Source organism: Lissotriton helveticus, chromosome 4_1 (genome assembly GCF_964261635.1).
Source record: "Lissotriton helveticus chromosome 4_1, aLisHel1.1, whole genome shotgun sequence".
Taxonomy (NCBI): Eukaryota; Metazoa; Chordata; class Amphibia; order Caudata; family Salamandridae; genus Lissotriton; species Lissotriton helveticus.
The window spans coordinates 605,907,570-605,979,658 of NC_136063.1; positions in this window are offsets into that span (position 1 = coordinate 605,907,570).

Consider the following 72,089-nt stretch of genomic DNA (forward strand, 5'->3'; position numbering starts at 1 on the left):
TTTTGCATTGCAGTTGCTGTGAAAGTTGTGATGTGATTTTTTCGTGTGGAGAACAATATACGAACTGGGCAGTGTATCCCATCAAGATCTAGTACCTAGCGCACTATTCCCAATCAATATAAATACAATGAGCTTTCTTCATTGATTTTGTGTGTACAATGTAAGTGCAGCCACTACCTCAGTGCAATTCAATACAGGATTTCAGTATTTAGAATAAATCGCAAAGGTTCATCTTGTGTCTGTTTGCATGGGAACGGCTACTTTGCATTTCATTATCTGCACATTAATGCAACTAAAGTTGAGATAAATCTAACACAGTATTCAGAAGTTGGTGCAAACTGCAGACATCACCAGTATTCCCGCAATAAGTGCCCCAAAATGTAACACCATGGTGGATACCATCAAATAACAGTAATACGAACAAGAAAGAGTCACACAGCAGTTAAGAAAACAACCAAAAAGGTTAATCATTTTTTTTGTCAAACTTTTTGTTTATAAACATATATAAACGATAAACTATTTTTAAATTTTATTTTTTTATTAACATATATAAATATATATAAAATAAACTAATAAACAAAATTTTAAAAAATAATAGAAAACTACAAGGCAGATGACTCCTGTGGGGACCATGGATGTCGACGACAGAGACTGGAAAACAAAGCACAAAATAAGGACGTGTGTAATGCGCATATCAAAGGACTGAGAGAGAGAAACAGAGAAAGAAAAACAAGCCAGAGAGAAAAAGAGAGGGAAGGAAACAAAGGTAGTATGAAAGGGAGAAGGGAGAGAGAGATAGAAGGAAAGGAATGAAGAGAGTGAGAGAGAGAGTGAAGAGAGAGAAGTGAGAGAGAGAGAGAGAGAGAGAGAAAGAGAGAGAGAGAGACTGTTGCCTCTGCGCATCCATGAGCAAATAATTGCCTGGTGCCACCGGAGTGTGCAGCAGTGGGCGTACTCCAAGTGCCTGTCGAAACCCCGCCGATCTCCGAGGTGTTGCTGAGTCCTGAGTCATGAATTGCGGAGACCACATAAGCTTCTCTGCGGATCTCACAGATGTCGCTGAGTCCTGAATGGCAGAGACCACATCAACTTCTCTGCGGCCCGGCAGATCTCACAAATGTCATTGAGTCCTGAGTCATCAATGGTGGAGACCACTTCAGGGTGTGGTGCCTCTAAGCCTGTGGAACTCAAGTCCGTGCCACGTGGTGGTAGGTCCCCGATGGCCACATGAGTTTTGGGTGGCACTAACGCAATGCTATGCATACAGCTGAGGGAGCGAATAACCTTGTGCGCAACTTTTCAAAGACTCTTGAGACCCATGGAGCGTCTGCCAGCCAGTCAGCACCGGCAATAAAGGATGTGACGTTGTCAATAAACTATATTTGCGTGGTCTGTGACGGATGTGCCTGATGGGTGTAGTGTGTGTGCAAACCTGCCCTCAGGGAGTGGCCGTGAGATGTTGAGAACTAGACCACTGACTTGCACACCAACAGCGAGTATGCCTGTGACAGGTAGCTATGTGGGGCCAATGTCAGAACGTAATCAGAGTGGCGTGGTATGGCGTAGAATGTAACAGGGCAGGGATAGCCACAATGACGCGGACGGCTTGTAGTACTGCGGCTGTGAGTCGAGCGGACAGGTCATGGCTGTTCCTCTGCGAGCCTGGGTGCGAACTGTTCATAATTCACACTACATAAGTATTGAAGAATCATTTTGTGATTCAGTTAGTCAGCTGGCATCTGTCCGAGGCATTTGTGAAAACATATTGGAGTTCTTTCTGTGAGAGATACATCTTTGACGCTCCCTCTCCCCACATTAGCAGGTAACGCACCCTCTTTCCTCATTACCAACATACCCCCAACAACCTTCATGGTCCCAGAAGTGTCCCTGTATGGTTGGACAAAGAAGAATCTTAGTCATGTATAGATTAACATATAAAAAAAATATTTAAAGAAAAGAACATCAAATAAGACTGAAGGGAGGCTGGTGCTGTGGTCGCTGCTACAAAGTTGGGATCACTGCCATTCAGGACTTAGGACACAGTTATACATGTGGGATTGGTTTGTGTTAAATAAGGTTAGTGGCACCAGAAGCATTGAGACTGTATGAGCCTGTGATGGTGCTTGGTGTGGACGGCCTCACTGGTAGTAATGTGTGTTACCTACTGTACTGCGTCATGTGGTATCGGGACTGTATCTGAATTGTGAGCCCTGCTGACCATAGTGTAGGCCAAAGGTAGCAATGAGGAAGGGCCCTCAGCCATGTGCATACATTGGTGGCCCCACCAGCCTGCGTAGTGCAGGTTCAGTAGCACCATGTGTCGCAGGCCTTCCATATGCAAATACCCCTCACTAATCGGAGGGAGTCTGGTGCTGTGGTCACTGCCACAAAGTTGGGGTCACTGCCATTCAGAACTCAGGACACAGTTACACATGTGGGATTGGTTTGTGTTAAATAGGGTTAGTGGCACCAGAAGCATTGAGACTGTATGAGCCTGTGATGGTGCTTGCTGTGGACAGCCTCACTGGGAGTGATGTGTGTTGCCTATTGGACTGCGTCATGTGGAATCGGGACTGTATCTGAATTGTGAGCCCTGCTGTCCATAGTGTAGGTCAGAGGAAGCGATGAGGAAGGGCCCACAGCCATGTGCATATGTTGGTGGCCCCACTGGCCGCGTAGTGCCGGATCAGTGGCACCACTTGTCGCCAGCCTTCAATATGCACATACTCCTCACTAATCGAAAGGAGTCAGGTGCTATGGTCACTGTCACAAAGTTGGGGTCACTGCCGTTCAGGACTCAGGACACAGTTACACATGTGGACTCGGCTTGCGTTAAAGAGGGTTAGTGGGACTATATGCCGCCGGCTTTGCATATAGAAAAATAGCTCACTGATCGAAGGGAGTGTGGTGCTGTGGTAGGTGCCACGGACTTGGGGTCACTGCCATTCAGGACTCAGGACACAGTTACACATGTGGGATCGACTTGTTTTAACCCCTTCCATGCTCATGACGAGCTGAGCTCATCATGCAGTACACTGCTCGTGTGCTGATGACGAGCTGAGCTCGTCATGAACAATGGGAAAAAATGAGTGCCAGTGCTGAGGGGGAAATGCTGTAGCATTGATGGTGTTAAAGAGCTTTAGTGGGACTACGTGTCGCCGGCTTGCATATCGTAATATGTCTCACAAATCAAAAGGAGTAAGGTGCTGTGCTCGGTGCAACAGACTTGGGGTCCCTGCCATTCAGGACTCAGCACACAGATACACATGTGGGATCAGCTTGTGTTAAAGAAGGTTAGTGGGACTACGTGTCGCCAGCTTGCATATCAAAATATGCCTCACAAATCGAAGGGAGTATGGTGCTGTGGTCGGTGCCACAGATATGGGGTCACTGCCATTCAGGACTCAGGACACAGTTATACGTGTGGGATTGGCTTGTGTTAAAGAGGGCTGGTGGGACTACTTGTCGCCGTCTTGCATATTGAGATATGCCTCACAAATCGAAGGGAGTAAGATGCTGTGGTCGCTGCGACAGACTTGGGGTCACTGCCATTCAGGACTCAGGGCACAGTTACACATGTGGGATCGGCTTGAGTTGAACAGAGTTAGTGGCACTAGGTGTCGCCGGTCTTGCATATTGAAATAAGCCTCACTGATCGAATAGAGTAGGGGGCTGTGGTCGCTGCCATGGACTTGGGGTCACTGCTATTCAGGACTCAGGACACAGTTACACATGTGGGATTGGCTTGTGTTAGAGAGCGTTAGTGGCGCCACGTGTCGCAGCCGTGGCATATGGAAATATGCCTCACTGATCGAAGGGAGTCTGGTGCTGTGGTTGTCTCATATATTTGGGGCACTGCCATTCAGGACTCAGAACACAGTTACACATGTGGGATCGGCTTGAGTTAAACAGTGTAAGTGGCACCAGGTGTCGCCGGTCTTGCGTATCAAAATAAGCCTCACTGATTGAAGGGAGTCTGGTGCAGTGGTCGTTGCCACAGACTTTGGGTCACTGCAATTTAGGACTCAGGACACAGTTACACTTGTGGGATCGGCTTGAGTTGAAGAGAGTTAAAGGTACCACGTGTCGCCGCCATTGCATATGGAAATATGCCTCACTGATCGAAGTGAGTCTGCTGCTGTAGTTGTCCCATGGATTTGGGTTCACTGACATTCAGGACTCAGGACACAGTTACGCATGTGGGTTCGGCTTATGTTGAAGATGGTTAGTGGCACCATGTGTCGCCGGTCTTCAACAGTGTAGGCCAGAGGTAGCGGTGAGCAAGGGCCCACTGCCAAGTGCATAGGTTGGTGGCCCCACCGGCCTGCGTAGTGCAGTTTCAGTGGCACCACGTGTCGCCAGCCTTCCATATGCATATACCCCTCACTGATCAAAGGGACTCTGGTGCTATAGTGGCTGCCACGAAGTTCGGGTCGCTGCCATTCAGGACTCAGGAACCAGTTACACATGTGGGATCGGCTTGTTTTGAACAGGGTTAGTTGGCACCACGTGTCGCCGGTCTTGAACAGTGTAGGCCGAAGGCAGTGGTCAGCAAAGGCCCACAGGCACGTGACGTTGACTTGAGCTGCACAGATTGGGAGCATTTGGTCTTCTTAACCCATTATAGCCTCTTACACAATTTGCGTAGCTACTAATCTTAAATTGTGAACCGTGGTAACCCCAGTGTAGGCCAGAGGCAGCGGTAGGGGTGAGCGCCCAGCCACGTGGCGTTGAGTTGAGCTGTGCAGTTAGCGGCACCTGGAGCACTCAGCGCGTGCACACCATACGTAGTTACGGTGGGCCACACTGGGAGCTTAATAAGGCCATGTGGCGATGACTTGTGGTGCAGTGAGTTAGTAGCACCTGAAGAACACAGCGTGTGCGCAGCCTGCAATCATGCGTGGTCTGTGCGGCCCGCACTGGGAGCAATGTGTCTGGCGTACTGGACTGCATCATCTGCAATCACCTACTGCATCTAGATTTTGAGCCCCGCTGTCCGCAGTGTAAACTGAAGGCAGTAGTCGATACAGACATAAGTCTGCGGAGCTGTGCCGCTGGGTTCGCAGGGGGCCAGTGTCGAGGATTCACAGAGACTGGCCGATTTATTCACACTCTTACGCTGGAGTGGCGTACATTGGACCAGCCCACTCCGCTTGCATTTCCAGGGGGGGACAACACATCTACATGACCGAGAACTTCCCCATTGCGTGAGGTATCATGGTTGTGTCCACTGTGCACTACACTACAAGTACCAATGGTATATCTCCACATGGAGAGGTTTTTGCGTTGCATAGTGAGGTCTGTGTAGCACATCACCGGTACACTAGGCATTGTGTGCATTATTATTGATGGGCCACTTGCCTCCTTCACACATACTTGGTTGCCACATCTCCCAACATTCAGCTATTGTGAGGCTGAGGGGCCATGGCATTTTGGGAAGGTCTGTTGTCCTGTTTTGCGCTGCCTCGGTGGTAGTTGGGGGGTGATAAGGGGGAGGTTCTGTTGGTGGCGCTGGGTGTTGTGGCCTTGTTGGGTGTCGGACCTCCATGATCTGTAGCTTTATCAAGTGTTGGTCTTTAGATGTGGCTGTGACTTGGGTCCAATTCACGCTGTAGATACTCGACCTCCTTACACCAGTGAAAGGTTGAGGTTAGTTTGTTACTGGTAACTCGGCATATCACCTGTTTTTGGATTGCATTGAAGATTTGGCTGGTCGTTGAAAATATGGGGAAGTGGTGTTATAGTTTTTAGTTTCCTGGGAACGCTTACTTTGCATATCATTAGAGTTAGTTGTGGGTCTCGTTTGTGGTGATTTTTTGGGGCGGAAGGTATCAATGGAAAACTGGTGAGATTTGCAGTTTTCACCAGGTTGAGAATGGGATGATAATTTAAAAACACAAAAAAGAATAGAATTAGAAATTAGCATTTAAAAAACCTTTGAAAATTCACTGAAAAAAACATAGGTTTTAGGTACGTTATAGTTAGAAATTAGCATTTAAAAAAACATTGAAATTCACTGAAAAAAACATAGGTTTCAGGGACGTTATAGTTAGTTGGGCATTTCACTCAAACAAAAAAATAGAAATTCCCCCGTTATAGTTATTTGAGCTAACTATAACTCGGCCCGCGCAATGCACTACTGATGACGTCACATATTACATCATTCATGGCATGGTCAGTGACATCACTGATGACATCTCAAATGACATTCCTGATGACATCACTGATGACATAATCCTTGTGAAAAATCTGATGCACCTCATCAGACCCTAAAATAACACTTGATACACCCACTCTGAAATACAGACTATAATTTTCCAAACCATTAACACACCAATACCAGTAAGTACATATGTACTCACTAATTTGTAGGTCTACCCACACATCCACTCATTCACCCATACAGTCACTCATACATACAGTCAGCCATCATATCCAGTCACAGATCTATACAGACATGCACACCGCATCTAATAGATAGCGTTATTCACACAGCTAGTCAGTCATGGAAATAATCAATCACACTTTCATTTACTCACTTGTACAGTTATACACATACCACCTCACTATATTAACACATACTTACACTCTAATACAATAACTAATACAAGCACACACTGATCCATACAGGCACTCTCACAGTCACTCAGTCTCACATATTATCATTTATACACTCCAACACTCTACTCAACATATATACTGCCTTTTACATATGCAGTTACTCACACATGTACCACTGAGGCATCCATCCACTCACCAAGACACTCATACACACACTCACCCAGCCATAGAGCCCTTCACAGATACAGACTTGAACACATATACCCAATGAATTATCCACTCAGACATCTATGCACAGAGTCACACCTCTCACCCACCCACATAGACACTCAGGCACCCATACAGATACTCAGACAAGCAATCAATAGCTCATATAGATCCTCATTTAGCTGCTAACCAAACCATGCAACCGCTTACACACCAAATGACAACCTAAACCCTGTGAATGTCACCCATCCTGACTCTTATACACCCATTCATTCTTCAGTCACCTTGTCACATATATATAAAACATATATACATTTTATTGAAACACATATTGAATGATGTAATATGTGATGTCATCAGCAAAGCATTGCAGGGGCGCGAGTTATAGTTAGCTCAACTAACTATAACATTCCTGAAACCTATGGTTTTTTCTGTGAATTTCTAAGGTTTCTTAAATGCATAATTTCTAACTATAACATCCCTGAAACCTATGTTATTTTCCAGTGAATATATATATATATATATATTTATATATGTAAGCTCCAGGAAAGTGTCCATCAGTTTGGAATTGCACTCGACCAACAGCAGTCTCTCTGCTGCTGTTGGTTGAGTGCAATTCCAAACTGATGGACACTTTCCTGGAGCTTACATATATTTATATATATATATATATATTCACTGAAAAAACCATAGGTTATAGACCATATATAGTTAGGAATTAGCATTTACAAAACCTTGAAAATTCACTGAAAAAACCATAGGTTATAGACCATATATAGTTAGGAATTAGCATTTAAAAAACCTTATTTTACTCACACAAAACCATTGAAATTCCATATATAGTTAGTTGCACTAACTATATATCGCGCACCCGCAATCCACTGCTGATCATGTCACATATTACATCATTCATGACATGGTCAGTGACATCACTGATGACATCACTGATGACATCTCAAATGACATCACTGATGACATGGTTTTTAATAGCAAATATCATAAGCTGTCGAATGTCAAGTACGTGGTAAGTGAAAACATTTTCGTGTTTATGCACACTGATCTGCTTTGAATGGTGCCCCCCCCCCTCATTTCTATTAGGAGTACTCTCTCTTTGCAGATAGTGAAAGGTAGTTAACGCAGGCCTTTGCCCCCGTTGTATTCCGTCGTGCCTGCTTCTCTCTCCATTTGATTGATTGTTATCCAAGTATTTACTGTTTTAGAATTAGTTCTCTTTGGTTCATTCTCTATTTACAAACAAACACAGAGTCGCAATACTCTGTTTAGTCTTTGCAGATAACGAAAAATCGTGTAAAAAAAAAGAAAAGGAATCGAGCAAAATCAGTAGGCCACTAATGGGATCTCTTTTTGACCTCGCTAAAATAGAAACATTAGGAACAACCCCTCATTACAAATACAAAACTAGTGAGATGAACTAAACTCCACACAATGATGGCTGCAAAACAGCTCGGCTCCGCCACCCACCCCGCCCAAAATAACGATAAAGAACGGCTGCCATGATTGGTTGCGGAATGACCACGACGGAGCTACGAAATGGTGCTGCTCTCATGCTAACCCCAGCTTCAGTCTGAAACATCCAGAAACACTGTAGACTACCAATTCGATCAGTTCCGGTAGCGCCCCAATGTAACCCGGTAGAGAAGAACTAGCCCTCCCCTCTTTGACTGATGGTTCTTGTTGCCTGTCCCTTCTGTTGTCATTTAACAGAACTATTTAGCCTGCTGAAAGGGGTTGTGTTCCGACCGCTGGTTGGTGGAGACATTTTGACTATATTCTGTACCTGCGTTGTCGCGTAATGCGTCATATGACGCGCCGCGTTAGTGCATCCGGAAGTCATCCGGGGCGCGCAGCGCGTAACGTAAGCATAACAAGTCATGTGACTTGTTAATAAAACTTTTCATTGGTTCATTTTACTTTTCTTATTGTAATGATGAAAGGCTTGGTCATATGACCTAAAAATTACGCTTTTCATTACTTCCGAACATTATTTTTTCTTAAATATATGTTATAATGTTCCAGGCTAATGTACTTTCCCGGAAATTTTACAACTGTCCTGCAAGTAAAATATATTCTTTTTTCGAGAAAAAGAGCGTTTCTTCGTCCCATGACGGAGCCGTTGAGCAAAAGAGGGTCGACCTGCTGTCTTAGTCGCCGATACGCCTGAATATGAGATTCTTATCGATCACTTTATGTTGCAGGAATAGAAAACACAACAGCCCTTGACCATTTATCTTTACTGCGTTCCTTCGTATTATACCTTTTACCCTTCATGTAATTGGTCTGCTTTATTTCACTTGCCTTTTAATGATTCTAAAACAGTCACTATTATTAAATACTTTACCAATGTATATACTACTACCATGTTTTCTTTTAAAAACCTTTATTGTGAAAATTTCATTATACAAATACGAGCCTATAACCACGTGGGCCTGCCACAGAGCAAACTGTAATCGTATATGATGAGTAGACATTTACACTGTAGAGGAACGTAACGGGCGGGCCATTAGGTTGCAAGAACTAAGGTGTCTAACAGTTACGGAATCGGTGGACGTACATTTTATAATTAAAATACGACAGGGCCATTTACAATAAAATTATCTAGATATACATTTGCGGGCAAGTACCATGGGTGATGTTAATTCGAACTTTCAATAGTACAGTAATCAATAACACATCAGAACTTAATATCAATAGGGATGTCGAAATATTCAATCAATTCTCGTCCCCGCCCGCCATGTGCTTCAAAACTGCATACGTATCTCGTGATTTCAAGGTTCTGCAACCAGTACACAACAAGGAGTTACGAGTCCCATTTATTCCGGCGCCATTTTGGGCGAGGACGGGCAGGTCCAGGATATAGTCAAAATGTCTCTACCAACCATCGACTATGATGATGTTCATATGCTGTATTTATTAGAGTAACACTCATCTGTCCACATGAAATTAATTTGCCACAATCTAAACATGTCATTTTAATCTTTCCAAAGTTCTTCTAAATATTTGGGACCGTTTCCCTTGCCTCTGAAGCTCTCAGTGCCACTTCTTTGATGAATGTACTAGCAGGTCAGGGGTTCTCCTCCAAATCTCTCTTTTATGCAGCACTATAATTAATTGGTGCCACCTCTCCATATGACGATGCATGGTATAGTTACCACAACTATATATTTTTTTGGTTCCTCTGGAGAGTTCATCGTGGCAGATGAAGCGTGTAACGTACCGGGCATTTACCTTTTTTTGCATGTACAGGAAAGGAAAAAAAAATCGAGCGTCCGAGTTCTAAGGTGTCCCAGGGCCATTTTAGTGGACCAGGCCCAAATCCAAAGAACAGCCATCTCACAGGCTAATGGGGCGACCCACGCCGACTTTCAGCATTGTAGAATGACCACACCAGTACAGCAACTTGCTAGACATCACCTCGGTGCCATCCGGATCTCGGCGCCCCACTGCAGATGAAGTGCCTCTCAACTATGAAACCATCACGGTGACATCCGGATCTTGGCGCGTTGTGCTGCCTTCGGCCTATTCGCACATCGGTCCGCTACTGACGCCATCTCACAGGCTAATGGGGCGACCCACGCCGAGTTTCAGCATTGTAGGATGACCACACCAGTACAGCAACTTGCTAGACATCACCTCGGTGCCATCCGAATCTTGGCATCTCAACGCCTAGTGGTATCTTCCATACAAAAAATATTGTTACGCTGCCTTTGGCCCCATTCGCACATCAGTCCGCAACTTAGACATCACCTCGGTGCCATCCGGATCTTGGCATCTCAGTGCCTTGTGGTGTCAGTCAGAAAATATTGTTGCGCTGCCTTTGGCCCCATTCGCACATCGGTCCGCTACTGACGCCATCTCACAGGCCAACGGGGTGCCCCACGCCGACTTTCAACATTGTAGGATGGCCACAGAAGTGCGACAACTTACTAGACACCACCTCGGTGCCATCCGGATCTTGGCGCGTTGTGCTGCCTTCGGCCTATTCGCACATCGGTCCGCTACTGACGCCATCTCACAGGCCAACGGGGCGCCCCCGCCGACTTTCAGCATTGTTGGATGGCCACACCAGTGCGGCAACTTACTAGACACCACCTCGGTGCCATCCGGATCTTGGCGCGTAGTGAAGCTGCAGCAGCTGCAAATAAGCTTCAGACAGTGTTACAACCGCTGCTCAGAACTCTCAACTATGACACCACCTCGGTGCCATCCGGATCTTGGCGCGTTGTGCTGCCTTCGGCCTATTCGCACATCGGTCCGCTACTGACGCCATCTCACAGGCCAACGGGGCGCCCCACGCCGACTTTCAGCATTGTTGGATGGCCACACCAGTGCGGCAACTTACTAGACACCACCTCGGTGCCATCCGGATCTTGGCGCGTTGTGCTGCCTTCGGCCTATTCGCACATCGGTCCGCTACTGACGCAAACTCACAGGCCAACGGGGCGCCCCACGCCGACTTTCAGCATTGTAGGATGGCCACACCAGTGCTGCAACTTGCTGGACACCACCTCGGTGCCATCCATATCTTGGCGCGTTGTATTGCCTTCGGCCTATTCGCACATCGGTCCGCTACTGACGCCGCCTCACGTGCCAACGTATTTTCTCCGCATTTTATACCCTATGCCGCATAACAGGCCATGTGACTTGTTTATAAAACTTTTCATTGGTTCATTTTACTTTTGGTTTCCTAATGATGGAAGGCTTGATCATATGACCTAAAAACAACACTTTTCATTGGATGAAAACTTTTTTTTTTCCCAAACGATGAAAGCCCCACCTTGTTTCTGGATGTTTCAGACTAAACTGGCGTCAGCATGAGAGCACCACCATCTCGTAGCTCCATCGTGGTCATTCCGCGAGCAATCATGGCAGCCGCTCCCCACCAGAAGCCTGCAGGAGTCGGGGCCCCCAAAACTTTTGATGAATTCTCAAGGCGGAGGGGACGCTTTCGAGAATGGGGTCCAAGACCTAGCAGACAAGCGTCCGATTTCCAAGGTGTCCCAGGGCCATTTCAGTGGACCAGGCCCAAAAAGGAAAGAGCCTGCCGCCATTTTGAGAGTCCTGTGACAGCCGCCTATCGCTGCACCGCAAGAGTGGGCGCAACTCAGCTGAATTGCGGCTTTTGACACAGTGGACCAAAAACGGACGGAATGGCAACTGAAACGGTAAAGGGGCGCCCCACTACAACAGATGACACTCCACCTGGAGAGGCCCGTTCACGCCGCCTCCCCCGGGGCGCCCCACGCCGTTATTCGGAGCAGCATTGTAGGATACCAAAACCAGTGCGGCAACTTACTGGACATCACCTTGGTGCCATCGTTCTGCTGCCTTGGAACTATTCGCACAACAGTTTGCTACTGATGACCCACCCCCCGCGACGCCCCACGCCGTTATTTGCTGGGTGGCAACTTACTAGACATCACTTTCGTGTCATCTAGATTTCGGCGCGTTCTGCTGCCTTGGAACTATTCGCACAACAGTTTGCTACTGATGACCCACCCCCCGCGACGCCCCACGCCGGAAATCTGGACGTTGTGCTGCGTTGGGACTATTCGCACAGCCGACCGCTACTTCGTTGTTTTTCCCTAAAAATGTTTATATGTTATTACTATTTTTGTTTTCTTGTATATATTTATAAATTATTAAAGTTTTATAATCTTACTACTTTGTCGGAGTGCTATATATTTTTAATATGACACATAATTGTAAAAACTTTGATGTACAAAGAGTCATCCCTGGAATCTTCCGCTTCACGCTCGGTCCCCTCCCCAATCACAATACAGGATGGTTTTCAGATAATAGCAACGCTTCTGCTGTGACGGATCTCATCGAGTGTGGGCCTTGATCTACTATAACTCCTTTGAAGAGGGGTGATTCTTTACAGCTGTGGCCATAAACTACATCTGCATGGCTAGCTGATAGCCTAGGACCGGCCTGGACAATCGGACACAGAGGAAAAGGAGTGTCAGAGGGTGCGGTAGTGAATAGCGCGAAAGGGAGGTGTCGGGCGGGCACAGGGTGTGATTCTCAGGGAAGAGCAGCGCAGATGGGGGGAGGTTTATTACCCATGCATAAGACAGAGAGCGGGGGTGACCACTGCCTGGGTGAGATGCTTGCGAGGGTGGGGAGCCATGCTAAGGATCGACAGCGTGCACAGAGTGGGTCTGGTCAAGGCATCTAAAATGGCTGCCGTGCACGACAAAAGTGTGGCATTTGAAAAAAGACAAGATGGCGCAGACAATGTTTTTCAACACTTCCTGATTTCCTTCGAATCGAACGTTAACAGACGTTGGGGCATATTACCAAAGTTAAGCGATATTTATCCCTAACGATGCATTGCAAAGATTTTTTTACCGTCAGAAATTATCGCAGATAAACCTTGCTATTATCAAGGTTTATCGCAAATACGATAAAAAACGACCGCAATGCATTAATATCGCTGAAAACTCAGCGATATTCATGCATTACCGAGCTAATGCTCTTAGCCATGTTATCCACCTCCCATTGGATAACATGGCTAAGAACTGCTCAGGGCAGCTGTTACTTTTTGGAGATATTCGCGCTTATCTCGAATATTTCCAAAAGTTGATAATAGGAGATAGCGATGTTAGCGACTGTTTCCAGTCGCTAACATCTTGGCATGCCCACTTTGCATGTCATTAGTGATAAATATCACTCACATGCAAAGTGGGGCCCAAGATGGTCGCTATCTCCTACTAGCCGTCGCTAACTGGTGTTAGCAACAGCTAGGTAATACAGATATAATTTTATCTCCGCGAAGCGGAGCGCTGTTACAGATATATATCTTGTTTTTGAACGTTAATTTCTCAAAATGCACTGAAGCACATATATTGAGACCTAGCAAAGGCACATCGGGCTACCAGTCCCTAATATTTTACCAAGTTTCGTGCAAATCCATTCAGCCGTTCGATTATTATTATTATTTATTTTTTTTTGCCCCGCGGGGCCCTTTTAAAACCTCCACATCAAACCTAGGGGGTCAGCGAGGATCTACTATGCCCCCTTATGGTCATTTGCCCCTTCGCTTTGGCCTCCTCTTGTCTCTCGATCCTACCGACAGACAAGATGGCGGCCGCTACGTACTGTTTGGAATGTTTACAGACACCGGAGAGCCAATCAGCTTCGCTTCGCAAAGCTCCGTAACGCGAAAAGTACGCGAAGCGGAGCGCTGTTACAGATATATATCTTTTTTTGAACGTTAATTTCTCAAAATCCACTGGAGCACATATATTGAGACCTAGCAAAGGCACATCGGGCTACCAGTCCCTAATATTTTGCCAAGTTTTGTGCAAATCCATTCAGCCGTTCGATTATAATTATTATTTATTTTTTTTGCCCCGCGGGGCCCTTTTAAAACCTCCACATCAAACCTAGGGGGTCAGCGAGGATCTACTATTCCCCCTTATGGTCATTTGCCCCTTCGCTTTGGCCTCCTCTTGTCTCTCGATCCTACCGAGAGACAAGATGGCGGCCGCTACGGACTGTTTGGAATGTTGACAGACGCCGGAGAACCAATCAGCTTCGCTTCACAAAGCTCCGTTGCGCGAAAAGTACGCGTCCTGGAGCGCTGCCCGGTCCGCTGTTACAGATATATATCTTTTTTTAAACGTTAATTTCTCAAAATCCACTGTAGCACATATATTGAGACCTACAAAAGGCACATCGGGCTACCAGTCCCTACAATTTTGCCAAGTTTCGTGCAAATCCATTCAGCCGTTCGGGCTAAAAGTGAGGCCAACCGCCCTATGGAAAACTCAATGTTAAAAACACGTTTTGGGACCCCCCTTTTTTCTCGACCCCCCCTGGACGAACCCCCCCCAATTTTCAGGGGCTGCTCAGAAACAAAATGTGCCATTTTCCTGAAAATTTCAGCCAATTCCGTCCACAAACGCCAAAGTTATTAGACATAGAATTTTCAAAAAACCCATAGAGAAAAAATCATAACTATATATACCTACTGGCGACCGCCAGTAGGTAATATATATTACCTACTGGCGGTCGCCAGTAGGTATATATAGTTAGGATTTTTTCTCTATGGGTTTTTTGAAAATTCTATGTCTAATAACTTTGGCGTTTGTGGACGGAATCGGCTGAAATTTTCAGGAAAATGGCACATTTTGTTTCTGAGCAGCCCTTGAAAATTTGGGGGGGGTTCGTCCAGTGGGGGCCGAGAAAAAAGGGGGGTCCCAAAACGTGTTTTTAACATTGAGTTTTCCATAGGGCGGTTGGCCTCACTTTTAGCCCGAACGGCTGAATGGATTTGCACGAAACTTGGCAAAATTGTAGGGACTGGTAGCCCGATGTGCCTTTTGTAGGTCTCAATATATGTGCTCCAGTGGATTTTGAGAAATTAACGTTTAAAAAAAGATATATATCTGTAACAGCGGACCGGTTAGCGCTCTGGTTCGCGGACTTTTCGTGCAACGGAGCTTTGTGAAGCGAAGCTGATTGGTTCTCCGGCGTCTGTCAACATTCCAAACAGTCCCTAGCGGCCGCCATCTTGTCTCTCGGTAGGATCGAGAGACAAGAGGAGGTCAAAACAAAGGGGGAAATAACTATAAGGGGGCATAGTAGATCCTCGCTGACCCCCTAGGTTTGATGTGGAGGTTTTAAAAGGGCCCCGCGGGGCAAAAAAAAATAATAAAAATAATAATCGAACGGCTGAATGGATTTGCACGAAACTTGGCAAAATATTAGGGACTGGTAGCCCGATGTGCCTTTGCTAGGTCTCATTATATGTGCTCCAGTGGATTTTGAGAAATTAACGTTCAAAAAAAGATATATATCTGTAACAGCGCTCCGCTTCGCGTAACGGAGGTTTGCGAAGCTGATTGGTCATTCTGTCACTGGGCTATAGTTGGGCTACATCTGGCTGATATTTGGGCTACATTTGTTTTTTTGTGTGTCTGGCGGCCATCTTTGGGCTACATTGGGCTACATTGGGCTTCATTGGGCTACATTCGGCTAATTAGCAAATAGCTCATCGCAAACTAGGAATGGTAAAGAATCGCTATTTATTCCTTAAAGTTCGCTATTTAGGAAATGCAAATAACTTTGATGATACATATGGCGGTTCATCTCTAACAAGATAAGAAGCATAGGGATAGATTTATGATGACTGGCGCATCACCAGGGATGTGTTAGTCATTCTGTGCCGCTGTTCCGTCACCTATGGTGTGCTGCATTTACAATGCGGCGCATCACGGGGCAAAAACAGCACAGATGCGTGATGTATCTGTGCCGTAAAGGTGGCGCATTGCTGGAGTTGTATCGCAAGTGTGATGAAGCTCCAGCAAGGGTCGGGGGTGCCCCTGTCGCAGGGTTTCTGTTCTCACACAGAACTGTGGACAGAGGATTGGAACCTCGGCGAATTAGGGTGTCCCAAAACTCACGTTAGTAATCAAAAACTATTTAGCAAGCTAGGTACAGTGTCACATTGGATATAACAAACTCTCAATGTTTAGACAATCCAGAATATGAACTTATAGTACCTCAGGATACGTGGAACTCATGAACAGTCGGTCGTTATATATTTCTTAGAAACCAGAACATGGAGTTAAGAAGAACACATGTGTATTTGAAATGTTTATTTACTAATGCCGTCTTCTCAGGCGTAGTACCTTAGATAATAAAAGTACACATATTATCAGTAGCAAAATTACCAGCATAGTTACTAGTACATAAAAAGTGAATGGTGATAGTATGTTAACATGCTGTAAATGAATAAGAGTTAGCAACACTTATAAGCAGCCGCGGGCCGTGGAGGGAGTTACGGTGAGGCAGGGAGGCGGGGAGGGGGAGAAGCAGGGTGGAGAATACAAGTACACATATTATCAGTAGCAAAATTACCAGCATAGTTACTAGTACATAAAAAGCGAATGGTGACAGTATGTTAACATGCTGTAAATGAATAAGAGTTAGCAACACTTATAAGCAGCCGCGGGCCGTGGAGGGAGTTACGGTGGGGCAGGGAGGCGGGGAGGGGGAGGGGCAAGGTAGAGAGGGCTCCACCCTGCTTCTCCCCCTCCCCGCCTCCCTGCCTCACCGTAACTCCCTCCACGGCCCGCGGCTGCTTATATCTCACCCTCCCTAATACACATATTATATTATTTGCTAAGAAGGTCTCTTTGTGTTGGTTTAGGGCGTGCCCATACTTTAGTGTCTTAGATTTGAAGGAATCACATCAGCATACACCAGCTCTCTCTTCATGTGAACCGCATCAACTGTTGTGTATGTGTGTTCGGCAAAGCAATATAAAACCCGCCTCATGCCCAGAATTGGCAGAAGTTGCACTTATGTTATGAGTATGAAGTCGTGGAGATCAGACCTCATAACAATTCTGTATCGTGTTGTTCTTGAAACTTTAGCACTCGCTGTACAGATATAGTTTAACAAGTAAAGCAGATAGTAGACCAATAACATATTATTCTCATGTAAACCACGATGAACTACTAGGTGGAAAGCTAAAGCAACAACTAAATGTCGTGTGCAGAAGTTGCAAAAAAGGAAAAATGGCGTTTAAACCGGTAATGAGCCCATGCTAACTTAACACGGTGTAAAGATATCCAGGACCTAGATGACACCTCCCCATGATCCGGAAACGAACTGAATAAGATAATAGAAGTGCCATCTCATGAGAGCAGATTGCAAGTTTATATGTGGACGGTCCGCAAGGTAAAGCATTAAAAACTAGGAAAATTCAATGCTAAAGAAAAATAAAACAGCCAAGTACTTTATCGAGTCTTAAGCCAATAGGCAAGGTAAATAATAAAAACTTGACAATTAAGTCAATGAATTGTCAATGAAATGCTAGTACTCAGCATATGAAACATGAAAAAGGTCTATGACATAAGTGTGTATGCAAAATAAGCTGCAACAGCCTCCAACAGGAAGTCACCGTCTTCATCCGAAAACAGTTCAGCCATCCAATTTAAAAGCGGAAAAGAACATACGTGCTCTCCCAGCACCGGATCCTCTATCACCATCAGAGGACAGCTCGGTGGGTTTTCAAGAAAGCTGTGTTCCAAGAAAGACTGTGCTGCCGCCAGTAAATTCCAGGGACCAAGTAGTCCATGCATCAATGCCACAGCCATAATCCTTTCGCCAGGACAAACCAACTCGTGAGTAATGATAGGAGTCATCAGCTGATTAAAGTCGACGTCAGGAGAAACCGGTCCGCAGAGACACAAATCAATGGCCCAATCGAAATCACAGGTCAGGCAGTGAAATACAGGCTGGACACAGGTGAAGTAGGAGAACCGAAAAGATAATCCATATGCCGTGCTTAATATCGCCAACGGCATTGTGCCATAATATTCTAGCATGCGATTGCGGAACAGTGTCAGCAGCTGCAGGGTCGGAGGTTGCATAGGAGGGACATCCATATTTAAAAATGTAAAAAAGCACAAGAGCGTCCGCTGGTAATGCAAGTAAAAATGCAATCCACGAACCAGAGTGGAGAAAATGGAATGAAAGGGAGCAGGGATGACTCCAAAGATTTTCTCAAATGAAGTCACGAGACCACTGGTAACAACTTTAAAAAAGTGTGCCAGGGATTTTGTGGAGGATGCGTTAAAGATAGTCGGAAACATGTTGCTGAAATTGAAAGGCAAAGCTGTGTACGGGTGTTCGCTATGTGAAGTACGAAAGTTTCACGGGCCGAACTCAAGGCCACCTCTCTCTGAGACAAAAGAGCTCTTATTCTTGTCATGCCGTTGAAACGTGTCCCAAGGTTGGTATTTGTGGCCAGATTGAAAACTCCCTATGTTCATGTGTGGGAGGAAATAGAACATTTCTGCAGCAAATAACCCGTTCACTTACTGTTACGATAAAAGGAATACTTTTAATTAACTCAGAACAATCTTCATTATTGAGCATCAAATAACTACCATTTTCCAACAACTTGAACGTGGGGATGATAGCAGGAACTGGCGTGCCTTGCAACACGCAAGCCATATTTGGTCGGTGTTTGTTGCATGAATCGTGTAACTGTATGTGCCTACACATTAGTGAATGATCTGGCGTCTCAGTGCATTCCTCTCCATTCAGATAAACTTCTTGATCATCTTTGAAACATCTGTATGTGTATGGAAGCGACCAGACCTCATGAACAAAAGCACTACCTAAAGGTTCATAAAGACCTATTGGTATATATTTCATACAATTTGAAAACTTATATAAAGCAAAAGGCAGCGTTATTAAACCGTGGATAAGGCATGTTGCCAAAAAACCCGCAATCCTCTGCTGATGATGTCACTGAGCATGTCATGAATGATGTAATATGTGACATCATCAGTAGTGGATTATGGGTAATAGTATCTCTAGTTTACTCCCCTATAGCTGTCTTTCTTTTAACATAAGTGTGTGTTTCCTTCCCTTATACTTACTGTTTTTGGTTCGCTTCCAGTTCGCGTACCAGCGAGCGAACTAGGAAGCGAACTAAGAGAAATAGAGGTTGGCACAGTTCCAAATATTGTACCAATTTTTTAATAACGGGGAGGTAGTTCTGAAAAGAACTTTTTTTTTTATTTTTCTGAACATTTTTTTAATGTTTTTGAATTTTTCGGAACAGTTTTATATTTTTTTGGGTTTTTCTTGGAGGGGGCAATGAAAACGATTCATTGTAAAGGGCTCAACAGGAGCAACAAAACAAAAAAAAGAAGTATTTATTATTTTGGGCGTTTCGGACAAACTTGCATATGATAGTCAATAGCTCTGTTGATCAGAGTGATGCTTCTTTCTCCGTAGGAAATGAATCCATCGCAAAATACGCAGGTGTGTTTTACTTCACCAAATCTCATTTGTATATTTGGCACCATCTCCCTGCCCTCTGGTCCCGTTACTTCCGGTACAACAGATCTTCTGGCCATAATAGGGAGATTATCTAGGTCGTTCCGAAACTGTGCAGCACTGTAGTTGTTAGGATGCCACCTAGTCATATGGCGATGCATTGTGTAGTTTCCGAAACTGTATTTTTTGTCGGTCCCTCTGGACAGTCTATCTTGACATATAAGGCAAGTTACGTATCTTGCATTTACTTTTTTCTGACCTTTGGGAATTTTAAAAAATTGCCAAATGAAGTTTTCTTTCCGGTGAGACGTCTTGGGCTGCTCAGGCAAAAACTGCCTCTCTTCGTGCTCGTCCTCCTGTTCCTCTTCTTCTTCTTCTTGTTGAATTACAACTTGAGCAGGTGGTCCTCTCTTCCTTGGAGGTGGTGGAGGTGGTGGGGAAGCACCAGCTGAAGCTACTAAAGAAGCCATTGCTCAGTGATCACAAAGGGTCTTTCTCTCACAATGATGAAAGTCAGAGTGAGGAAAGAAGGAGGGATTTTCATCATTTGGGAAAAACAAGAGTTCTCAACCAATCAAAAGTGTTCATTTTAGATTATATGACCTAGTCTTACATCATTAGGAAACCAAAAGTGAAATGAACCAATGAAAAGTGTTATTACCAAGTCACATGACTTGCTGTGTTTACGTTAAGCGCTTTGCAGGGCCTCCCGGTTTGCTTCCAGAAACCTGCGCTTTGGCACTCGCTTCGCGTACCAGTTCGCTAACGTAGCACGTCATATGACGTATCACGCGACAACGTGGAACGTCATGCGGACAGGAGGCGTCACGATGTTGTTTTCTAACGCGGCACTTGCGGTAAAGAAACGTTTACCGGCTCGCGGTCTATTTCGCGGCATCAAGGTCAGCTAACGGGAAGCTTCCCGATTCGCGAAGCGGGAACGAAGAAAAAAAAATATTTAAAAAAAAAATTATTCATAAACATATAAAATATATTTTTGGATTTAAAGAAGAATACATTTTACAGCTACAGATATTAGCTGTTAAAAAACCAATGAAATTCACAGAAAAAACCATAGGTTATAGACCATATATAGTTAGGAATTAGCATTTACAAAACCTTGAAAATTCACTGAAAAAACCATAGGTTATAGACCATATATAGTTAGGAATTAGCATTTAGAAAACCTTATTTTACTCACACAAAACCATTGAAATTCCATATATAGTTAGTTGCACTAACTATATATCGCGCACCCGCAATCCACTGCTGATGATGTCACATATTACATCATTCATGACATGGTCAGTGACATCACTGATGACATCACTGATGACATCTCAAATGACATCACTGATGACAACATCCAGTGACTGTATGTTTCTGTAAAGTTAAAATATGTCTTAGATATTGAAGAATGAGTGGATGTATAAGTGTCTGGATGAAGGATTTAGTAGGTGCGTGACTGACTGTATGAGTGAGTGATTAAATGTGTCTCACTGAATGCATGGGTTAGTGACTAAACTGTCTTAATTTGTGCATCATTATGTCTGTTGTGATGTAAACTGCTGCATGTGTTGATCATTAGCTATACGAGAGGCTATATGTGTTATTAATTGGTTGCCCAAGTATTTCTATGGGAGATTGAGTTTGTGTGGGGGTGGCTGGGAGGTGTGTGACTCTGTGCATAGATGTGTGAGCAGTTGATTCACTAGGTGTATGAGTTCAAGAGTGCATGTGGAAAAAGCTACATGGGCGGTTGACTGTGTGCATGAGTGTATTGATGAGTGAATGGATATCTCAATGCTACATGTCATAGTAAGTACATATGTAAAACACAGTACATGTGAGAGTTGGCATATATAAATAACTGTGCATGAGAGCCACTGAATGTGTGAGTGGCTGTATGGATCATTGTGAACTTGTATCAGGGATTGTATAAGAGAGTAAATATGTGTTAGTATATGTTTGAATAAGTAAGGTGTGTATAACTGTATAGTTGAGGAAATGGAGGTGAGATTGTTTCTTTGCATGACTGACTAGGTGTGTGAGTAACTCCATGGATGAGTGACAGTGTGTGAGTGTCTGTATACACTGAGTGTATCTAAGGTTATATTAGAGTCTGAAGAGGTTTATCGTATTAGCACAAGAATGATGTCAAATGAGATGCCATCAGTGATGTCATCAGTGATGTCATTTGAGATGTCATCAGTGATGTCATCAGTGATGTCACTGACCATGTCATGAATGATGTAATATGTGACATCATCAGCAGTGGATTGCGGGTGCGCGATATATAGTTAGTGCAACTAACTATATATGGAATTTCAATGGTTTTGTGTGAGTAAAATAAGGTTTTCTAAATGCTAATTCCTAACTATATATGGTCTATAACCTATGGTTTTTTCAGTGAATTTTCAAGGTTTTGTAAATGCTAATTCCTAACTATATATGGTCTATAACCTATGGTTTTTTCTGTGAATATATATATATATATATATATATATATATATATATATATATATATATATATATATAAATATATATTCACTGAAAAAACCATAGGTTATAGACCATATATAGTTAGGAATTAGCATTTACAAGACCTTGAAAATTCACTGAAAAAAACATAGGTTATAGACCATATATAGTTAGGAATTAGCATTTACAAAACCTTATTTTACTCACACAAAACCATTGAAATTCCATATATAGTTAGTTGCACTAACTATATATCGTGCACCCGCAATCCACTGCTGATGATGTCACATATTACATCATTCATGACATGGTCAGTGACATCACTGATGACATCACTGATGACATCTCAAATGACATCACTGATGACATCACTGATGACATCTCATTTGACATTACTGATCACATCACTGATGACATCATTCATGTGATGATACGATGAACCTCTTCAGACTCTAATATAACCTTAGATACACTCAGTGTAAACAGACACTCACAGACTGTCACTCATCCATGGAGTTACTCACACACCTAGTCAGTCTTGCAAAGAATCAATCACACCTCCATTTCCTCAACTATATAGTTATACACAACTTACTTATTGAAACATATACTAACACATATTTACTCTCTTATACAATCCCTGATACAAGTTCACAATGATCCATACAGCCACTCACACATTCACTGGCTCTTATGCACAGTTATTTATATATGTCAACTCTCACATGTACTGTGTTTTACATATGTACTTACTTTGACATGTAGCACTGAGATATCCATTCACTCACCAATACACTCATGTACACAGTCAACCGCCCATACAGCTGTTTCCACGTGCACTTTTGAACCCATACATCTAGTGAATCAACTGCTCACACATGTATGCACAGAGTCATACACCTCCCAGCCACCCACACACACACTAAGTCTCCTATACAAATACTTGGGCAACCAATCAATAACCCATATAGTTAGTCATATAGCTAATGATCAACACATGCAGCAGATTACAGAACAACAGACACAATGACGCACAAATTAAAACAGTTTAGTCACTAACCCATGCTCTCAGTGAGACACATTTAATCACTCACTCATACAGTCAGTCATGCACCTACTAAATCCTTCATCCAGACACTTATACATCCACTCATTCTTCAATATGTAAGACATATTTTAACTTTACAGAAACATACAGTCACTGGATGTTGTCATCAGTGATGTCATCAGTGATGTCATTTGAGATGTCATCAGTGATGTCATCAGTGATGTCACTGACCATGTCATGAATGATGTAATATGTGACATCATCAGCAGTGGATTGCGGGTGCGCGATATATAGTTAGTGCAACTAACTATATATGGAATTTCAATGGTTTTGTGTGAGTAAAATAAGGTTTTGTAAATGCTAATTCCTAACTATATATGGTCTATAACCTATGGTTTTTTCAGTGAATTTTCAAGGTTTTGTAAATGCTAATTCCTAACTATATATGGTCTATAACCTATGGTTTTTTCAGTGAATTTCAATGGTTTTTCAATAGCAAATATCAAAAGCTTTAAAATGTATTCTTCTTTAAATCAAAAAATATATTTTATATGTTTTTAATAACATTTTTTTATGTATTTTTTTTTAATAATTTTTTTTTATTCGCTCCCGGTCCGCGAACCGGGCAGCTTCCCGTTAGCTCAGTTTGGTGCCGCGACCCGGTCCGCGAATCGGTAAACGGTCCGTTAGCGCAACTGTCGCGTTACAAAACAATATCGTGACGCGTCGCGTCAGCGTGACGTATCGCGTTGTCGCGTGATACGTCATATGATGCACCGCGTTAGCGTACCCGGAAGTGAACCGGTATGCGAAGCGAGGCGCGAAGCGCAGCTTCCCGGAAGCGATCCGGGGCGCGGCGCGGAGCGCGTAACGTAAACACAACAGGTCATGTGACTTGTTAATAACACTTTTCATTGGTTCATTTCACTTTTGGTTTCCTAATGATGTAAGACTAGGTCATGTGACCTAAAAGTAACACTTTTCATTGGTTTAGAACTATTGTTTTTCCCAAATGATGAAACCCCCTCCTTGTTTCCTCACTCTGACTTTCATCTTTGTGAGAGGAAGACCTTTTGTCATCACTGAGCAATGGCTTCATTAGTAGCTTCAGCTGGTGCTTCCCCACCACCTCCACCACCTCCAAGGAAGAGAGGACCACCTGCTGAAGTTATCATTCAGCAGGAGGAGGAAGAAGAGGAAGAAGAGGAACAGCAGGAAGAGAGGCATTTTTTGCCTGAGGAGCCCAGGAGGTCTCATGTCAAAGAAAATTATATTTGGCAATTTTTTAAATATCCCGGGGCCAAAGAAAAGTCAATGCCCGGTACGTAATTTGCCTTATCTGTAAGAAAGATTTGTCCAGAGGGACAGATAAAAAATATAGTTATGGCAATTATACAATGCATCGCCATATGGAGAGGTGGCACCCTATCAACTACAGTGCTGCGCAGTTACGTGACCAGCAAGATAATCCCCCTTCTGTGGCCAGAAGATCAGTTGTACAGGAAGTGACGGGACCAGAGGCGAGGGAGACGGTCCCAAATATACAGATGAGGTTCGGGGAAGTCAAACAAGTGTGCGTGCGTTGCAATCAGTTGATTTGCTACAGAGAAAGTAGCATCACTCTAATCAACAGAGCTATCGACAATCATGATTGTCCGAAACGCCCCAGAGAATAAATTCTTTTTTTTTGTTGCTCCTGTTGAACCCTTTACAATGAATCATTTTCGTTTCCCCCCCAAAAAAAACAAAAAAATATAAAACTGTTCAAAAAATACAAAAAAAGTAAAAAATTGTTCAGAAAAATAATAAAAAATATAAAACAACAAAAATAATTAAAAAAAAAGTTCTTTTCAGAACTACCTCCCCTTTATAAAAAAATTGCTAGAATGTTTAGCACTCTGGCAACCTCTATTTCTTTTGGTTCGCTTCCCGGTTCGCTCGCCGGTACGCGAACCGGGAGCGAACCAAAAAAAAAGAAAAAAAAAAAAGAAGAGTAAGTATAAGGGAAGGAAACAGAGAGTAATGTTAAAAGAAAGACAGCTATAAGGAGTAACACAGAGATACTGTTTAATAGATCTATTTACCGAAGAAAAGATGGAAGAGGGTATAATTGTGAAAAACAAAATAGATAAGGAAGTGGAAGAAAAAAAGGAGAGTAGAAGAATAATAAACAAGAGTTTCTTAGAGAATGTGACTGAATGATCAAATTAAGATTAAAACATTGGAATAACAGAGAGAAAAAACAGAAAGCAGAAAAGAAGAAGTAACAGAAAAGGAATGATTGAAACAGCAAAGAAATGTAAATAACATAGAGGCATATTATCAACATAGGTGATAAAATTATCGCTGCTTTTATCGGCAGAAATCTGCCACTAAAGCCGCTTTTGCGGCAGTTTTCTGCCGATAATGACTGCTTTTATCGGCAGAAAACTGCGGCTAAAGCCGCTTTTGCGGAAGAAAACTGCTGCTAAAGCCACTTTTGCGGCAGTTTTCTGCCGATAAAAGCAGCGATAATTTTATTGCCTGTGTTGATAATATGCCCCTTAGTGTGCTTGAACTACAGAGAGAAAGCATAATGAACAAGTAGTGAAAGAGTGATCAGTCAGAGACAGTGAGAGTAATAGAGACGGAGTGAGTGAACAAGAGTGAGGAAGTATGAAAAGAGAGGGACTGAGAAAAAGAGTGGAAGGAGTAGAGTAAGTAAGTAATAGAGAAAGGAATGAGGGAAGTAGCAAAGGCAGGAAAGTGAGGGTTAAAGAAATGAAGTAGTGAAACTAATAGAAGTTAAATGTGATAGAAATGTAACGAAAAGAGTACAAAACATTTACCTTATAATTGTCGTTAACTTAGTCACTTGTTATTTTTATACTTTCAATCTGTGAAAGAGAGAACAAACATTTGAAAAATATTAAAACATGTATTTAAAAATTAGAAAAGACAAGGGAAAAGATTAAAGGACAAACAGTTTTTCAACAACTTTGACACTTACAGAAGCCTCTGCTTCTCCATGCCCCTACACAGTCCTAAAAATATACATTTTAAACTAACAGTATCTTGATGCAGATGAAGTGAGGCCTATCTTGCAACATGGTGCATCTTTTGCACTGCTGCTGTCTCACAAAAGTGACGCAACGGTAGCGCAAAAGAGGTGCACAGCCATCATAAAACTGTCCCTAACATTTTAAATGATTGTTTCAGGATGCCAATAAGGTGTGTCCTATCCAGAGGTTTGTTTGAGGTGAGGCCTACTCAGGGTTGCAGATGAAATTTAGAGTTGTTGAAGAGTACAGAGGAGATAATACATGCCCATGCCTACCAATGAAGTGAGTCATGTCCACTTTACTCTTGAACAAAGGCCAGACCTCCTCTGTTTCCCTGGACAGGCCTAAACTTGATCTGCACAATGTGATTCATAATATTAGGAAACACAGGTGATGTAATTGAAAAATGTGCAATTTCTTTTGCTCATTTCACAATCACATCACTTGTGTTTCCTTTGCTTAGGTATCTCATTGTGCAGATGTAGTCCAGCATATGAAAGAGTACGCAGAAGTGCAGCACTGCATGCAACAACTTTGACACTTACTGAAGCCTCAGCTTCTGCACGCCCCCTACACAGTCCTAATTATATACATTTTAAACTTACGGTATCTTGCTGGAGATGAACTGAGGCCTATCTTGCAACATGGTGCATCTTTTACACTGCTGCTGCATCACAAAAGTGACGGAACAGCGGCTCAAAAGAGGCGCACGGCCATCATAAATCTGCCCTCAACATTTTAAATGATTGTTTCTAGATGCTGATAAGGTGTGGCCTATCCACAGATTTGTTTCAGGTAAGTCCTACTCAGGGTTGCAGATGAAATTTAGGCTTGTTGAAGAGTACAGAGGAGATAATACATGTGCAGGCCTACCAACGAAGTGAGTCATGTCCACTGCACTCTTGAACAAATGTCAGACCTCCTCTGTCTCCTGGAACAGGCCTAAACCTCATCTACACAATGTGATGTGTAATGTTAGGAAACACAGGTAATTTAATTGAAAAACGTGCAATTTTTTTTGCTCATTCCACAATCACATCACCTGTGTTTCCTTTGCTTCGGTATCTCATTGTGCAGATGTAGTCTATCATATGAAAGACTACGTAGAATGTGAGCACTGTATGCAACAACTTTGACACTTACAGAAGCCTCAGCTTCTCCATGCCTACTACACAGTTCTAAATGTATATCATAAATACAAAAAGTACAGAATTAATTATACATGTTAAATGGTTTATTTTTGCTGTTCTCAGAATTTATCAAATTTCACTAAAAACAGTGACTTGAAGGTATTCATCATATAACAGCGGGGAAGAAAAAACACAATCAAAATGATTGTGTTTAAAAAACCCATATAACATAACCAATCAGAAATCAGAACTCCTGAAAAGTAACTTACTTTCCATGACGTCGAAGGATATCCTATGAACAGCTTACACTCTGTTGTGCTGTTATTATTTTCAGCCCGCCACTTTCTGAAAGAAAAGCTCCATCGTTTTGACAAATATGTTATATACAATAAATGACTTCTCGCTCTCTACCGCACTTTTCCACAAGGCCAAATCGTGTAAGAGCCATTTATAACTCTTGGAATTCTTCTAAGCAAATCCCGTAATTTTGTATTTCCGCAACTTTCAGAAAGAAAACGTTCAAGATCACTTTCACAATCCTGTACTAGTAATATCTCACCCTTCTTGCTCACTCATGTTCCACATTTCCTATGACACTGATACTGCTTACTATGAAGCAGACTTACACTACCTCTATGACTACTACCATTATTTAATTCTCTACATCACTTTTAATCACAAAGCAATTTAAAACAGTAGATAAAATTATATCAACCCATAGAATCATTATAGGCCAGTTACCTACCCTAAATTCTCTTTTCTGAAAACAGAAAGTAAGAATATTTTTAAGTAAAAAGGCAACATTGTATCCTAGTCAAATAGGAATCATTTACGAAACAGCAGCTTTTTTTACATTTTCAATAAGCTGTGTAATAAGCGGATCTTGTCAAAGGACCATCATGTCATATAATAGCTGCAGTTAAAAATGTTCTTCCTAAAATCAACGACTGTGTAGCCACAACATTTGTAATTAAAGTTGAAGACTTACTTTCATCAGGTTTATATAGTTGGAATTTTAAAATGACATTATAACGAAAGGTTTGGTCAAATAATCTAGACAGCATTGCAGACTTACATTACCTCTACTCCATGTTTTGATTGGCTGCTTGAATTAGCTTATAAAAAGAAACAGTTTTTCTGAACTCATTGAAAGTGCAGTTATTTTTCCATGACGTTAAGTGTTATGGTAAGAACACCGTTTGATTTGGGAAATACTCTGTTGTCCTTTAACTAATCCGTGCCCACCACTTTCTGTAAGAAAACCTTCTTTTTTTCCAGGAACTATTTAAAACTCAAAAATAACTTTTGACTCTGTACTACACTTATCCTCAAGGCCAAATAGTGTAGGAGCCATTAGAACCTCTTGAAATTCCTCAGAGCAAATCCCGAGATTCCTTCCCTAAAATTTTGGTTTTAAAAACACCAGGTAAGAATTTTTAAGGTCAAAAGGCAAATTTTTTTTTAAAGTTAAAACAGAATCATTGCAGAATGACCAGCCGTTTCTAGACTTTAAATAAGCTGTGTAATGTCCTGATGTTGTTGAAGGACCGTCATGATATATAATTGCTGCAGTTACAAAAGTCCTTCCTGATATTGACAACTGCGAAGCCACAACATTTTTAATTAAAGTTGTCAATTTTGTTCCATCAGGCCTACATCGTTGGAACATTAAAATGACATCTTGGCCATATGTTCGTATAAATAATGTTGACAACATTTCAGACTTACATTGGCTACACTCCATGTTGTGATCAGCTGCTTTTACTAGCTTATTAAAGGACACTGATTTACTGTCTGGCAAAGTTAAATTTATAAATTTTTCTGAGTCTACACTAGTAGTACTTGATACCCTACAGTTCTCGCAGTCATGCTGCCATTGATAAGAAAGCCCAAACAGGTGATCTACATCTACACCTTCATCATGCAATACATCAAGCATATACATTAAAAACTCCTGACAATCTTGCTGAATATTTTGAGAGAATTGTGTTTGACCTGAACATCTGTCTAACAGATTTCGAATTTCAGACACACTTTCTATTTTTGTTCTATCAGTGCTACATTTCTCTAACACAGAATTCAACAAACTGCAAAATCTTTGATCCAAATTGACCACAATCTCTTCTTTTACATTTTCTAGAGAAAACAAAACATTAACCACTACATTAGCATAGCAGTTGACACCAGAACTGTTTTCAAATTGAAAACCAACAACATCTTCAACAAAATCCTTTTTCTTTCTGCTTATAATTTCTGGTTCATCGACTTTTCGTCTTTTTGCTACAACCTCCCTACTATTGGTCACATTTCTTCGTTTCCGGCCTACCACACGTTTCTCAAACAAAGGATATTGAGGCAAATGTGGCGCATACTCTCTTCTTAACCTATTGTATTCCTTAACACAATCTAGATCCGCACAAATGTTTGTGACATCACACTCAATCAAGTACAATCCCGATAAAGTTCTAACTCGTGACAATGCCACATATGCCATACCCTCCTTGAACACAGAACTGCCAATATTCACCAATGCACTGTCTACACTTAAACCTTGCGATTTATGGATTGTCACCGCATATGCCAAGCAAACAGGAAACTGCTTACGGCGAACATATAAGTCTTTCACAAGCAAAAACCTAGCAGAGCAACGACCAATTAGCTGTACTTCCTCAATGCCATCAAATTTAATTTTTAAAAATTCAAAAATTCAATTCCATCTCTATTTCTGTATTTCACAAAATCAACAACATTACCCATTGATCCATTTACCAGACCTCTTTCAACATGTAAATTCCTTCTTAAAATATACGGCAATTTAAGCACACATTCAGAGTCTTTTCAAAACCTGCAGTTTTAGATATAGTCTTCTCTAATGAATCCAATTTTGATTTCAAATTCTCAGACAAAATAATTGTTGATCCCATATGCTCTACTCTGTCAATAGCTTCCAGTTTCACAATCTCTTGGTTTTCTAAATGCAACATTTTGTTGTTGAAGATGGCACATTCTGCAAGAGTTGGCATCAAACATATTCCAGATTTCTTCTCAATAATTTTCTGAAAAATATTCTCAGGCACAACGTCTTGTTCTGGATACAAATTTGACAGTAATCGTGCATGTAAAGCTTCTTTCCCATGCTCGGTCACTTTTCCGATTCTAACATCTTGTAGAATATTCTTGTAATCTTCATCCTTCGCCTGACGCATATTTTCAAGCAGTTCAGCATAATTGAAGTTTAACCATATATTAACGTTGCCAATGCTCCCTAGGCACTTCCTGGTATCTTCATGCGTGAGCATTTTGAACACAGGTTGTCCTTTCACTGGTGTCAGCTGCAGAAGATCACCGAAAACAATGATGTGTTTGCCACCAAATAACACATCATACTCTGTTTTGAGAACTTATTGCATTCTCAAATGCACAAAGGCAAGCATGACATTGGAAACCATGCTTACTTCGTCAATGATAAGAAGTTTCATTTTCTTCAAGACTCTTGAAACTTCACAACAAGCATCTCCAGATAACTTGTGGTATTGTAATTTGTTATCATGCTCCACTGGCAGCATCAGTAGACGATGCAAAGTAATACCTTTAATGTTATGTGCTGCCATTCCAGTTGGAGCGGTGACAACACAAGACAGCGATGACTCAGTCCTTTTCTGCAAATAACATGAAATTGCTTTAATGAGGAAACTTTTTCCAGTTCCCGCTTCTCTACTCACGTACAGTCGGACAGGCTTCAACGACGTACATGAGCACTCTTTCTTCTCATGACTTAATCCATGATCAATTTGGTTCGTAACTTCGTCATATATTTTCCTCTGCTCAACGTTGAGTTGTCTTTCCAAGTCTTCTAAGTTAACCGCATCCTCCTGAGCATGTGCCATGGCTCTTTCCACTTCAATCATGGCAGTGGCAGCTTCATTTTCGATAACTGGTCCTCCTAGTGGATCCTGACTCAATGAAACAGAACTCTGACTGTCCTGAGAACTGTCTCTAGCAATCTCGGCTGCAATCGTTGCTTCCTGCTCGATTTCCGCATTCAACATTTCTAGATATTTGGGAAAAACAGGACATTCTATGGTCTCCTTGGCGGCATTGAAAGAGTCTTCGTAACAGAGGAAATCTCCAAGCAGTTCCTCTTCTGCACGCCAAGGCTTGAAAAGTTGCAAAAGTGCTAAATAGAAAAACTCTTTTTTTTCAGGAGATTCGCCACTCAATTTTCGATGGTTTACCAAGTGGCATTTTCTTTGCTTGACCAGACATCCCTCACTTCCAATTACAGCATACACTCCTTTATCAATATCTTCTTTGATGTTCCTCTTGAATATGTAATTTTGTAGAACCTCATACAGACAAACATTCTCGAGGTGACTGCTTCTATTTGGATAATATGTATCCAACATGTTGGTCTTCAAAATATTGGTACTGTTTGGCTCCTTTTCCGCCAAATACTCAATTTCCCGCACAGGTTTCAGAACTCGATTACGCGTTGCAGCAAGACCAAGACTCGCCCAAACGATACTCCTGGATTTGGCATAGAGACTTGCTGAAGACAACCGGTCAGAACATTCGTAAGCTCCGATTTCTCGATGTGACAACATCTTCAGGCTGAAACTGTACAACTTCTTACTGAGGCTCTTTTCATGGGAAATGTCCTCCCACATATCCTTCAATTCTGTCTTTTCTTTTTTGGTGATGTAAGATGTCACATACCGAGCCACAGCCATACAGTTATCAGCCACAAACTGTATATCCATGTTAGCATTCCACATGGACAAAATCACTGGTTTGTAGTCGTTGATGTACTTGGACTCTTCGTTCCTTTTCAAATTGTATGTGTTTTTAGGTGATTTCTTCATCACATTATGTCGCAGCGAAGACATCAAACTGTTCACTCTTCCTTTAGAAATCACCGGTCATGGAAAGGCGAAACGACATTTGGTGTAGAACTTGTCCTTGTTTCTGAATTTACGACGACAGTACTTTCCACAACGATGGCTTTGGAAGCGTAAAACTTGTTCTCTTAGGCTTTTGTCTTCCTTTGCGTTTGGAACAGCACATGTAGAATACTGTTCTATGAAACTCATCACTAAGTCTTCTGGATCTGTTCCAAATTTAGGTGCATCCTTGATCCACAGCAGCATATGTATATGAGGAGCACCTCTTGCTTGGTACTCCTTTCTCCAGAAGAAATCCAACACCTCTCCAAGAGGTGGATTTTTCTTGTTCATGATGAAAGACATCATAGCTTCAAATCTATGATTGAAGTACCTGCATACATTCACTGGATCCAATGAGCACAGTTCTCCGGGTGTCTTGAATCCGATATTTTCAATGTTTCCATTTGCCTCTCGTAGAAATTCAAGTAAGTCTTCCCAGCCATACTCGGCACAGCTGAGAGTGAGGAACCATGTGGGAGTTCCTCAGCATACATTTTAAATCACCATGACGACGGTACCAGTACTCATTAGTACCACGCTGACACGCCATGAGATTAATCAGGTGAGAATCCAAAATACTGTCTTGCACATTGACTTTATCCATAAAGTCACTTGCCGAGATGTTTTGCATCTGTATACCACTTTTCAAGATGTGGTTCACTGCATATGACAGTCCAGACAGATCGCTTTCAAACAGGAGATGAAACAAATACGGAATGCATTGTCGAAACCTAGGATCTTCTGCATACAATCGTAAAGTCCGGTATTCAGAAGCAGGAATTTGATGAGGTCGCTCATCATATCTTCCTCCTTGACCTGTTGGAAATAGCTGTGGGAAACACCGAGCTTCCAAACTTTCCTCCCAAACACTAATGGGACTCCCTTTGGCTTGTTTCATTTGAAACAACTCAATAGCATTCCCCATGACTTCCTTGGAATGCAAAGGATGAACACTATAATGTTCATATGTTTCTTCACTTTTAGAGGGTTCTACTTTCTCAATTTGACCACCACACAAATCACTATCCTCTTCTTCACTTACTTCCCCTTCTGCAACATATACATTCTTATAGTACTTATTGCTTTTTTCAAATACAATGTTGCCTTTTTGACTTTCCTAACATCCACTAAATCTTGCCATATTTTCTTACTCTTTGTCGGAACCCCATTAACTAAGATAACCAGAGGTTCCTCTTCCACTTTTTCTACTCCAATTGTATTAATGTTTTTCTTCAAATCTAGAGGCAAATAAACAACTCTTCCCTTCAATCCTCTCTGTAAATCTGATGGAGGCAATTTCCCTGTCTTTGGCTCCATTCTTACAATAGCCTGAAAGGGATGGATACTTTGAATCAAAATAGATTCATAAGTATTTAAATCCTTCAATTCAGAATGAATCTCAACCAATTCCAGATTATTATGAACCGCTCTAGCAGGCATCCGGTTTTGATTTAATTTGTTACAACAATAAGTACACACACGTTGATCCAATCCCAAATCAAAACAATTTTCTACCATCATGTATGTTGCGAAATTCTCTCCATTCAGTATTATTTTCCCTTTCACTTTTCGCATATAAATCCACTAACTTAGTCTGATTCTTATAATAAGTACGTCGACAACACACACAAGTGAAATTAGGCCTCTCACTTGATTTCATCTGAAACGTGGCAATTTCCTTCTGAAAATTATCTGTACTGGAAACCTGTACACTATCTTCCACATTACCCTCTTCTTCTGGGTCAATTTCAACATTCTCCTCTTTACTTCCAAAGTAACAAAACTCAATTTCTTCACAAATATTCTTCACATCTATTTCAGAACCATGCAAAAGAGCAGTGCATAATTTTTTAAGCATAACTGCTGGACTCTTAGCATAATACAACATTCTAACTAATTTCCTCACTTTATTATGATGCACTGCTAGCATCCTGAAATGATGAAAAACACTCTGGCATACTCTCCTGGAAAGACAAGCCAGTGAATGACCATGCAAACCTGTCACTTCTCTCACTCTGCAAGGATCTAATTCTTGCAACAACATCATTTTCTGCTTCAAACTTTTCTTATTAAATGTCCGTACAAAATCACAAAGCAAATTGATGGAATCCTGTCGCACACTGCAAATACTACTACACTTCCAGGTGTACACAGGTCCCTTAGGACGTCTTCCTAAAACCTCATTACCTAACACCTCTTCTGCCTCTGTTGTCACAATTTTTTCTTTTTCAACTGGACAACCATCTTTTACCTCATTAGCTCGACCACTGGTGTCAACTGCATGCACCAAATCATTATCCTGAAAATAACTCTCCTCATTAAAAAATGCCTCACAACTTGAACTATGCATCCATTCTCCTGAAAAAACTTCACAAAAATTACTACGATTAACTGTTCTCTTCCATCTACTATTTCTTTTGAAATCATAAATTGCCTTGTTTAGCTTCCTAATTCTATTGATTATCAAAATAAATAACTTTCGCTTAATTTCAAATGCCTGATCAATAACTTTCTCAATTTTTTTTTTCTATTATAAAAAACCACTTTCTGCTGACCTTTCTTAATATTTTTTAACAAATTGCCAATTATCCTGTTGTGGAACATTCGTCTGCGAATGTCCCTAAACAGATTTTTCCTTCTACTACCATGCACAGAGTTATCTCCTGCTCTAGCAGTAACATTTTTGATTGGCCTTCCCTTTCCGTTTAAATTGCTTCTCTTTTTCTGGACTAAAACATTTTCTGTAGTACTACTTTTTTTTCTACAAATGTTTCTTATGAATGATTTTGTTGTCTTACCCGGAGCTTTCTTGGTGACTTGACAAGTTTTTATTGTAGAGGACTGCTGCAAGAATTTATTAACCTGTGTCTTTGACGTTTTGTAGCCTTTCGGTTTCGTTGTTTAGATGGCATTCTCTCCTTTTGAAATGATCTGCAGTTGAATCTGTGGTAAAATATAATTAAAAATGTTATTAACCACTATTAGCAAACAGTAAATCAATAACAGTCGTCAAAAATTTAACACACTACTTGTCATTTTTACATAGAATAATTTTTAGTGCATTGGCAAATTTAGTATTCACAAATAGTAGCAAAGAAATTGAATGCTTCTACATTTGACCTGTGCTGTTTTATATGTGAATCTGAACTAATTTTATGAGCATATTTGACTATTTTATTAAAGACACTACACACAACCTGTTTTTGAACTTTTGTTTAATTTTAAATGAAACAGTTTACATTTTTACTTTTCATTTCCAGTAACTTTTAAAAATAAATGTTTATAGTTCCATAGGCTCAAGCAGGTCAGCTTCCCACCCTATGTCATACAATTCTGACAAAACGGCATCCTCATCATGTTCTTCATCATCCTCAGGATTTAAATCATCCAAGGGATCTACTTCCACTGACGTTTCAATGACAAGTTCAATGATAAGATCGAGATCAACTGATTGCTCATTATCACTCATGGTTGATGTTGTCGTTATCTTTAAAGAAAGAGAACAACAATGAGATGTTGCAGAGTAAGAGACAAATCTCAGAGACTATAATATTAAAATTGTTTAACAAAAGTAACATTTTGCAATTATTATTTAGCCATGTCCAGCGATGCTGAGGAGGTGAGGCCTATGTCCAAGTTTTCAGTGAACAGGACTCATCTGTTCTTAACCTTGGATAAGCCTCACCGACTCTGTGTACCCTGCTCATACTTAAATGTAAAGGGGCAGATTTATGTTAACTGGCGCATCCCCAGGGATGCACCAGTTAACGTGCACCGCTGCTCTGCCACCCATGATGTGCCGCATTTACAATGTGGAGCACCATTGAGCAAAAACAGCACAGATGCGTCACGCATCTGTGCCGCAAAAGCAGCACATTGCAGGAATCACGTCGTAAACGCGACATGTCTACTGCAATGCACAGGAGCAAGCCACACATTGCATGGTGCATCACTCCTTATGCCTGTTTCAAACAGGCGTAAGGATTTGATTCAGCAATGCTATAAAGCTGACTCAGTGAAATCTTCTAAATTTCACTGTGTTAGTTTTACAGGGCTTTCATGCAAATGAATGCCCACCCTGCAACAAAACACCTATATGAAACCTGACGCAGGTTTCATGTGGCACAGGACTTTACAGCATGACACATCTGCCTAGATGCATCAAGTTGTAAATATGTCGCAACATAGCGCATCTTTTGCGCCGCCGCTACGTCACAAAAGTGACGCACAGCGGCGCAAAAGAGGCACACAGCTATCATAAATCTGTCCCTAACATTTTAAATGATTGATTCAGGATGACGATAAGGTGTGGCCTATCCAGAGGTTTGTTTGAGGTGAGGCCTACTCAGGGTTGCAGATGAAATTTAGGCTTGTTGAAGAATACAGAGGAGATAATACATGTGCAGACCTACCAATGAAGTGAGTCATGTCCACTGCACTCTTGAACAAAGATCAGACCTCTTCTGTGTCCGTGAACAGGCCTAAACCTCATCTGCACAATGTGATTCGTAAAGTTAGGAAACACAGGTGATGTAATTGAAAAATGTGGAATTTCTTTTCCTCATTTCACAATCACATCACCTGTGTTTCCTTTGCTTAGGTATCTCATTGTGCAGATGGAGTCTAGCATATCAAAGAGTACACAGAAGTTGAGCACTGTATACAACAATTTTGACATTTACAGAAGATTCAGCTTCTCCATGCCCCCTACACATTCCTAAATGTTTACAGTTTAAACGGACGGTATGTTGCTGGAGATGAAGTGAGGCCTGTCTTGCAACATGGTGCATCTTTTGCATCACTGCTGCATTGGTTTCTTGTGGCACAGGACTTTACAGCATGACACATCTGCCTAGATGCATCAAGTTGTAAATATGTCGCAACATAGCAAATCTTTTGCACCGCCGCTGCGTCACAAAAGTGATGCACAGCGGCGCAAAAGAGGCACACACCTATCATAAATCTGTCCCTAACATTTTAAATGATTGATTCAGGATGACGATAAGGTGTGCCCTATCCAGAGGTTTGTTTGAGGTGAGGCCTACTCAGGGTTGCAGATGAAATTTACGCTTGTTGAAGAGTACAGAGGAGATAATACATATGCAGGCCTACCAATGAAGTGAGTCATGTCCACTTCACTCTTGAACAAAGGCCAGACCTCTTCTGTGTCCGTGGACAGGCCTAAACCTCATCTGCACAATGTCATTCGTAAAGTTAGGAAACACATGTGATGTAATTGAAAAATGTGGAATTTCTTTTCCTCATTTCACAATCACATCACCTGTCTTTCCTTTGCTTAGGTATCTCATAGTGCAGATGGAGTCTAGCATATCAAAGAGTACACAGAAGTTGAGCACTGTATACAACAATTTTGACATTTACAGAAGATTCAGCTTCTTATCTTGTTGGTGATGAAGTGAGGCCTGTCTTGCAACATGGTGCATCTTTTGCATCACTGCTGCATCGGTTTCATGTGGCACGGGACTTTACAGCATGACACATCTTCCCAGATGCATCAAGTTGTAAATATGTCGCCACATAGCAAATCTTTTGCACCGCCGCTGCGTCACAAAAGTGACGCACAGTGGCGCAAAAGAGGCATACACCAATCATAAATCTGTCCCTAACATTTTAAATGATTGATTCAGGATGACGATAAGGTGTGCCCTATCCAGAGGTTTGTTTGAGGTGAGGCCTACTCAGGGTTGCAGATGAAATTTACGCTTGTTGAAGAGTACAGAGGAGATAATACATGTGCAGGCCTACCAATGAAGTGAGTCATGTCCACTTCACTCTTGAACAAAGGCCAGACCTCTTCTGTGTCCGTGGACAGGCCTAAACCTCATCTGCACAATGTCATTCGTAAAGTTAGGAAACACAGGTGATGTAATTGAAAAATGTGGAATTTCTTTTCCTCATTTCACAATCACATCACCTGTGTTTCCTTTGCTTAGGTATCTCATTGTGCAGATGAAGTCTAGCATATCAAAGACTACGCAGAAGGTGAGCACTGTATGGAACATGGCTATGTAACTCAAAGAATCAAAATCTAAATTTGCCAAGCACACATGGGGGTGTATTTACAAGGACCTTCCACCACGGGGAAATGTCTTTAATTAAAATGGGAAAAATAACATCAAAGGGACTCAAATGCCTTTTAAATATACCCCAAGCAACCTATGAAACTCTAGCACTACATATCAAGAAACCTAATTGATTTCAAAAATCGTTTTTAAACACATCATCTAAATCAATTATATACCTACATTCAAGGGGAAATGACTTAAAATGCCCTAAGACACATGAAAGCGTTTTTGAAGGCCCTTGCACCATTTTTGGGTCACTTTTAACATGGCTATGTAACTCAAAGAATCAAAATCTAAATTTGCCAAGCACAGATGGGGGCATATTTACAAGGACCTTGCACCACGGGGAAAGGTCTTAAATTAAAATGGGAAAAATAACATCAGAGAGACTCAAAGGCCTTATAAATATGCCCCAAGCAACCAATGAAACTCTAGCACTACATATCAAGAAACCTAATTGATTTAAAAAATCGTTTTTAAACACATCATCTAAATCAATTATATACCTACATTCAAGGGGAAATGACTTAAAATGTCCTAAGACACATGAAAGCGTTTTTTTAAGGCCCTTGCACCATTTTTGGGTCATTTTTAACATGGCTATGTGACTCAAAGAATCAAAATTTAATTTGCCAAGCACAGATGGGGGCGTATTTACAAGGACCTTGCACCACAGGGAAAGGTCTTAAATTAAAATGGGAAAAATAACACCAGAGAGACTCAAAGGCCTTATAAATATGCCCCAAGCAACCTATGAAACTCTAGCACTACATATCAAGAAACCTAATTGATTTCAAAAATCGTTTTTAAACACATCATCTAAATCAATTATATACCTACATTCAAGGGGAAATGACTTAAAATGCCCTAAGACACATGAAAGCGTTTTTTTAAGGCCCTTGCACCATTTTTGGGTCATTTTTAACATGGCTATGTGACTCAAAGAATCAAAATCTAAATTTGCCAAGCACAGATGGGGGCGTATTTACAAGGACCTTGCACCACAGGGAAAGGTCTTAAATTAAAATGGGAAAAATAACATCAGAGAGACTCAAAGGCCTTATAAATATGCCCCAAGCAACCTATGAAACTCTAGCACTACATATCAAGAAACCTAATTGATTTCAAAAATCGTTTTTAAACACATTATCTAAATCAATTATATACCTACATTCAAGGGGAAATGACTTAAAATGCCCTAAGACACATGAAAGCGTTTTTTTAAGGCCCTTGCACCATTTTTGGGTCACTTTTAACATGGCTATGTGACTCAAAGAATCAAAATCTAAATTTGCCAAGCACAGATGGGGGCGTATTTACAAGGACCTTGCACCACAAGGAAATGTCTTAAAATAAAATGGGAAAAATTACATCAAATGAACTCAAAAGCCTTGTAAATATGCCCCAATTAACCTATGAAACTCTACCAGTACATATCAAGAAAGATAATTGATTTCAAAAAACGTTTTTAAACACATCTTGTAAAGCAATTATATTCCTACATTCATGGGGAAGTGAGTTAAAATGCCCTAAGACACATGAAAGCATTTTTGTAAGACCCTTGCACTTTTTTTGCGTCACTTTTAACATGGCTATGTAACTCAAAGAAACAAAATCTATTTCTAAAACTCTTGACACAAAGCAACATTTTAAATACACAACTTTCTTCATAATTTTCTCCTTAAAGCATACTATTCTCTATTTAAATTAAATGAACCTTTTCCCACCTTAGCAAATACTTTATGAGTTTCAAAACAGTCTCAGACTCACACCAATTTGTCTTTAGCAGAGCAAAAGGTATGCACTCCAGAGTCTGCAAGCAACAATGCCACAGAAATGCTGTAATTCATCACACATATCTCTCATGTCACCCAATCAAAACTCTTCCCTCACTTTTTTCAAATCAACACCCTTCCCCCCTCTGCCTTTTCTGCCTTTTTTGCATAGCAACCACCTCCTGAAAGACCTCTCATGTTTGCAAGTTCACACAACAATGTTTCAATTGAACTCTGAACTCTCAGTACACCTGCGTATCCAGTGCAATCTTTCATAAAATGATTTTTTCTTGACCATTCAAATTACATCTTTCAAAGAACTCATCCATGCACCCTAACTTTCTGTTTTCAGCAATCAAAATCCACCAATCACTGCTACTGATTAATTACCACAGAAACTCCACAGTTTTTTTCATTATACACTCTTATTTTTTCAACTGCCATTTCATTGCCACACTTCATCTGACTGCAGCAGAACCTTCTCTCACCATGTTTTCTGTCTGGATTGTTGGACATAGTTATATCCACTGGGCTCAAAGGTTTGCTGATAACAGAAATTTACACAACCTCAATTTACAAAATGTTGAAATCAAGTGGATTGGCCACAGAGGATTAAAATGTCACCAATTGATACCATTGGTGAAAACCTTTTTGCATTTGCCAAAACCTGACCTGTTAATTGTGCACTGTGGAGGAAATGACTTGGGCACTTTGACTGGGGTAGGTCTGGAAATGCTTTTAAAGGACACCTTTGAGCAATTGATGGCACTATTTCCTCAAACTGCCTTGGTATATTCAAATATATGCCAAAGACAGAAATGGAAGTGGTCCAACCAATTTTGTCCACAAATTGAGAAATCGAGGAAGCATGTAAATAAGTCTGTTTCAGCTTACATGAGAGACCATGGAATGGGCTCCATCTACAACAATAACTTGCGTTACTACATGCAAGATATCTACAGAGCAGATGGAGTTCACTTCTCAGATGAGGGGAACAGAATTTTCATCCTCAATTTAAGACTGTGCATTGGTACCTACTTGTAGGTACCTACATCAGCCACAGGACCCAAAAGCTCTTTTCAGAGCTACCCTACATCTTATGACTCACAATTATTATTTTACTCTAACTTTTTTCACTAATTTTCACCAAAGTACGCTCCCCGGAGCGCTACCCGGTACGCGCACCGGACGCTAACTGCGCGAAAATTTGAAAAAAAATGTTTTTTTTTCGCACATATGGTCCTCCTCAGCCACCCTCAGAAAACCTAGGGGGTCAGGATACGCCTACCATGCCCCCTTCTACCCATTCTGAACATTATTTGCCCTCCATCTTGTATCTCAATTCTACCGAAACACAAAATGGAGGACTCCCGTAACGCTGCCGGTTCGCGTACCGGGGCGCGCACCGGGAAGCGCTCGCTCAAAAAAAGGTGGGAAAGTAATTCACAGAAAAACCACTGGAGACACTTTCACCAAATATAGATTAGCTCATACTACATACCAATCCCTACCATTTTCACAAATTTGATTGGAATTCCATTTAGCCATTTAGCCTGTAGACCTCTCTAAATACCCTGAGGTAAATTACTTCACAAAACACATCTGAAGTGTTGGAATTGACAACCAATTAAAATGTTACTTTCATTTTCTACTTTTTTTACCTGACATTTGATTGGTTATGTACCTGAATATATATAAAGAAAGAGAGAGAAACACAGCCATTTTGACTACCACCTCCTGAAGTAGATTTCAAGAAAATTTTCACTGAGAACTTAAACTGCTTTTTGAAAGGTAAGTTGTTATTTTGAAAACTGAAGTATATTGTGCACTTAAAGTTAATTTGGAAAACTTTTTCTGATAGTTTTATACTATCACTCTGTAATAGTTATAGATTTAAATAGACTTCTCTGTTATAGTTATGGATGGATTTAGGCTTCTCTTGTATAATTATGAATTTACTTAGGCTTCATCACATACACTTTTTTATATTTCTACTTCCAGTCTGATACCATACACTACCCAAAGATAAATTCACTGTTAAAAAATCCAAACTACCTATCTGAACTTAAACCCAACAGTGCCCTAACTCCTCTGATATAGTTATTTTTTATGCAATTTACAGCAAAAAAATGGAAGGGGAGCAAGAAAATATCAATGTTTCCTTCGACATTACATCTGAGGAGATTTTAAATGAAGAATTTTTAGATGAAAATTTTATGGATCAGTCTTTGGATGAACAATTTATTGAATGCTTACAAGACATAGAAACATGCATGTTTGAGGAGATTCCAGATGATGTAATGCTGGAAGTTTTATTGAACTATGAAAATTCTGACCAATAAATTTTTATTTAATAATTAAAAAATGTTGGGACAATATTCATTTTTATATCTAATTCATGAAGTACAACCAAAATAAATAAATAAAAAAAAATAAAAAAAAAACACAACAAAAAGAACAATCAATAAACATACAATATTTCAAAATATCATAGTCTATCATTCTTTTTTCCTTATAGTACGCTCCCCAGACCGCTTTTTTTTTTTGCCCCGCGGGGCCCTTTTAAAGCCTCCACATCAAACCTAGAGGGTCAGGGAGGATCTTCTATGCCCCCTTATGGTCATTTCCCCCTTTGTTTTGGCCTCCTCTTGTCTCTCGATCGTACCGAGAGACAAGATGGCGGCCGCTCCGGACTGTTTAGAATGTTGACAGACACCGGAGAGCCAATCAGCTTCGCTTCGCGAAGTTCTGTTACGCGTCAGGTACGCGAACCGGGGCGCTGCCCGGAGCGCGCTTACAGATATATATATTTTTTTGAACGTTAATTTCTCAAAATCCACTGGAGAACATATATTGAGACCTAGCAAAGGCACATCGGGCTACCAGTCCCTACAATTTTGCCAAGTTTCGTGGAAATCCATTCAGCCGTTCGAGCTAAAAGTGAGGCCAACCCCCCTTTTTTCTCGGCCCCCCCTTGACAAACCCCCCCCAAATTTTCAGTGGCCGCTCAGAAACAAAATGTTCCATTTTCAACCAATTCCGTCCACAAACGCCAAAGTTATTAGACATAGAATTTTCAAAAATCCCATAGAGAAAAAATCCTAACTATATATACCTACTGGCGACAAATATATATATATATATATATATATATATATATATATTACCTACTGGCGGTCGCCAGTAGGTATATATAGTTAGGATTTTTTCTCTATGGGTTTTTTGAAAATTCTATGTCTAATAACTTTGCCGTTTGTGGACGGAATTGGCTGAAATTTTCAGGAAAATGGCACATTTTGTTTCTGAGCAGCCTTTGAAAATTTGGGGGGGGTTTGTCAAGGGGGGGCCGAGAAAAAATGGGGGTCCCAAAACGCGTTTTTCCCATGTTAATTTCCATAGGGCGGTTGGCCTCACTTTTAGCCCGAACGGCTGAATGGATTTGCACGAAACTTGGCAAAATTGTAGGGACTGGTAGCCCGATGTGCCTTTTGTAGGTCTCAATATATGTGCTCCAGTGGATTTGGAGAAATTAACGTTTAAAAAAAGATATATATCTGTAACAGCGGACCGGTTAGCGCTCTGGTTCGCGGACTTTTCGCGCAACGGAGCTTTGTGAAGCGAAGCTGATTGGTTCTCCGGCGTCTGTCAACATTCCAAACAGTCCGTAGCGGCCGCCATCTTGTCTCTCGGTAGGATCGAGAGACAAGAGGAGGCGAAAGCGAAGGGGCAAATGACCATAAGGGGGAATAGTAGATCCTCGCTGACCCCCTAGGTTTGATGTGGAGGTTTTAAAAGGGCCCCGCGGGGCAAAAAAAAAAATAATAAAAATAATCGAACGGCTGAATGGATTTGCACGAAACTTGGCAAAATTGTAGGGACTGGTAGCCCGATGTGCCTTTGCTAGGTCTCAATATATGTGCTCCAGTGGATTTTGAGAAATTAACGTTCAAAAAAAGATATATATCTGTAACAGCGCTCCGCTTCGCGTACTTTTCGCGTTACGGAGGTTTGCGAAGCTGATTGGTTTTTCGGCGTCTGTAAACATTCCAAACAGTCCGTAGCGGCCGCCATCTTGTCTCTCGGTAGGATCGAGAGACAAGAGGAGGCCAAAGCGAAGGGGCAAATGACCATAAGGGGGCATAGTAGATCGTCCCTGACCCCCTAGGTTTGATGTGGAGGCTTTGAAAGGTTCTCGCAGGGCAAAAAAATATATACCGTTTTTTTAGTTTTTTTGCGTGGAGTGCGCTCGGTTCGCGAACCGGGAAGCGTTCTGGGGAGCGTACTTTCTTGAAAATTAGTGAAAAAAGTTAGAGTACAATAATAATTGTGAGTGATCAGATGTAGGGTAGCTCTGAGAAGAGCTTTTGGGTTTATGGTACATTTAGGTACTTATAAGTAGGTACCAATGCACATTCTTAAATTCAGAGTGAAAACTCTGTTGCCCTCATCTGAGAAGTGAACTCCATCTCCTCTGTAGATATCTTGCATGTAGTAACGCAAGTTATTGTTGTACAGGGAGCCCATTCCATGGTCTCTCATGTAAGCTGAAACAGATTTGTTTACATGCTTCCTCGATTTCTCAATTTGTGGACAAAATTGGTTCGACCACCTCCATTTCTGTCTTTGGCATATATTTGAATATACCAAGGCAGTCTGAGGAAAAAGTGCCATCAATTGCTCAAAGGTGTCCTTTAAAAGCATTTCCAGACCTACCCCAGTCAAAGTGCCCAAATCATTACCTCCACAGTGCACAATTAACAGGTCAGGTTTTGGCAAATGCATAAAGGTTTTCACCAATGGTATCAATTGGTGACATTTTAATCCTCTGTGGCCAAACCACTTAATTTCCACATCTTGTAAATTGAGGTTAGGTAAATTCCTGTTTTCAGCGTACCTTTGAGCCCAATAGATGTAGCTATGTCCAACAATCCAGACAGAAAACATGGCGAGAGAAGGTTCTCCTGCAGTCAGATGAAGTGTGGCAATGAAATGGCAGTTGAAAAAATGAGAGTGTAAAATGAAAAAAACTGAGGAGTTTCTGTGTTAATGAAGCAGTAAGAGTGATTGGTGGATTTTGATTGCTGAAAACAGAAAGTTAGTGTGCATGGATGAGTTCGTTGAAAGATGTATTTTGAGTGGCGAAGAAAAAATCATTAAATGAAAGAATGCTTTGGATATGCAGGTGCACTGAGAGTTCAGAGTTCAATTGCAACATTGTTGTGTGAGAGGTTTTGCAAGAGGTGGTTGCTATGCAGAAAAAGCAGAGAGGGGGCAGAGGGGGGAAGGGTTTTGCTTTGAAAAAAAGTGAGGGAAGAGTTTTGATTGGGTGACATGAGAGATCTGTGTGAGGAATTACAGCATTTCTGTGCTTTTGATAGCTGCAGACTCTGGAGTGCATACCTTTTGCTCTGCTGAAGACAAATTGGTGTGTTTCTGAGACTGTTTTGAAACTCAAAGTATTTGCTAAGGTGAGAAAAAATTTCTTTAATTTAGATAGAAAATAGTGTGCTTTAAGGAGAAAATTATGAAGAAAGTTGTGTTTTTCAAATGTTGCTTTGTCTCAAGTGTTTCACAAATAGATTTTGTTTCTTTGAGAAATTGAAATTGGAGAAAATGTGAAGTATTAGTACTGACAGGGCTTTTATGTGCATAGGAGCTGTGGAGTGTTTTCAAATTATGACTTGTAAATCGTTTTTGAGAAAAAGCAATGGTTTTAATATTGATGAGAAGGACATAATGGTGTCTGCTTCTTTATAAGGTAATTGAGAGTCTCTGATGTTATTTTTCCCATTTCAATGTAAGAAGTTTGTCTGTGGTGCAAATTGCTTGTAAATATGCTCCCACCTGTGCATGGCAAATTTAGATTTTGAATGTTTCCGTTACATAGGCATGTTAAAGGTGACTGAAACATGCTGCAAAGGCAATCAAAAAATGCTTTTATGTGTCTTAAGGACATTTTAAGTCATTTCCCCATGTGCAGTGTTTTCAAATTATGAGTTGAAAATCGTTTTTGAGGTAAAGGAATGTTTTCAAAATTTATGTGCGCCATATGACCCCAAATTTTTTTTTCAGGGGTGCAGCAGGGTGTTCTTGAGATACCCCTGCACCGTCGGAAAAAATCGTAATTTGCGATGAGGTAATTGCTAATCGCAAATTGCACCTTCATTCCTATGGGCCTCCTGCTGCATGGAAATGAATGGGTAATCTTGCTGAAATGCAAAGTCGAATCTGTATTTAAAAGGGTCTGCACCTCTGTACGGGTGTTCGCTATGTGAAGCACGAAAGTTTCACGGGCCGAACTCAAGGCCACCTCTCTCTGAGACAAAAGAGCTCTTATTCTTGCCATGCTGTTGAAATGTGCTCCCAAGGTTGGTATTTGTGGCCAGATTGAAAACTCCCTATGTTCATGTGTGGGAGGAAATAGAACATTTCTGCAGCAAATAACCCGTTCATTTACTGTTACGATAAAATGAATACTTTTAATTAACCCAGAACAATCTTCATTATTGAGCATCAAATAACTACCATTTTCGAAGAACTTGAACGTGGGGATGATAGCAGGAACTGGCGTGCCTTGCAACACGCAAGCCATATTTGGTCGGTGTTTGTTGCATGAACCGTGTAACTGTTTGTGCCTACACATTAGTGAATGATCTGGCGTCTCAGTGCATCCCTCTCCATTCAGATAAAGTTCTTGATCATCTTTGAAAATCTGTATGTGTATGGAAGCGACCAGACTTGATGAAGAAAACCACTACCTAAAGGTTAATAACGACCTATTGGTATATATTTCATACAATTTGAAAACTTATATAAAGCAAAAGGCAGCGTTATTAAACCGTGGATAAGGCACGTTGCCAAAGCAGTCAACCTTTTGGATTTATACTGGAAATGTTAAAGGAAGAATTACGGAGTAGGGCCTGTAAATCTTTAATAGACAACGAGTAAAATTACTCCAACCATCGTATTCCTCTAACTCCGGGATAGTAGGGGTGTTTAATTTTTTAGAAGTAGCCAATCCAAAGCATTTGGTCTGGGAAATTGTTTCATTCACAAACAACATATGTTTTGGGATGAGACATGCACGGTGGAAAGCCTCAGTGCCTTGTACCTGCCAGGTTCGTGAACCCCAAACTGATGTAGATCCTGGATATTTTTACTCTGTATTACGTTAGCATGGTCTCATTACTGGTTTAAACGCCATTTTTCCTTTTTTGTAACTTCTGCACACGACACTTAGTTGTTGCTTTAGCTTTCAGCCTACCTGCGTCAAGATCTATGCCTGCTTCAAGCAGGCGCAGGGTTTTGATGTAGCTTTGTCCTATCTGATTGTAAATGCGGCACACCGTGGGTGGCAGAGCAGCGGTGCACGTTAACTGGTGCATCCCTGGGGATGTGCTAGTTAATATAAATCTGCCCCTTTACATTTAATTATGTGCAGGGGACACAGAGTAGGTGAGGTTTATCCAAGGTTAAGAAGAGATGAGTCCTGTTCAGTGAAAAATTGGAGATAGGCTTCAGTATATTATATACTTAAGTAGTGTGTTAAGTTTTTGATGACTGTTATTAATTTACTGTTGGGTAATAGTGGTTAATAACATTTTTTATTATATTTTACCACAGATTCAACTGCAGATTATTTCAAGATTTTAGGATGCCTAGCAAAGAAAGAGTAAGAAAGGCTGGAAAACGTCAAAGACAGCAGGAGCATGGAATATTGCAGCAGTCCTCTAACAAAAAGATTTGTCAAGTCACCAAGAAAGCACCGGGTAAGAGTCGAAAAACAGTCATAAGAAATATGTGTAGTAAAAAAAATATTACTACAGAAAATGTTTCACTCCAGAAAAGGAGACAGAATTCAAATGGTAAGGAAAGGCCAATGAGAAATGTTACTGCTAGAGTAAGAGATAACTCTATGCATGAAAGTAGAAGGAAACAACAGTTTAGGGATATTCGTAAACGAATGTTCCGCAACAGGATAATTGGGAATTTGTTAAAAAATATTAAGAAAGGTCAGCAGAAAGTGGTTTTTTATAAGAGAAAAAAAATAGTTGAGAAAGTTATTGATCAGGCATTTGAAATTAAACGTAAGTTATTTATTTTGACAATCAATAGAATTAGGAAGCTAAACAAGGTAATTTATGATTTCAAAAGAAATAGTAGATGGAAGAGAATAGTTAATCGTAGTAATTTTTGTGAAGTTTTTTCTGGAGAATGGATGCATAGTTCAAGCTCTGAGGCATTTTTTAATGAGGAGAGTTATTTCCAGGATAATGATTTGGTGCATGCAGTTGACACCAGTGGTCGAGCTTATGAAGTGAAAGATGGTTGTCCAGTTGAAAAAGAAAAACTTGTGAGAACAGAGATAGAAGAGGTGTTAGGTAATGAGGTTTTAGGGAGACGTCCTAAGGGTCCTGTGTACACCTGGAAGTGTAGTAGTATTTGCAGTGTACGACAGGATTCCATCAATTTGCTTTGTGATTTTATACGGTCATTTAGTAAGAAAAGTTTGAAGCAGAAAATGAAGTTGTTGCAAGAATTAGATCCTTGCAGAGTGAGAGAAGTGATAGGTTTGCATGGTCATTCACTGGCTTGTCTTTCCAGGAGAGTATGCCAGAGTGTTTTTCATCATTTCAGGATGCTAGCAGTGCATCATAATAAAGTGAGGAAATTAGTTAGAATGTTGTATTATGCTAAGAGTCCAGCAATTATTCTAAAACAATTATGCGCTGCTCTTTTGCATGGTTCTGAAATAGATGTGAAGAATATATGTGAAGAAATTGAGTTTTGTTACTTTGGAAGTAAAGAGGAGAATGTTGAAATTGACCAAGAAGAAGAGAGTAATGTGGAAGATAGTGTACAGGTTTCCAGTACAGATAATTTCCAGAGGGAAATTGCGACGTTTGAGGTGAAATCAAGTGAGAGGCCAAATTTCACTTGTGTGTGTTGTCGACGCACTTATTATAAGAATCAGACTAAGTTAGTGGATTTATATGGAAAAAGTGAAAGGGAAAATAATAGTGAATGGAAGGATTTTACAACATACTTGATGGTAGAAAATTGTTTTGATTTGGGATTGGATCAACGTGTGTGTACTTATTGTTGTAACAAATTAAATGAAAACCAGATGCCTGCTAGAGCAGTTCATAATAATCTGGAATTGGTTGAAATTCCTTCTGAATTGAAGGATTTAAATACTTATGAATCTATTTTGATTCAAAGTATCCATCCCTTTCAGGCTATTGTAAGAATGGAGCCAAAGACAGGGAAATTGCCTCCATCAGATTTACAGAGAGGATTAAAGGGAAGAGTTGTTTATTTGCCTCTAGATTTGAAGAAAAACATTAACACAATTGGAGTAGAAAAAGTGGAAGAGGAACCTCTGGTTATCTTAGTTAATGGGGTTCCGACAAAGAATAAGAAAAGATGGCAAGATTTAGTAGATGTTAGGAAAGTCAAAAGGGCAACATTGTATTTGAAAAAATATAATAAATACTATAAAAATGTATATGTTGCAGAAGAGGAAGTAAGTGAGGAAGAGGATAGCGATTTGTGTGCTGGTCAAATTGAGAAAGTAGAACCCTGTACTAGTGAAGAAATATATGAACATTATAGTGTTCATCCTTTGCATTCCAAGGAAGTCATGGGGAATGCTATTGAGTTGTTTCAAATGAAACAAGCCAAAGGGAGTCCCATTAGTGTTTGGGAGGAAAGTTTGGAAGCTCGGTGTTTCCCACAGCTTTTTCCAACAGGTCAGGGAGGAAGATATGATGAGCGACCTCATCAAATTCCTGCTTCTGAATACCGGACTTTGCGATTGTATGCAGGAGATGCTAGGTTTCGACAATGCATTCCCTATTTGTTTCATCTCCTGTTTGAAAGCGATCTGTCTGGACTGTCATATGCAGTGAACCACATCTTGAAAAGTGGTATACACATGCAAAACATCTCGGCAAGTGACTTTATGGATAAAGTCAATGTCCAAGACAGTATTTTGGATTCTCACCTGATTAATCTCATGGCGTGTCAGCGTGGTACTAATGAGTACTGGTACCGTCGTCATGGTGATTTAAAATGTATGCTGAGGAACTTAGGTACTCCCACATGGTTCCTCACTCTGAGCTGTGCCGAGTATGGCTGGGAAGACTTACTTGAATTTCTACGAGAGGCAAATGGAAACATTGAAAATATCGAATTCAAGACACCCGGAGAACTGTGCTCTTTGGATCCAGTGAATGTATGCAGGTACTTCAATCATAGATTTGAAGCTATGATGTCTTTCATCATGAATAAGAAGAATCCACCTCTTGGAGAGGTGTTGGATTTCTTCTGGAGAAAGGAGTACCAAGCAAGAGGTGCTCCTCATATACATATGTTGCTGTGGATCAAGGATGCACCTAAATTTGGAACGGATGCAGACGACTCAGTGATGAGTTTCATAGAACAGTATTCTACGTGTGCTGTTCCAAACGCAAAGGAGAAAAAAAGCCTAAGAGAAAAAGTTCTACGTTTCCAAAGCCATCGATGTGGAAAGTACTGTCGTCGTAAATTCCGGAACAAAGACAAGTTCTACACCAAATGTCGTTTCGGCTTTCCACGATCGGTGATTTCTAAAGGAAGAGTGAACAGTTTGATGTCTTCGCTGCGACATAATGTGATGAAGAAATCACCTAAAAACACATACAATTTGAAGAGGAACGAAGAGTCTAAGTACATCAACGACTACAACCCGGTGATTTTGTCCATGTGGAATGCTAACATGGATATACAGTTTGTGGCTGATAACTGTATGGCTGTGGCTAGGTATGTGACATCTTACATCACCAAAAAAGAGAAGACAGAATTGAAGGATATGTGGGAGGACATTTCCCATGAAAAGAGCCTCAGCAAGAAGTTGTACAGTTTCAGTCTGAAGATGTTGTCGCATCGAGAAATCGGAGCTTACGAATGTTCTGACCGGTTGTCTTCAGCAAGTCTCTATGCCAAGTCCAGGAGTATCGTTTGGGCGAGTGTTGGTCTTGCTGCAACGCGTAATCGAGTTCTGAAACCTGTGCGGGAAATTGAGTATTTGGCGGAAAAGGAGCCAAACAGTACCGACATTTTGAAGAGCAACATGTTGGATACATATTATCCAAATCGAAGCAGTCACCTCGAGAATGTTTGTCTGTATGAGGTTCTGCAAAATTACATATTCAAGAGGAACATCAAAGAAGATACTGAGAAAGGAGTGTATGCTGTAATAGGAAGTGAGGGATGTCTGGTCAAGCAAAGAAAATGCCACTTGATAAACCATCGAAAATTGAGTGGCGAATCTCCTGAAAAAAAGGAGTTTTTCTATTTAGCACTTTTGCAACTTTTTAAGCCTTGGCGTGCAGAAGAGGAACTGCTTGGAGATTTCCTCTGTTACGAAGACTCTTTCAATGCTGCCAAGGAGACCATAGAATGTCCTGCTTTTCCCAAATATGTAGAAATGTTGAATGTGGAAATTGAGCAGGAAGCAACGATTGCAGCCGAGATTGCCAGAGACAGTTCTCAGGACAGTCAGAGTTCTGCTTCATTGAGTCAGGATCCACTAGGAGGACCTCTTATCGAAAATGAAGCTGCCACTGCTATGAATGAAGTGGAAAGAGCCATGGCACATGCTCAGGAGGATGCGGTTAACTTAGAAGAGTTGGAAAGACAACTCAACATTGAGCAGAGGAAAATATATGACGAACTTACCATGCAAATTGATCATGGATTAAGTCATGATAAGAAAGAGTGCTCATGTACGTCGTTGAAGCCTGTCCGACTGTACGTGAGTGGAGAAGCGGGAACTGGAAAAAGTTTCCTTATTAAAGCAATTTCATGTTATTTGCAGGAAAGGACAGAGTCATCGCTGTCTTGTGTTGTCACCGCTCCAACTGGACTGGCAGCACATAACATTAAAGGGATTACTTTACATCGTTTACTGATGCTGCCAGTGGAGCATGACAACAAATTAGAATATCACAAGCTATCTGGAGATGCTTGTTTTGAAGTTTCAAGAGTCTTGAGGAAAATGAAACTTCTTATCATTGACGAAGTAAGCATGGTTTCCAATGTCATGCTTGCCTTTGTGCATTTGAGAATGCAAGAAGTTCTCAAAACAGAGTATGATGTGTTATTTGGTGGCAAACACATCATTGTTTTTGGAGATCTTCTGCAGCTGACACCAGTGAAAGGGCAACCTGTGTTCAAAATGCTCACGCATGAAGATACCAGGAAGTGCTTAGGGAGTATTGGCAACGTCAATATATGGTTAAACTTCAATTATGCTGAACTGCATGAAAATATGCGTCAGGCAAAGGATGAAGTTTACAAGACTATTCTACAAGATGTTAGAATTGGAAAAGTGACCGAGCATGGGAAAGAAGCTTTACATGCACGATTACTGACAAATTTATATCCAGACGAAGATGTTGTGCCTGAGAATATTTTTCAGAAAGTTACTGAGAAAAAATCTGGAATATGTTTGATGCCAACTCTTGCAGAATGTGCCAAATTCAACAACAAAATGTTGCATTTAGAAAAGCAAGAGATTGTGAAATTGGAAGCTATTGACAGAGTAGAGCATATGGGATCAACAATTATTTTGTCTGAGAATCTGAAAACAAAATTGGATTCATTAGAGAAGAGTATATCTAAAACTGCGGGTTTTGAAAAGACTCTGAATGTGTGCTTGAACTGCCGTATAATTTTAAGAAGGAATTTACATGTTGAAAGAGGTCTGGTAAATGGATCAATGGGTAATGTTGTTGATTTTGTGAAATACAGAAATAGAGATGGAATTGAATTTTTAAAAATTAAATTTGATGGCATTGAGGAAGTACAGCTAATTGCTCGTTGTTCTGCTAGATTTTTGCTTGTAAAAGACTTATATGTTCGTCGTAAGCAGTTTCCTGTTTGCTTGGCATATGCGGTGACAATCCATAAATCGCAAGGTTTAAGTGTAGACTGTGCATTGGTGAATATTGGCAGTTCTGTGTTCAAGGAGGGTATGGCATATGTGGCATTGTCACGAGTTAGAACTTTATCGGGATTGTACTTGATTGAGTGTGATGTCACAAACATTTGTGCGGATCTAGATTGTGTTAAGGAATACAATAGGTTGAGAAGAGAGTATGCGTCACATTTGCCTCAGTATCCTTTGTTTGAGAAACGTGTGGTAGGCCGGAAACGAAGAAATGTGACCAATACTGGGGAGGTTGTAGCAAAAAGACGAAAAGTTGATGAACCTGAAATTATAAGCAGAAACAAAAAGGATTCTGTTGAAGATGTTGTTGGTTTTCAATTTGAAAACAGTTCTGGTGTCAACTGCTATGCTAATGTAGTGGTTAATGTTGTCTTTTCTCTAGAAACTTTAAAAGAACAGATTGTGGTCAATTCGGATCAAAGATTTTGCAGTTTGTTAAATTCTGTGTTAGAGAAATGTAGCACTGATAGAACAAACATAGAAAGTGTGTCTGAAATTCGAAATCTGTTAGACAGATGTTCAGGCCAAACACAATTCTCTCAAAATAGTCAGCAAGATTGTCAGGAGTTTTTAATGTATATGCTTGATGTATTGCATGATGAAGGTGTAGATGTAGATCACCTGTTTGGGCTTTCTTATCAATGGCAGCATGACTGCAAGAACTGTAGGGTATCAGCTACTACTAGTGTAGACTCAGAAAGATTTATATATTTAACTTTGCCAGACAGTAAATCAGTCTCTTTTAATAAGCTAGTAAAAGCAGCTGATCACAACATGGAGTGTAGCCAATGTAAATCTGAAATGATGTCCACTTTATGTATACGAACATATGGCCAGTATGTCATTTTAATGTTCCAACGATGTAGGCCTGATGGAACAAAATTGACAACTTTAATTAAAAATGTTGTGGCTTCACAGTTGTCAATATCAGGAAGGACTTTTGTAACTGTAGCAATTATATATCATGATGGTCCTTCAATAACATCAGGACATTATACAGCTTATTTAAAGTGTAGAAATGGCTGGTCATTCTGCAATGATTCTGTTTTAATTTTCAAAAAAAAATTGCCATATGACCTTAAAAACTCTTACCTGGTGTTTTTAAAACCAAAATTTTAGGGAAAGAATCTCGGGATGTGCTCTGAGGAATTTCAAGAAGTTCTCATGGCTCCTACACTATTTGGCCTTGAGGATAAGTGTAGTACAGAGACATAACTTTTTACCATAACACTGGACGTTATTGAGAAATACGTGCACTTTGAATGAGTTCAGAAAAACTATTTCTTTTTATAAGCTAATTGAAGCAGCGAATCAAAACATGGAGTAGAGGGAATGTAAGTCTGCAATGCTGTCTACTGTTTTACATTGCTTTGTGATTAAAAGTGATGTAGAGAATTAAATAATTGTACTAGTCATAAAGGTAGTGTAAGTCTGCTTCATAGTAAGCAGTATCAGTGTGATAGGAAATGTAGAACATGATTGAGCAAGAAGGGGAAGATATTACTAGTCCAGGATTGTGTAAATGATCTTCAACATTTTAATTCTGAAAGTTGCGGAAATGCGAAAAGACGGGATTGGCTTACAAGAAATCCAAGAGTTATACATGGCTCTGACACGATTTGGCCTTGTGGAATCGTGTGGTAGAGAGCGAGAAGTCATTTATTGTATGTAACATGTTTTTGAAAACGATGGAGGTTTTCTTTCAGAAAGTGGCGGGTTGAAAGTAATAACAGCACAACAGAGTGTAAGCTGTTCATAGGACATCCTTGGCCGTCATGGAAAGTAAGTTAACTTTAAGGAGTTCTGAATTCTGATTTGTAATGTATGGGTTTTTTAAACACAATCATTTTGATTGTGTTTTTTTTTCCCCGCTGTTATATGATGAATACCTTCAAGTCACTGTTTTAGTGAAATTTGATACATTCTGAGAACAGCAAAAATAAACTATTTAACATGTATAATTAATTCTGTTCTGTTTGCATTTATGATGTACATGTAGAACTGTGTAGGAGGCATGGAGAAGGTGAGGCTTCTGTCAGTGTCAAAGTTTTTGCATACAGTGCTCATATTCTACGTAGTCTTTTATATTTCATTACTTTCACTGTTTCTGACAGATCTAAAAAAATTTTTTTTAAAAGAACAGTAAGTATAAGGGAAGGAAACAGACAGTTATGTTAAAAGAAACACAGCTATAGGGAATAAACTAGGGATACTGTTACCCGCAATCCTCTGCTGATGATGTCACTGAGCATGTCATGAATGATGTAATATGTGACATCATCAGCAGTGGATTACGGGTAATAGTATCTCTAGTTTACTCCCCTATAGCTGTCTTTCTTTTAACATAACTGTCTGTTTCCTTCCCTTATACTTACTGTTCTTTTTTATAAAAAAAATTTTTTTTGGTTCGCTTCCGGTTCGCGTACCGGGGAGCGAACTGGGAAGCGAACTAAGAGAAATAGAGGTTGGCACAGTTGCAAATATTGAACCAATTTTTTTATAACGGGGAGGTAGTTCTGAAAAGAACTTTTTTTTAAATTGTTTTTGTTGTTTTATATTTTTTTTATTATTTTTCTGAACATTTTTTTACTTTTTTTGAATTTTTCTGAACAGTTTTATATTTTTTTTGTTTTTTTTTCGGAGGGGGCAACGAAAACGATTCATTGTAAAGGGCTCAACAGGAGGAAGAAAACAAAAAAAAGAATTTATTGTTTGGGGAGTTTCGGACAAACATGAGCATGATTGTTAATAGCTCTGTTGATCAGAGTGATGCTACTTTCTGCGTAGCAAATGATTCCACTGCAATGTACGCAGACTTGTTTTACTTCACGAAATCTCGTTTGTATATTTGGCACCATCTCCCTGCCCTCTGGTCCCGTTACTTCCGGTACAACAGATCTTCTGGCCATAATAGGGAGATTATCTAGGTCGTCCTGTTCCTCTTCTTCCTCTTCTTGCTGAATTATAACTTTAGCAGGTGGTCCACTCTTCCTTGGATGTGGTGGAGGTGGTGGGGAAGCACCAGCTGAAGCTAGTAAAGAAGCCATTGCTCACTGGTAACAAAGGGTCTTTCTCTCACAATGATGAAAGTCAGAGTGAGGAAAGAAGGAGGGATTTTCACCATTTGGGAAAAAAAAATAGTTCTCAACCAATGAAAAGTGTTCATTTTAGATCATATGACCTAGTCTTACATCATTAGGAAACCGAAAGTGAAATGAACCAATGAAAAGTGTTATTACCAAGTCACATGACCTGCTGTGTTTACGTTACGCGCTTTGCAGGGCCTCCCGGTTTGCTTCCAGAAACCTGTGCTTTGCGACTCGGTAAGCGTACGAGTTCGCTAACGTAGCACGTCATATGACGTATCACGCGACAACGCGAAACGTCATGCGGACGGGAGGCGTCACGATGTTGTTTTCTAACGCGGCAGTTGCGGTAAAGAAACGTTTACCGGCTCGCGGTCTATTTCGCGGCATCAAGGTCAGCTAACGGGAAGCTTCCCGATTCGCGAAGCGGGAACGAAGAAAATAAAATATTTTTTAAAAAAAATTATTCATAAACATATAAAATATATTTTTGGATTTAAAGAAGAATACATTTTACAGCTACAGATATTAGCTGTTAAAAAACCAATGAAATTCACAGAAAAAACCATAGGTTATAGACCATATATAGTTAGGAATTAGCATTTACAAAACCTTGAAAATTCACTGAAAAAACCATAGGTTATAGACCATATATAGTTAGGAATTAGCATTTACAAAACCTTGAAAATTCACTGAAAAAACCATAGGTTATAGACCATATATAGTTAGGAATTAGCATTTAAAAAACCTTATTTTACTCACACAAAACCATTGAAATTCCATATATAGTTAGTTGCACTAACTATATATCGCGCACCCGCAATCCACTGCTGATCATGTCACATATTACATCATTCATGACATGGTCAGTGACATCACTGATGACATCACTGATGACATCTCAAATGACATCACTGATGACATCACTGATAACAACATCCAGTGATTTTTTGTTTCTGTAAAGTTTAAATATGTCTTACATATTGAAGAATGAGTGGATGTGTAAGTGTCTGGACGAAGGATTTAGTAGGTGCATGACTGACTGTATGAGTGAGTGATTAAATGTGTCTCACTGAGTGCATGGGTTAGTGACTAAACTGTCTTAATTTGTGCATCATTATGTCTGTTGTTCTGTAAACTGCTGCATGTGTTGATCAGTAGCTATATGACTAACTATATGGGTTATTGATTGATTGCCCAAGTATTTGTATGGGAGACTGAGTGTGTGTGTGGCTAGCTGGGAGGTGTGTGACTCTGTGCAGATCAATGTGTACTTGTATCAATGATTGTATAAGAAGGTAAGTATGTGTTAGTATATGTTTGAAAATGTAAGGTGCTCTATGTTTAACTGTATAGACAAGAAAATGGAAGTGTGATTGATTCTTTACAGGACTGACTAGGTGTGTGAGTAACTCCATGGATGAGTGACAGAGTGTGAGAGTCTGTATAGGTGTATGAGTGCATATGATAGTGTTGTAAAGATGAGTGATTGTATGTATGAATGATTGTATGGGTAAATGAGTGAATGTGTGTGTAAACATAGGAATCACTGAGTGCGTATGTAGTAACTAGTATTGGTGTGTCAATGGTTTCAAAAATTATACTCTGTATTTAACACTGGGTGTAACAGAGGTTATATTAAAGTGTGAGGAGATGCATTGTATTGTCACATGAATGATATCATCAGTGATGTGGTCATTGATGTCAAATGAGATGTCATCAGTGATGTCATCAGTGATGTCATTTGAGATGTCATCAGTGATGTCATCAGTGATGTCACTGACCATGTCATGAATGATGTAATATGTGACATCATCAGCAGTGGATTGCGGGTGCGCGATATATAGTTAGTGCAACTAACTATATATGGAATTTCAATGGTTTTGTGTGAGTAAAATAAGGTTTTTTAAATGCTAATTCCTAACTATATATGGTCTATAACCTATGGTTTTTTCAGTGAATTTTCAAGGTTTTGTAAATGCTAATTCCTAACTATATATGGTCTATAACCTATGGTTTTTTCAGTGAATTTTCAAGGTTTTGTAAATGCTAATTCCTAACTATATATGGTCTATAACCTATGGTTTTTTCTGTGAATATATATATATATATATATATTTGTTTTTCTGCTTTCTTGTGCCTCGGTCTACCGAGGCACAAGTTGGCTGCCAACACTTTCTGGTTTAGAGTGTTGACAGACAGTTGACTGCCAATTAGCATTCAGCTCGTGCTCGGGAAGGTACAGAGTACAGTAAGCTTACAGTAAGCTTAACGAATGCACCTCTAGATATACTTATGATTTTACTTTTGATTTTCTCAGGAACTACTGAACGGATTTACACCATTTAACAAAAAGGCCCATCTGCGAACAGAACTCTACCTTTTTGCCAAGTTTGGTTTAATTCCTTTCAGCCGTTCGGGCTGTAGCCCCGGCTAAAGGTCCTATGGGAAATTGCATGGGGAAAACATGTTTTGGGACCCCCTTTTTTCTCGGCCCCGCTTCACGAATCACCCCCAAACTTTCAGGGAAGGAGCGGAGCGGAGGAGGCCATATTCTTGGAGAAATCCACGAAGATTCGTCCACCGGCGCCAAAGTTATTCCAAATAGAATGTTGCAGATTTCCTATGGAAACTAGGTTTTAACTATAACAACCTACTGGCGTCTGTCAGTAGGTAATATATATATATATATATGTATGTCTCTCAACAACATAAACTCTAATTAAAAAAACATTCTATTAGAAATTAAAACATTAAACTATTTAAAAATCTTTAAACTTAAATTTCCCACTCCAGTGAGTGCAACAGTAGGGAAAGTGTTGGATAGCGGAGGGGTAAAAAAAAACTATTCCCACTCCAGTGAGTGCAACAGTAGGGAAAGTGTTAGATAGCATAGGGGTAAACATTACTATTCCCACGCCAGTGAGCATAACGGCAGGGAACATGTTGGATAGCAGAGGGGGAAAATTACTAATCCCAATTCAATAAGTGTAACACTAGGGGCTCCATTAGGATATCGGGCGGATTGCCTCCGCCAGGGTGGCGGTGGCCACCGCCACCCTAGCGGAGGCAATCCGCCCAACAACCACTCTCGTTTTCCCCTCCGCCTGATTAGGATGGCGGAGGGGACAATGGCGTCCGCCGCTTTACAGTGACGGGGTCGTTGGTGAGGGAGAGGATCAGCTGGGTGTTGTCGGCGTAGGAAATGATGTTAAGTTTGTGTTGGCGTGCAATGGCAGCGAGAGGGCTCATGTAGACGTTGAAGAGGGTGGGGCTGAGTGAGGATCCTTGTGGGACGCCGCAGATGACTTTGGTGGCCACGGATCGGAACGGGGAAGGCGGACTCTCTGGGTTCTTCCGGCGAGGAACAAGATGATCCACTCCAGGTCCGCTCCTTGGATTCCGGTGTTGCTGAGGCGCTGGATCAGGGTGCGGTGGCATACGGTGTCGAAGGCTGCTGAGAGGTCTAGGAGGATGAGGGCAGCAGTTTCCCCATTGTCGAGCAGGGATCTGATGTTGTCGGTAGCTGCAATGAGAGCTGACTCGGTGCTGTGGTTTGCTCGGAAACCGGACGGTGATGGGTCGAGGGATCCGTTGGTCTCGAGGAAGGCGGAGAGTTGTCTGTTGACGGTCTTCTCGATGACTTTGGCAGGAAAGGGGAGGAGCGAGATGGGTCGGAAGTTCTTGAGGTCCATGGGGTCCGCGGTGGGTTTCTTCAGGAGGGCGCTCAGCTCGGCATGTTTCCAAATCTCCGGGAAGGTGGCGGATGCGAAGGAGCTGTTGATGATGTTCCGGAGCTGGGGTGCGATGATGGAGTCGGCTTTGTTGAAGATGTGGTGTGGGCAGGGGTCGGTTGGGGAGCCGGAGTGGATGGTGTTCATCAGGCGGGTGGTGTCTTTGGTGCTGACAGGGGTCCAGGTGCAGAGGGTGGTGGTGGGGGGCGTTGGTTTGGTGGTTGGGTGCGTGGTCTGTGCGCTGAAGCTGTTGTGTATGTCGGCGATCTTGCGGTGGAAGAACGAGGCGAGTGAGTCGCAGAGATCTTGCGAGGGTGTGATATCGTTGTTGCAGGCACTGGGGTTGGAGAGCTCTTTAACGATGCTGAAGAGTTCCTTGCTGTTGTGGGTGTTGTTGTCCAGTCGTTCTTTGAATGTTGTCCTTTTGGTGGTGCGGATCAGCTGGTGGTGTTTGCGGGTGGCGTTCTTGAGGGCTGTCATGTTTTCTGTTGTCTGGTCGTGGCGCCAGGCTTTCTCGAGGGTGCGGCAGGTTTTCTTGGTGTTTTTGAGGTCATTGGTGAACCACGAGGCTTTCCTGCTGCCGGATCTGCTGGGAGGGTTCTTCAGTGGTGCGAGGTCGTCGGCACTTGTGGTGAGCCACTGTGTGAGGTTGTGGGCTGCTTCACTGGGGTCCGTCATGTTGGTGGGTGGGTTCTGGCTGAGGGCGGTGGTGAGCTGGTCGGCGGTGATCTTGCTCCAGTTTCTGCGGGGGACCTGCTGCGGGTGGTGGTGGGTCGTGGTTCTCCTGAAGTTGAAGTGGACGCAGCTGTGATCTGTTCAGTGTTGTCCGGAGGAGTGGCTGAAGGAGATGTGCATGCTGGAGGAGAAGACGGGGTCAAGCATGTGGCCGGCGTAGTGGGTGGGGGTGTTCACCAGTTGCTTGAATCCGAGGTAGGCGAGGTTGTCCAGCAGGGCGGCGGTGTTGCAGTCCTTGTTGTTCTCTAGCTGGAAGATGAGGTCCCCTAGGAGGATGTAGTCTGATGAGGTGAGGGCGTGTGGACTAATGAAGTCTGCGATGGCTTCGCTGAATTGTGTGCGTGGTCCCGGGGGTCTGTAGATGAGAGTGCCTCTGAGGGTGGTTTTGGGGTCGGTGTGTATCTGGAAGTGAAGGTGCTTGGCGGCGGTGAGGGTGTCGTCGGAGTTGGTCGTGATGCGGATGGTGTTTCTGTGGACGATGGCGATACCTCCTCCGGTTTGGTTGACGCGGTCCCTCCGGGTGATCTTGTAGCCAACCGGGATTGCTATGGCGATCTCGGGGGCTGAGGAGGCGTTCATCCAGGTTTCTGTGAGGAAGGAGACGTCTGGTGATGTTGTGTCCACTAAGTACTGCTTCTTCTGGAAGAGTAGAACACTTTTAGGGCCATTTAACCTCTCTTCCCTCAGCAGTGAGCAATATACTTTGAAAAAGAAAACAACAAAAACAAGGAGACCAGGAAAGAGAGTTCGCTGTCAAACCTAATTTTATCATATCACCAATTGAGATATAAGTGCAGTAGCTATTTCTAGGCATGAATCCCAATTTTAGGTACCCTACTAAGGTTGCTGAGTAAATTAATACCAAATCATTGAGTGTGGGTCTCAATGTCTTTTAACATGCTTCGCATCCCTTAACATCGAGACCAACCTCACATGGAAACTACTATCGTTACATGTGTTCCAAAAAGCAAAGTCAGAGTCACCTGTTGCCGAGATATGCGCCTATCACCTCAGAATCCGTACCTTGTGCAGTGCTACAGATTAACTTTAGAACCATTCTTAAAAATGACATAGGTCTTGTTAGAAACTATTTCACCCAATGGCTATAAAACTGAAAAGTTAATTTCTTGCATATTTGTGTGTTTCATCATAAAAAGAGGTCAGATTTTCTTTCTTATTCACACTAAACAATCTTCTCTGAGAATAGGAAAATGCATTATTCCTGTAATCCAACGTACTCTTTGACATTTTGAGCCTCTCACATCTTGCTAGTAAGCCCAACACAGGAAAATGTTTGCAAACAGTTGACAGGAAGAATGACTTGCAGACATATTCCTGAAGCCAGGATCAATGTTGATCAAACACACCACAATTATCTATGCTGTGTTGAACTAGCAAAAGAACATTCAATAACATTGGGGTGGTGTTGAAGATGAAACCTAATAAAAATATTATGCAACAACTTTAAGTTGGAACATTCGGAGCTGTTAAGGGATGATATTGCTGATTGGAGAATGCCCAATGTAGTGAGAACTATAAAAACAAGAAATAAGAGGGTCAGAGAACAAGCCAGAGTGACAAAGAAGTACCGCTAGTAGAGATGACCATCTTTTTTCTCTTTATTGGCTCTCTGTGTTGCTCCTGGTGGAAGGAAACATTTTTAATTTTCATAATATGGAACCAACTGATCACCAGCACCTTAACCCAAAGGGCATATAAAAGTGTTATTGGCACGCCACTTTGGGTTTTTCCTCTTACTGTGATATGTGGTCATGTATTAAGTCAGTTCAGAAAGTCTTTATTTCGAATATCAATTCATAAAAGACAAGTATACAAAACACACAAAGAGTATTATAAAAAACCAGAATAACAATCATCATTTAAAAAGTTATCATTTAAAAAGTTATTAAACAGATTGATATTAAAGACTTACATTTAAGATGCCAGCAGACATTGTTGATATTAAAACATTATTGGTATTAAGACCATTAAGAAATATTAGGGTTCCTGGTACGAATAATCCATGCCCAACCTAGGTACTTAGCCACACCAACCACAACCAACTCAGACGTGTTAGTACGAAATATCCTCATGGCTTCAGAACACCCTGTGATTTCCAGTTTACTACATAAGGGTTTGAGCCATTTTAAGCATGGAGCACGATAGGCTGGGCAGGCAAATAAGAAATGTCCCATGCTCTCCAGATGATCCGGGCACCAGGGACAGGTGTTAATTGGATTTGAATTCGCAGCCCACTTCGAAGTAAAGGAATTAACTGGGAGAGACCCGACTCGGAACTGATGGTATAGTTTCCGGTCAAGGGTTTTAACAATCACATCCCAGTATGGCTCTAAGGATGGGGTCAATTTGTGAACCAAAAAAAGGCCTGTTAAACTGGTAGCGTCCGACTGGACAACTGCAGAAAGCTTTACTGAAGCCCAATATAGGTCTTTAAAATCCGATTTGGAGGGGAAGGTAGAACCCCCCGGATTGGTCCAGAGCTGATTGAGTCCCATCTCTTCCAACACTTGTTTCACTTCCCTTAGCCATGGAATTCTAGAAGCGCCCCACAATGATTTAACCTCATCCAGTTCCTTGGCAAAAAGGCTAATCTCCGGTGTAGTCCAGAGTCGTCGCCACAGAGCCACCAAACAAAAACGGGCCAATTCATCGAAGGGTTTACAACCCAAGTCTAACAACAGCGGTTTGATAGGTGTGGATTGGGGGAGACCTACCAAATTACGCAAAAATTTGTTTTGTGCTTTAACCAAGGGAGATAAGTCTTTGAAACCCCAAACATCAGCGCCATACAAAGTGGCAGCATTTATCTTGGCTTCAAACATTTTTAACACTGGGGCAATACGTTTAGTCAAGGACTTCTTTTGCTCCTGGAGCAAACAACCCGAGAGGCGTACAAATTTAAGATATAATGCCTCAATCTGGGGTTTCCAGCTTAGGCGGTAATCCAGGGTCACACCCAAGTAAGTCATTACATTCACTTGTTCAATCAAGACACCATTCAAGCTAACAGAACTAGTAATGGGGCTTTTGTTACTGAAAACCATAAATTTGGTTTTGTCTACGTTGATCTCTAGATCATTAGCCCTGCAAAACTCAGCAAACCTGTTTAGGGTTATTTGCAACCCCCCTCGAGTTTTAGAGAGGAGCAGGGTATCGTCTGCAAAGATCAACATCGGGTACTTAGACCCGCCCAAGGATGGTGCGTCTGTCTGGGTGTCTGAAAAGAATTTAACTACCTGATTGATGAACAAAAGGAATAGAGAGGGTGCCAACACGCATCCCTGACGCACCCCACGTGTAACTAGAAAGCTATCTGTCACCTGACCTTGTTTGCCCCATCTCACCTTGGCAAAGTTATCCTCATGGAGTCTAATTACTATATCCAGGAGTTTGGATGGCAAACCCATAAGTCTAAGGGATTCCCACAATTTCCCTCTTGGTACCAAGTCGAAAGCCGACTTAAGGTCCACAAAAGCAGCGTAAATAGCACCTCCTCCCAACTGAACCACCTTCCAATACAACATGGTAAGTCTAAAGACCTGGTCTATGGTGCTAGTGCCTGATCTAAATCCAGCTTGCATTGGGGACAATATATTTTCCTGCTCCATCCACCCCTGGATTCTTGCAAGTACCATCCTAGCAGCTATTTTTTAAGAGAATCTATCAAACTTATGGGACGGTAATTTCCCGGGGCTGAGCGGTCCCCTTTTTTAAAAACTGGTAGAATCTCCGCCCCTTTCCAGGAGTCCTGGATCCTTGCCCCTGCAGCGATGGCGTTGACAAGCATGGTTATATAAGGAACCCAAATATCAAGATTCGATTTAAAAAGGTCTGCAGGTATTGCATCCAACCCAGGTGCTTTCCCTGACTGTACTGCACCAAGGGCATGCTCCGTATCAGAGGTAGAAAAAACAAGCACGACCCTAGGGTTAGAATGCAAAACCACTTCCAACTCCTGCTGAATGTCATGGCCTGCGTTCAAGGCTCTAAACTGCGAGGAGTAAAAAGCCACCCAATCTTCCGCAGAGACATGATTAACAGGAGTTTTGGAGTCCGGATTCCTGCCCCACTTAACGGTTTCCCAAAACTTAGTTTGGTTAGATGATTGACACGCCAAAAGGAGCTCTGACCAGTGAAGGTCATCCCACTCCTTCTTCGTGACCCACAGTACTTTTTGTATAATATCGAAAAATATAGATTTGACCGCTAAGAGTAGTCTACTGTGCGCTAACCTACAACTCTTGTTATACCACTTTTTCCGTACCTGGTCTTTCCTTAATGTCAGCAGTGGTTGCGTAAGCAAAATTTTCAATTTCGCAAAGCACCGGTCATGCAGGTCACTTATCTGGGAAGTAACCCCCAAGGAAGATGTAAAAGATTCCATAGCATTCATTGTTTTCATTGCTTCTTCCTCTATATCTTTAATTGTGGAAGGATCTGCTATAACCCTGGACCATTTTACCCGTCTTCTGTCATTGGACAAAATAACCTCTGACGTTAGAGAAGCTGTAATAGAGGGCCCACCTCCATCACCTGGAAGCTTAAGACCTAACGAAAGTGGATTGTGGTCACTCTCTGGACGTGGCACAACCTCCATGTCAATAACAAGGGACCAGAATTCTATTTTAACTAAAATATAGCCAATGCGACTCATACTGATCCCATTATTAAAAGTCGGGTGGCCTATCTTATCAGAAGACGTGCGCCCATTCACTGCACGCAAACCCCACTCCAAACAAAGGCCTAACCAAAGGAGTCCCGCCTCTGTACCCTTAACACCCCTACTTAGTGAAAGAGGCGGGATATCCCAAACAGCGTCTTCATCTGCCCCCAAATCCTCGCCCACACTGTGTATGGGTTCAAATGAACAGTTTAGGTCTCCCGCAACAAGAATAAAATTATCACTACCTGTTTCCCTCAAAAGCAAATCAAGGTCATCCATAACTGGCTGCTTACGACCACCTGGGCGTCCTCTAGCGTAGATGTTTATTATTACAATGCCCTGTTCATTACCCCTACTGAGCTTAATACCCAGAAGGTCCAGGTTGCCTACCACAATTTCCGATAAACTATACCCCATAGACTGTCTAATCCACACCACCAATCCTCCAGAGGCTCTACCCTTGGGGCCCTGGATGGCAGGCTTAAAGAAATTAAGATACCCTGCTCTATGAATCGGGGCGGTTGCCCAGCTCTCCTGTAGAATAACAATGTCAAAGGTGTTGATGAAGTCTGCCCAATCATCATTATCAATACGACCCCTTAACCCTGCTATATTCCAGGAGACTACTTTAAGCGACCCCACTTGGCTACGAATTAAATTAGCCTCTGATGTACTCACGTCCTCCACCATGACAACATTCATCCTGGACGGAGAACTAAATCTCGGGGTGGAAGCTTCAGGGCTAAAGTCTCCACCTTCTTTCCATTTTTCATCCTCCAGAATACTCTGTTCTGAAATGAGTGGTTACTGACTAATACCTTTGGGGTCTCTACTGGTACCTTCTCCCATGATGTCCTGCCCCAGTCAATCAATACATTCCAACCCAGACAAGGATTCAAACCAATTCGATAGGCAGGGATAGAAGGGGGGATTGGGGAACCACACTGCCTGGTTCCTCCCTTCCGATCTAAATGACGGAAGACTATTAGGAGGAGGGACGCCATGTCTTTTAGGATAGAAGTAATTCAAACTTAAAGATTGTACGTCCCCCAGCTTTCCATACCTAGCCTCCCTACGTATATGTTCAACCACCCAAGGATCCCGAAAATTTATAAGGATACAATCACCATCTAAATCCTTTGCACAGTATCCCACCCAGTCAACTCTCCGGATAGTCAAGATCTTTGTGGAGGAATTGGGTGGGAGGGGACGATTTTTATTTAGCCAAAAGGCTACCTTATTCATGAGATCCCCATGCGGTTCAGATTGGCCATCCCTAAGGGGAACAACACCTGTCAGGACAATAGTATAAGGCGTGGCATCAATTGGTAAGTCCGCTGGTGGAGGTACCCTCTTAGAAACTTGTCCAGGAAGATGGGCACGCCTGGCAGCCGAGCTAGTGCTCGCTGTGTGATGCGTGGGCGGTTTAAGCTTGCCCGCCCCCATGATCTGAGCCTGTGCATGATTCGTAGGCTTAGAAGAGCTTGGCTGTGGCGGACCATTAGATTTAGCACTAGCCTTCTTAGGTATCAAGGTTTGAACAACCGGGGTCGTGGGTGGATTGAAAACACTAAGCGATTTTAGATTCCTGACCTTTGGAACCGGTCTGTTAGTGCAAATGTTTGTTGATCCACCGGATGTATGGGCCTTGGTAGCTAAAGGGTTATTTCCCTGGGACTTAGAGTTACCAGTAGTAGAAGAAACCAGCTGTGCTGCCTGGTCATGGACAAGTTTTTTAAGTAGGCATGAATTAGCTGTTATAAGGGTCTCTAGACTGTCTATTTTAAGATTCATAAGCCTGGTTCTCTCTAGCACTGGCAACAGAAGTGTCTTAAATAGGACTTCCATTCGCGCCAGTAAGTCGAAATCACTACCACTCGTATTTACCGAGCCAATGTGGGGAGCCCCAGAGGGAATTACAGGGGAGGTATCAGGGCTACTAGGGGACTGTAGGTGTAGCGAGTCACCTCTTGAGAAACAGGTATTGTCCGCAGGCAGTGATGGACAGGCTGTTTTAGATACTTTAGACAACCCCCCTTTCTGTCTACCCTTATTACGCTTCCTCTTACCCGGACAACTAGTCACTAAGGGCTCTTCTTCAGAGGAGGAAATTATTAAAGACGGACTAGCTGATAGCACACTATCTTCTCCCCCACTCCCAGATATATCAGCTTCATTAATGTCAGTGGTGCCATGCAATAAGGGAGGACCTTCTGCTTCACTGTGTATATCTGCTGAAACAAGAACCAAATTAGAATTTTGGGGAGGAGGTAGTGTGGGTAGGGGGCTGGTCGCAGTAGCAATATGCCCCAAAGAGGAGCGTTTCCCACTAATAAAATCTAAAGATAGCCTTTTCTCCGCAAAGGCTATCTCCTTCTCCAGTATTCCCGTAGCTTTGATTATAAATGCATCCAATGGGCCTGAAACCACCCCCTTAGAAGTCTGAAGCACAACAGAACGATCCTTACCCGAACGCAGCGGCATGCTGAGGAAAAACTCAGGCTATGCAACCAAGATACTAAATGTATAAAACTCAGCAAACCCCCACACCAACTACAAATATAATAGTACAATAAGTGGTCCCGCAACCCTCTGCACATTACTATTAATATAACCAGTTTAGTGACCAAAGTCCAATGGCCTAAGGGGGTGTCCCAACCCAACCCCGACCGACCACGGACGGCCACAGACGGCCCGCCCGTTGCCCGGGCTTCGCCCCGGGCGCTCCCGCGCGCTACCGCGCAGCGGTCTCCCCAAGCTATTAAGTAGAGCTAGGGCGGTGGGGCGTGACCGGCAGGGAGAGCGGCCTCAGGTGTTACGAGCAGGGACTCCTGGGAAATTGAGTCCCTATTATGCTGCTCGCAGCCCTGCCGGTGCAAGGATGCACATTTCAGTTCAGTCCCAAGAGCCCCACAGTGACAGGGGACGAAGCGGGACCCGCGCAGCGGGTCCGGCAAGGCGCCGGGAGTTTCCTGGTCCCACAAAGTCAATCAGCAGCAGGTAGGAGCCTGAACAAAGTCCACAGGGCGTTCCTCTCAGCAAAGTATCCCGCAGTCAAAGAGGACAAGGCAGTTTAAATCAGGGCGGGGGGCGTGACCGGCAGGGAGAGCGGCTTCAGGTGTTACGAGCAGGGACTCCTGGGAAATTGAGTCCCTGCTATGCTGCTCGCAGCCCTGCCGGTGCAAGGATGCACAGTTCAGTTCAGTCCCAAGAGCCCCACAGTGACAGGGGACGAAGCGGGACCCGCGCAGCGGGTCCGGCAAGGTGTCGGGCATTTCCTGGTCCCACGAAGTCAATCAGCAGCAGGTAGGAGCCTGAACAAAGTCCACAGGGCGTTCCTCTCAGCAAAGTATCCCGCAGTCAAAGAGGACAAGGCAGTTTGAATCAGGGCGGGGGGCGTGACCGGCAGGGAGAGCGGCCTCAGGTGTTACGAGCAGGGACTCCTGGGAAATTGAGTCCCTGCTATGCTGCTCGCAGCCCTGCCGGTGCAAGGATGCACAGTTCAGTTCAGTCCCAAGAGCCCCACAGTGACAGGGGACGAAGCGGGACCCGCGCAGCAGGTCCGGCAAGGCGTCGGGCGTTTCCTGGTCCCACGAAGTCAATCAGCAGCAGGTAGGAGCCTGAACAAAGTCCACAGGGCGTTCCTCTCAGCAAAGTATCCCCATGTATTAAGTAGTAATTCCTGGTTTTAGCAAAGGGACCTTATAGGGCAAATCTATAAAAAAGGGTAATAGGATGCACTAAATAATTATAGTTCAATTTCACTTCTTGATGGAGTGGAGACGTTGTTTAGTAATCTTCAGTCACATAAGCAATTAAGATACAAAAGGCTCATAATAAACTTACACATACCAGCGAAATGACTTTCACTAGTGCTTACCCACTATAGTTATACCTATATGGAATTATTATTTTTTCACAATGGCCAGTTGCCCAGGCTTTCTTGGTTGTAGAAGCAGTTTTTAAAAATGTAGGTTGTGGTTTATTGAGAGCATAATTGAGAAATGTGCTCATCCTGATCTGTTGATTAAGTCAACTTTTCCTTTCTATTTTGTGTAAACTTAGAGCTTGGTGGGAAAATTCACCCCTAGTTTCAAGATTAATGAAGGTGTGATGCAGGGTAGCCTCTTAGGCACAAATCATATAATTTGTTTATTAATAATTTACTCTCTGCACTTTGTAGAACATTTGTGAATGTAACAGCTCCTAATATGGTGGCCGTACCTTTCCTTCTATATACCAAATACTTTTTGTATAATAGTACAAACAGCAAGTGCCCTTGTCCAGTTATCTAAATGGGGATTATGCTGTCTAAACATTAAACTTCTGCCTAAGTTTTGTAAATCTAAAATGCCCCATGTTGTAAACCCGATTACCCAGAGAACATTTTTCTAAAAGCCCACTCATGATGGTATTGGAGATAAGTGTTATTATTTTATAATTGACTTTGCCATTTTAAAAATCAAAATCTTAAAACAGCAATGAAAATGTAATTGCAACAGCAAAGTAAATACAACAAACAACACACACTGGACCTCTTATCAACCTACAAGCCATGCTGCACCTGCAGTTCAATAAAAAGACTACTTGACCTAACCATCCTCGAAATGCTATCAGTTTGACAAACTGCCCACCATGCAATGGCAACCCATAACAAAATGTGAAATCATTGGGTAACACACGCAAAAGATAATCTCTTCACACATGGCAACACAGTGCCCTCATCTACTGATAACAAAATGTGTTCTTCCTCTTTTAGCAATTTTTATATTAGAGAAAACATGACGAATCTTTCTGATTTGTTCAGACCACATTGAGGTACGGTGTTGAGAAATTCCATCCAGAATGCTGCAAATCTATGATTGCCTCCTTGTCAATAGATTCAATCACCTACAGTGCCTAAAAATATATTTTTAAAAAGTTAATAACTGTAATAAGAATATTGGTCCCAATAGAAAAGTCATGTTTTGGTAATTTTACATTATTCGTTCAAATGTCTGAAAAGTCTTCATTCTACAGTATCCTGGCAATAAGTTCAATCAAGATGACCACAAAAAGAGTAGCTAGACTGTTGTTTGAAACAATGCAGTTCTTACTATCCCATGCTGTGTACAGTGTTACATTTACCTCCCATCCCACCTGTACTGTCATCTCTCCTACGACTCTCTTTGGAACTCTAGATTGTCCCAAAAGGCAACCTACAGCAGATAAAGAACAATCCATCGTAACACCCCACAATATCTATCACAGAATGAATATCTGACATAGAAACTATGTGGCGCAGTGCAAAAGGAAATTCCAACACAGCTACATTTAGGCAGTTGTCTATATTGACCAAAGCCATGTTCATGTTTCTCCTTTGTAATTTCTTTTGTAAGGTGCACTTCTAGTTTTTTGTAATATCTGACCAAGTATGAGACCATTTTATTTACTTTATTGGTCAAATAATAATTATTTTTCACTGAATAATTTCCTTAAACAATGATTGCTTTGCATAGCCTTCTGATTGTCGTGAATACATAGTTCATCATTTCTTATTGTTTTTCTTTCTCCTGTAACAATTCATCCCTTTTAATCATACTGGTATTATGCTCTAATGATTCCAGTATTTCCATTTGTTAAAATTCTTCTTTGAATTTATTCTTCAATTCAGTCCCTTTTGATGATTCTTTATATCCTTATCATATGAATGCAAGCTAAATATTCTTTCAAACCTATAGGAATATGTTTTTGTCCATACATGTTTTACAGATAGTTGTCATGCAGTTATTATTTTACATTATGTATTTTGTGTATTACAGTGTGATTACTAGTAAATCTAATTTTTAGATGGCATGCAGCAAAGAGTCATGATGTTTGTCTCATTCAGGACCGGCTCAAACACACACACACACACACACCATAACATAACTATTATTATGAGGACCAGCCATTAACTGTGATGAAGTGCGTAATTACTATTCTAACTTCATGTAGCACTTTGATAATAGGAAAGGTTATAAAGCGGACCAAGGCAAATCTAACTGCACTTTTAGTTTTTTGATACACACTCTCGAAAGTACCGAAACACACTACTGCGACCAATCATCACATAGCACCGGTCCACACAAAGATAATGTGTATCAGGTTCTGACAATGTCAACCCACGCTTTGAGGACCCAGTTGGTCCTTACAGCATGGGTTATACATTCCCACACACACACGCACATATCAGATATATCATCACTGTAGCAGTGTTAATACAAGAGATTTAAGATCGAATGCTGACTATTGAAAATATGTTCAGGAAGAGATTAGCTATTGAAAGAGCTACATTTGAGCCAGAAAGGCTCTTTTTACTTGCATATAATGTGTGTTATCCCCCAAAAAGTAATTACAAGTTATTTCCAATAATTGTAACAAAAAATGTATTTGCTTGGAGGCGTGGCCAGCCAGCGACTAAGATTACAGCTGGGCGCTGAAGCTCAATCGGCCGTCCCAGTCTTTCTACATTAACCCCGGTGCCCACAGCAGCAATCTCCCCGCAATGGAAAGCTCTGGAGCGCTGAACATGCCCTGAGTACAGTGGGCCGACTTTGGGGCAGAGAGGTGCCTTCAACACCCGTATAAGGCACTTGGCGGATGATGGGGCGGAGTGAAGTACTGCGAGGCCCTGAGCCACACATGCTTGAGCTGGCCGGAATACGACAGGGCGAGAGGAGGGCGTCTGAGGTGAGCGAGGGCCCGTTGCTGCGATAAGTGAGCCGGGTGTGAGGC